Source organism: Pelodiscus sinensis, chromosome 2, assembly GCF_049634645.1.
Source record: "Pelodiscus sinensis isolate JC-2024 chromosome 2, ASM4963464v1, whole genome shotgun sequence".
In the NCBI taxonomy this organism is placed as follows: Eukaryota; Metazoa; Chordata; order Testudines; family Trionychidae; genus Pelodiscus; species Pelodiscus sinensis.
In genome coordinates this window covers 104,958,338-105,030,426 of record NC_134712.1, presented here as the reverse complement: position 1 = coordinate 105,030,426, position 72,089 = coordinate 104,958,338, and the positions used below count along the sequence as shown (strand labels likewise).

Below are 72,089 nucleotides of genomic sequence, written 5' to 3'. Positions count from 1 at the left end.
AAAAGGGAATCAAAGGAGAGAGGATGGCAATGAGATTACGCCACATCTCTCTGCAAGGGGCAGCTAGAATCTGGTTGCTTTCTTGTTTTAATCAAATGCCAAATCATTTGCAAACACTCTTCCAATACTATACAGTATAGCGCTGTGGAACACTCTCATGTTTGCACAATTTCTGATTTGGTCAGGCAGCAGCCTCTCTGTTGGCAAAATAGGTATTTAGAACTGACTGATGGATCCACATTCAAGGCGCATATCGTGCTTTTTGCCCTCGATTTTCAAAGCATTACACAAAAGAAGTTCATCATCATCATTCCCATTCTGTGGAAGGGAAATTGAGACACAGAGACAAATTACTTGCCCAATGTCAAACAGCAGATTAGTGGCACAGCTGGCAATAGAACCAAGATAGTCTGATTGTCAGTCCATGATTCCCTCCCCTCCACTGGATCTGCCTCTCCTAAAGGCCACTTTTAACTACCAGCCTTTAATGATCTAGAAATTAGGGATGTGAATGGTAACAGGTGAACATGACCCTTATTGGGTGATGGTTACTGGTTATAGTTAACTGACGCTCTGGCCAGACTGGAGCACCTCCTTGCCTGCTCGTGGCATGGTGTGGTGGGCCCAGCTAGGCTGGAGGGCAGAGGAGGCTCCATTCCGATGAGGCCTGTCACGCCATGCGGCCAGTGAGGAGGCCGCTCCAGCCAGGTTGGGCTGGAATACCGCCCCCCATCTGCCCCTGTTTAAGAGGTTAATCAGTTAAACATAATGTTTAATGGGTTAACTGATTAAACAGGATTTTACATCACTGCTAGAAATTCAAATCTCGCTGTATTGATTTGTCCTGGGAAAGCATGTGTGTGCGTGCGTGTGTGTGTGTGTGTGTGTGTGTGTGTGTAGATAGGGCTTAATCCACTTGATGAGCAAACTTTCTTGTTTCAAATGTCACAGGCTCAGGAGCCTAGAGGCTGCTAAATTACCATTTATGGAGAAAATTCTAAACATAGAAACATACTTAAAAGAAAACCCATATATGGGGTTGTTTTGCCCAGGGATCATTTTTATTTCTGTCTTTCTCCCTCCCCCTCCCAACTGGCTGCACTGACTCCCCAAATCTAACCTGAGAAAGAGGTGACGCTTCTGAGCTCAGGTATAAGGAGCTTATTCACCTGTGTGTAGCTCCCTGGGGTCCAACGGGTGACATGTATCATTGGTTGGAAGGACAATTTCCATTCAGTATCAATGCTGTTGACAGACAAGGTGAGAATTGTTTTTAATTATATGTCATATGATGAATTGTAACAGACAACATGAAAGCCAGGGAAAGGCTGGCTGATTCATTAGAGGAAAAATTCAAATTGCATGTGTTCAATAAAAGGCAAATCTGAGGGAACACTGAGTATCTGAACTTCGTAGGGTACAGCCAAAGATTTCGGCTTATTAGCTGTTCAGATCATTGGGAGCTCAAGACCTGTGAAGTCTGGAAGCATCACAGGCAGGAGATCCACTGACCAGTTGCAACAGCTGGAACTTCACTTCACCATTCTGTGCCTCAATGGCCTCGTCTGTGTAATGGGGATAGTGTGATTTACCTTCCTTTGTAAAGCTCTTGGAGAAATACCAATGGAAAGTGCTGTAAAAGAGCTGGATATTATTAAAGTTAGGTATTCTTAGCCTGCAGAGTTTAGCTTCGCAAGAGTGGAATTTCTGGGCCCAGAAGAAGTCAGGCTGCTGATGGGGGGAAGCGGAGGGTTCAGGGCAAGGAGGGGTCAGGAGGAGCATTGAAGAATAGATTGGGAAGAAGCAGAATTGTGCAGTGTAGTCACGAGTTAAGTGAAGGTACGAGTTCCATTAACAGCAGTGCCTCCATTCAGCTTCTGTTGGTTCTGAGCATGAAGCAAAACTCCATTCCTGGGAAGCTCCGAAGCTCCAGAGCCCTGCATGTGTCTGCCAGCTCCAGCTGTGCCCTGCCTCCTCTGCAGCATGCAAATAATCCTGGGTGACATAAGTGACCTTCAGATAGCTCAAGTTTAGTTAATGCTCACAGGGAGGTTTCCTGCCTTTAGAAATTAGTGATGCTGAAAAAGGCCTAGTCATGACAATGGGCAACAAATTGGTTGTAAGTTTACAATAGGAAGGGACAATATGAGTTTCAGCTGCATATGCAGAACCAGGTCATGCAGTTTATAGCTCTTCTTAGCAGCTCTGAGATTACTGCATTCAGGGCTGGCCTTGTCCAGAGCTTGAAAGATGTCACTTAACAATATAAGAACTGACGGCAAAGCTCGAAGGACAAACAGAAAAATAATAAATGTATGGAGAGAGTGGCTAAATTATGGCAATCAAACAGACTGTGGTAGCTAGCTACAATTACCTAGTTGTTTAAAAACCCAAAGTGTGAGAGGAACAGTTGTCCCAGAGGGACGGAAGGACGTTTAAGACAGAAAAGATGAGAAAGATCTGATGAATGATGTCTGCTAGATTTTGAAATAATCCCCACATAGGAAATTGTGGTAGCCTCCCATATATTATAAGGTGAAATCTTGCATTAGCAGGGGATAGCTACTGCAGATGACGTAATAGATAATCTTCATCTATAATGCCTAAAAATCTGTGACTCAGTTTAGATGGAACTCTTCTGTAAAGCAATAAACTTATTAGGGGTACGTCTAGACTGCAGGCTTCTTTCGGAAGAAGCTTTTCTGGAAGAGATCTTCCGAAAAACCTTCTTCCGAAAGACAGCGTACACTGAATGGACGCTATCTCGCATGTAAGATGTGATTACCATAGACGGAGTGACCACCTGGCCACCTGTGCTTTTTCCTGGAGGCCTCTTCTTTTGAAAAAACTCCCTCTTCCACATCCATACACGCCTTTTTCTGAAAGAGCTCTTTCAGAAAAGGCATTCTTTCTCATAGAATGAGATTTACCAATATCGGAAAAACCCCTGTGTTCAAAAGAATGCAATCGCAGTGTGGACGCAAGTGAAGTTTTTAGGAAAACCAGCCATTTTTCAAAAAAACCAAACAAACCCCAGCAGTCTAGACGTACCCGTGGGCTACGTCTAGACTGGCCCCTTCTTCGGAAGAGGCATGCTAATTTCTAACTTTGGAATAGGGAAATCCGCGGGGGATTTAAATATCCCCCGCGGGATTTAAATAAACATGTCCGCCGCTTTTTTTCCGGCTTGGGGAAAAGCCGGAAAAGAGCGTCCAGACTGGCGCGATCCTCCGGAATAAAGGGCGCGATCCTCCTTGAAAGGAGGAATAAGAGATCCTCCGGAAAAGGGCTTTATTCCGGAGGATCGCGCCAGTCTGGACGCTCTTTTCCGGCTTTTCCCCAAGCTGGAAAAAAAGCGGCGGACATGTTTATTTAAATCCCGCGGGGGATATTTAAATCCCCCGCGGATTTCCCTATTCCAAAGTTAGAAATTAGCATGCCTCTTCCGAAGAAGGGGCCAGTCTAGACGTAGCCCTGGTGTGCTGGGAGTATTATAACTAGCTTTTCCTGCAGTGTGCAGACTAGAAAGCAATTTTTACCATTAAAAGCCTGCTGTACACTATAAGGGTATGTCTACACTACAGCACTAATTCGAACTAACTTAATTCGAATTCGTTAATTCGAACTAAGCTAATTCGAACTAGTGCATCTAGACGTAAAAACTAGTTCGAATTAGCTTTTTGCTAATTCGAACTAGCATGTCCACATTGAGTGGACCCTGAACCGAGGTTAAGGATGGCCGGAAGCAGTACTGGCAGGGCATCAGATTAGGACTTAGAGCATGGAGCTGCAGTCTCAGGCTAGCCGAGGGCTGTGCTTAAAGGGACCCGACCCCCACTCCGGACAGACAGTTCTCAGAGGTTTCCCGCTTGCAAGGCAGTCCTGGCTTGGAGTGCCCTGAGTACCCACACTCGGCACATCACAGCACTCGGCCATCAGCCCGGCTGCACTTGCTGCTGGCTGCCATCCGGGGGGGTCAATCGGGGGACTGCAGGAGAGTTTCCACCCCGAGGAGCCCACAGAGCCACCCCAGTCCTCCTCATCGGGGGCTCGTACCCCATTCCTCCCTCACATCCTTCCACTTACCCGTCCCTAGCCCCCCTTCCTGATGTACAAAATAAAGGACACGTGTGGTCAAAAATAGAAACTCTCTTTATTTAACAAAACTGGGGGAGACTGGGAAAAGGAGGTGGGAGAGGGGAAGACAGAGTGTGGGAGAGGGGAGGGCAACTAAAATGATCAGGGGTTTGGAACAGGTCCCATATGAAGAGAGGCTAAAGAGACTGGGACTTTTCAGCTTACAAAAGAGGTCTATCATCCATGATGAATAACGCCTATTCTGAAATAGCTATTTCGAAACAGCTGTAGTGTACTTTGGTCTGACCTTTGGTCTGACCCAGTACGGCTGTTCTTATGTTCTTATGTTCTAAGCTTAGGGCTCAGGGTCGGGGTCTCACTGGACCACCTTGATTTTCATGCAGACCTGCTCCTGGGTGGCCAGGCTGGCAGCTATCCTGCCCTAGATGGCCACTTTCCTGTGCCGAGTGCGGAGGTCGTGGAGATTGGAGGCTTCCCCCCAAAACTCGAGGAGGTCCACGATGTCCGCACTAGACCAGGCGGGCGCCCACCTCTTTCGGCCCTGGCCAGTCTCCTGGGAGCCGCCAGCCTGGTCCCGGGAAGAGGCAGAGGGCTGGGTGGCAGCGGGTGGCTGGCTCGAGCCATGCCAGGTGCAGGGTCTGCTGGCTGGGTGCTGGCAGGCTTGCACCTGGCACGGGCACCATAGCCAGACCGTGCCCCTTTAAGGGCTCTGGGGCCGGGAGGGGGGCAGACGAGTTTCCCTGGTGGTGCCCAGAGTGGCCACCAGGGCAAGCTGGGGAGGGCTAGCCTCCCACTAGTTCGAATTAAGTGGCTACACAGCCCTTAATTCGAACTACTTAATTCGAACTAGGCGTTAGTCCTCGTAGAATGAGGTTTACCTAGTTCAATTAAGCGCTCCACTAGTTCGAATTAAGTTCGAACTAGCGGTTTGCCTGTGTAGCGCCTATTAAAGTTAATTCGAACTAATGGCTGTTAGTTCGAATTAACTTTGTAGTGTAGACATACCCTCAGATATTACACACACTACAGATTTTTGCTATATTGACCAGTAAAACAAAGAATTCAGGCCCAAGAAAAATTAAGTCACTTCTATTGTTAAAGGGGCAATTCATATAACCAGGGTTCCATTACTTTATTTCAGCTTAGAACCATCTCCCTTGCATATCTTTGGGAGGAGAATATACGCAAATTACGTTGTTTTTAAAAATAAATCATTCTTTTAATGTAACTACTTCTGAGACATAAGTACTGCTTGTTTGCTTTGCAGCAGCTTTGGGAAACCTATACATTCATAAATAGCTTGGAGTGAAGACAACTGAAATACCTTTTTAAAAGAATTAACCAAATTTTTGAAAGAGAATTGTGTTTTCATCAATGTGAGTGAAAATTTAGGTCCACTTCTTAACTGTTCCATCACTAAATTGACTTTGTGGACTTATATTAGATCTGGATCATTAACCCAGAATTCTGAACCAGGTTAATATCTAGATTTCAACACCTGTGCTCTGCCTCAGATGTTCAACTATGTTTAAGATTGGATTTCTAGTCCTGCCCCTGCTTTTCTGCAATTCTGTTGCCATCTTCTCTCCTACAGAATCTAACCATACTGTAGGAGTATGCCAAAGAATTAGAGCTTTTAAAAAACAACCTTCCAAATATGCTACATATAAGGGTTTGTCAAAATAAATTTGGCATTTCTGGACACAGGCCATCCCTAACAAATGCCATTAAAGCTATTTATATACCTTTGCAATATCCTGCATTCTGAATGTGCCACATTTTTTACGGAAAAGCTACTTTAGAATTGTTATAGAGAGTTTCAGATAATATACTGGGGAATCATTCTTGCAAATGCCTGTAAAGCCAGACAGCTTAGTTACCATAGGATGTGATTTTCAAAAGCGTTCAGCATTGACCTCTCTCTGCGCCCATTGATGTCAACAGAAAATTTATCATTCACTTCAACGGGAACAGAGATAGACCAATGTTGAGTGCTTTTCAATATACCAACTGTATAAAAGATTGATGTTAAAACTAATCATTGAGAAAAATCTAAATTAGACACACACAAAAAATTGATTTGTGGTTTGAAATGACTGAGGTGAACAATTTGACTTAAAAATGTATCAATTTTTCAGCCAAAACTACTAACCAAATTCACAAATAGTTTTAGTGCCCCCAAAACTTACTTTTCAGTGTACTTACTTGTTGGCTAAAAAAGTTGCCTAGCTCTGTTCTAAATATAATCTCAGTATTTTTTCCTGTTTAAAAACAAAAAGTCATTATTGAAAAGTCTGACAGCTTGGGAACTCCAGGAGCCAGAAGCAAATGTCATTTGGTATCATGGGAAAGCTGAGATTCTTCCCTTTCAATCACATAAAGTTTGTTTAGAGCACCGATAAATCATAAAATACTGGACCTTAAACCAGTCATTGCTGCAAGAGTGAGCCTTGCCTGTCCTGAACCACAGACCAATGTACTTTGTCAGAAAAAATAAAACACCTCTTTGATAGGCTGGTTTTCTGCTTTGCTTTGTTTTATTTTAAATGGTGGTGTTAACTGCTCAGGGATTTGGAATGTCAGAATAAATCCAAAGGGAGATGGATTAGAAGGCAGAGGGCAGGCAAGGTAGTCACAGTGCTGCATTGTACACAATTTATCAAAGAGCTCTACGATTTACCACATGTATCTACTGAAACATAATGTTGCAATGATGGAAAGATGGGACTGAGTTGGAATTAGGAAGGCCACATTACTATCCATTTGTGTGTGTTTATTATAAAGGAACTAATAGCATAAACTAATATTAAGATTTCCCAACACTTTCCTTTATAGGATTTTTTTTCAGTTTCTTTCAACCTTACCAAACTAACTATTTGGGTTGAAATTTTCCATGTCAGGTGTCTGCCTCAGGATGAATATTTTGGAAAATTTAGCCAAAATGGTTCAGTCTTCTGAGACCTGAAATACATTGTTTTGACCACACCGTGAAAATAAATTAATATTTGTGAAGTACTCGGCTACCATAACGATGAACAGTCTATGAGGAAAAGTCCCTGAGGAAATTAATATTTCTGGCTTCAGAGTATAGTTTGCAGTAAGTCAGGCCTGGGGCCACACTGAATAATGATGATCAAACAAAATCTTGAACAGCTGTTCACCAAGTGAGAGCCCTCCATCTCGTGCACTGAATGCGGTGGACCCCCTGTTGAAAACATAGCATGTGTTCACGTAGTTAACGACTGTATCATAATGCAGATGTACAAGGGAGCCAAGTGAAGAGTGCACAAGCAACCTTAATTCTGGCATTTCCTAATTTATGAGTGCCTCACTGTGTAACTTCAAAATGTCCTTTTGGGTGATGGGTGCTCTGAAATGATATATAGTTTTAGCATGGACACTTGGTGGGAGTGGAGGGAGATTTTCAAAGGCATCGGTGAGATTTGGGCACCGAACTCCCATTGAAATTCAATGAGATTTAGGCATCTAAGCACTTTGAGAATAGTCCCCTAGATCTTTGTTCATCACTGAAGAATAACCGTCCTCCAAATCAATTGGCTTGTAAACGTAACAGGTGTGCCAATGCAGACAGGATAAAAAGATATTGAATATTTTAGTTCTTGCCTGGGCGAGGAGTAGGTTGTGTTGTCAGGTTGGAATGTAGGGAGGAAAGGACATCAATTGATGACAGAGGATTTGCGTGAATTTGTGGCATGCACTAGGGAAAGGATGCTGAGGGAGAAGCTAGTGAGATACCAGCTAGATTGAATGGGTTGAAATTTATTTTAGGAGAGAACAGTGGACAGAGGGATACATACGGCTTTTCCCCACCTTGACGTTTACTGTACACTATCTCGATATTGAATGCTGAAAGAGGGACAGAGGAAAGTGGGACCCCCTTTTTTCTTCCACTTCTCCATGGCCCAGTGTTGCACTTAAGAGAAATGACTAAGCTTCAGTAAAAATACAGCATGTGGAGAAAAGGCAGCTTCTCACCTACAGCCCTACCAATTATTTTGGGAACCAGCCATCACTACTAAAGCCCAGTGAAGGCCTTCCATTGACTGCATGAGACTCCAATTTGGCCCTAAATCCCTGAGTCTAGCAAGGTTCTTACACACCTTCATAGAATCATAAAACACTAGAACTGGAAGGGTCTCCAGAGGTCATCGAGTCCAGTCCACTGTCCTCATGGCAGGACCAAGCACTGTCTAGATCATCCCTGACAGGGGTCTGTCTAACCTGCTCTTAAATATCTCCAGTGATGGAGATTCCACAACCCATCTAGGCAATTTATTCCAGTGTTTAAGCACCCCGACAGGCAGGAAGTTTTTTCTGATGTCCAACCTAAATCTCCCTTGCTGCAATTTAAGCTACCCCTGGCTAACTTCAAACATAAATGATTTCAATAGGAGTTCTCACATGCTGCAAGTTGGGTACACGCTTAAGCAGTTTGCTGGATCAGGGTTATAGATACACAGTTCTGCTCCCAACCATTCTGGTTTGATTTTTACTTTGCAGCCCTTTGCAAATAAACAGTCTACACCAGCCTCCACTGGCTAGCTTGTCTGTCTATCTCCAGGCCTTCTTTCTTTCCTCCATTTCCAAACTCTGGCTATAGGGCAGGGAAAGAAGAAGGTTACAAGAAGCTGGGCTGCAGCAAAACAGAACACGGCCATTTAAAATAAATATTATTTTTCAACTGAAATGTCTTTTTTAAAATCTATTTTTAGAATAGTAAAACACACTAACTTAGGAGGTTTCAAGTACTTCCCAGCTGGGCTAATGACTTTCATTTGTTTCTTTAATTTGTTATAACCCACAAAAATAATATTCTTAGGAGACTTTGCTCACTCAAGGTTTGCATGTATTATTTGCAGTAAAAGATTAACAAGCTAATAGAAGCAATTTCTAATGGATTCCCTTGGTTTTTTCTCTTTCTCTTTTTCTCCCTCAAAACTTGTATGCCAATCAAAGACCATGAATCTGTTAACTGCTCTTGTTACATAGCATAAGAGGAAAAATAAAGTAATTGAATCAAGAAGTCCCTTTCATAACCCTCTTCCCTCCTACAATACCTCTCAAAAATAACATGTTAACTAACATACTGCACCAATCTCATGGTGAGCAAACTTCTGTGGAAACCACACTTTGCAAGAGCTTGCGGAGTGTATGAAGCCACCAATCATGAGCTTGCAGGAAGTCTGCTGACGTGTACGTATCAGAGGTGATGCTGGCAAGAAAAGACAACGCACCTAGGCCTTTTTCTTGGCTTCCATAAGAATTCTGCTGGCACTCTCCTGGAAGATCAGTGAGTTTAGAAATTAATCATGTACAAAGTTTACTACTGAAAAATGCTAATTTCTGGAGCTGAACCAATATACCACATAGTCAGCTTTTGGCAGTGATGGCTAAGGGTACATCTACACAGCAACATTATTTTGAAATAACTAGTGTTATTTTGAAATAACTTAGTCCGTATCTACACAGCAGGCAGTTATTTCAAAATAATGTTGAAATACTGTCAAGCTGGAGGACTTCTTACTCAGACTCCTAACCCTCATTCTTACTCAGACTCCTAACCCCCCCCCAATCAGAGGAAGAGTCCTCTATTTCAAAATAAGCGCTGTGTCGACACTCCCAATTTCAAAATAAGCTATTTTGAAATGAGCTACATAATTGACATAGCTCAAGGTAAGCCCTGCTGTATAGACATACCCTATGAATCCAATCCACTTCTATGAATTCAGCCTGAATAACCAGGCTAAGGGAGAAAAAAAGTCACAGAGATCAGGGGAACAGAATCCCTTCCCCACCCTAGGCAAACCCACAGACTTTACTTCAGTTACACTCTGTTTCTGTGAGGGAGAGGATTTTCTCTTGCATAGCCATGGATCCAAAGGCAGATGCATAAAAGCAGGCAAGAGTGGGGAAAGGAAGTGTAGGAGAGCATGCAAGGAAAACTTTACAGGAACAGGAGACTGGGTAGAGAGCAGGAGGAAGTGAGGAGCAGCTGGCACAATGAGAAAGGGAAATAGGGGACACAATGGGAAAGGGGGACACAATGGGAAAGTTGGGACAATAGGAAAGGGGGAATATGAAAAAGGAAATTACTACAGCTCAGGAATTTGAGGGCAAGTGGAAATCCCTCCAGAGGGAGGCTGCAGATATAGGAGTGAATTCTGGGCACATGTAAGTTTGAATTTTAAACCTGAATTGATCACACATGAATTTATGGTGATCATCCAAAGGGCAGGGGAAAAGCAAGGCAATTTTTAATTTCTAACCCATTATTTTAAGCCAATGTCATGCTTTTAGGGGGTCTGACTCATGAATTTTGAGTGCTTTAGGTTGGCAAAACACATTTTACCACTGATACAAGGAATTGATGACAGAGCCCCGTTGGCACTGAAGAGGCCAGGACACTTGCAACATCCACTGCAGTCAAATCTGTCTGTCAGCTTGTAACCAGGCCAGGCAATATTCTAACAGCACAACAGGAATCCGTCAAAATAAAATGAAAGGAGTTGGTCAATACTGCTAACCTCATCGTGACTTGGCCCTTTACCCCACGTTAAATTAAAATGACTCTGGGATATGATTTTCAAAGGCTTCCAGTTCATGCGCACAACTTGCATGCACATACTAACAGGTACTTGAATGGACTTATCAGATAACTACACACTTAACTCCCCAACTTCAATAAAGCACTCATTTTGCATACTCACAAATTGGAGTGGTTATGTGAAAATCTGGCCTGTAAAGCACATAAATCAAATATATCCTTCCCTAGGATGCATCTGCATAGCACAGTTATTTTGAAATAATGTGAGCGTCTACACAGCAATTCCGTTATTTTGAAATAAATTGGAAATAACAGATGGCTTATTCCAACTTCTGTAAACCTCATTCCATGAGGACTAACGCCTGTTCTGAAATAGCTATTTTGAAATAGCTATAGTGTGGTCACTCCACAGCTGCTATTTTGAAATAGCTCCCCCCCCCTCCCCACCCAGGCCATTCAAAGTAATTACTGTCTGTGACAGACCGGACTGGGTCTGGGCATCGCTATGGGCATCCGCTCAGGGCGAATTTTACTCAAACTCAGGGCTCCTTACAGCCCCAGACTGAAGACCTTCCCAAATAGGCCACAAACCAGTCACACAGAGCACTTTAGCTGCCAATCTGGCCAGCAAGAAGCTGCACGAGCAAAACCCCTCTGACACCTCAGCTCTCCCTGTGTCCCAATCAGCCCCAGACCTGCACACAGGTGAGGGGTTATAGAACCCAATCTCATCTACCCTGAAAGGATTCTTCCAGTCCCAAGAAACCAGCCACAGGTCTCGATCAATTTACACTCTGGATCTTACCCACAAGATCACGCTGAGCCAATCCTTTAGACTCTAAAATCTAAAGGTTTATTACTAAAAGAAAGAAGCGCATGAGAGTAAAGTTGTTAAAGGATAATACAATCACCTAGTTCTCAATACAGGCTCTTAGCAGAGATGTTATAAACTGCTATCTTAAAAGTCTCTGGTGTATATCCTATGACAGGATGGCTCCACAGTTCTTTCTGGCTCATCATTCCCTGCAAGGCTGCATCTGGGATCAGGAGCAAACTGAAGGCCAAAATGGAGGGTGCCACATGGCACTTACATACCTCTCCTGGCATCTTCTTGGCCAGAGAAGGTCACATGGTCCAACAACCTATCCTTGCATCCAGGGCCAGCTCTAGTTTTTTGCTGCCCCAAGCAAAAAAATCCCTCCTCCCCCACCCCCCCCAAAAAAAGCAACCAGGAAAAAATTCTGTTGAAGGAAAAAAAAAGGGGGGGAGACCAAAGTTATTGAGCAAGAAAAAAAAAAGGACTCCAAGACTTAAGCCAAAAAAAAAAAAAAAAAAGAAAAAAAAAAGAAAAACAGCATTAAAACGGCATGTCCCCTTTAAGAGTGAGTGCAGGGATAGGAACCGGGGAGCAGTTGAACACTAAGACCCAGCTTTGCTTATCTTTGGTCTTTTGGCCGGCAGCCATTTTGTGCCAGCAGAATGGCGGAACCAGGTAAGCATAGGGGCTGGTGTTGGGGGACTGGGGGTGTTGGGGGTCAGGGTGGGTCCGAGGGGGGGGGAGGCCAGACGCTGAGTGTTTGTAGGGTTGCCAGGTGCCCGGCATTTTCACCTCCTGACTGGGGAAAAAAATCAGAAAATACCGGACATCTCAGGTGTCCAGTATTCTCTGAATTTTTTTACCGGACAGGAGGCGAAAATACCAGACTGTCCGGGTAAATACTGGACACCTGGCAACCCTAGGCGGGAAGGGGGCATCCTATCTGGGATTGCCACATGATGTAGGCGGGAGGGTGGCTGATGGCTGGGTCCAGGCTGTGGGTCTGGCGGAACGGAGCCTCCACTTGGAGTGGAGGGGCTCTTGGAGGACGTGGCTGCCTGCGGGGAGGAGCAGGACTCAGGAGACAGGGCCAGCCAGCAGGCTCCGGGGCCGGGCGCACATGGTGCCAGTGCTGGCTGCGCAGCTGCGGCGTCTCCCACGGCCCTTTAAAATCGGTGGGGGGGGGGGGGGGCGGAATTGCTGTGGGTGGTGCCAGCTGCTTAGCGACCGCCAGGGAGGGAAGGAGCAGGAGAGGAGACAGAGTGGCCAGCAGGCTCCAGGCGCACATTGGTGCCAGCTGGCTGCGCAGCCGTAGTGTTTCCCGGGCCTGGGCCCTTTAAAATCGGTGGGGCGGGGCTATGCATTGCAGGGGGCAGTGCCAGCTGCTTGCCTGAAATGCCGCCCCTGGCAAAGTGCCGCCCCAAGCACCTGCCTGATTTGCTGGTGCCTAGAGCTGGCCCTGCTTGCGTCCCATGCTGGTTTGCTGGTATCAGTCACATTCCTGAGGTGTGTATTGGCACCTAGAGATTCATTGTCTCCTTGCTAATTAGCATAGCCACTGGCTGAGCATTCTTTGCCCATTGCTCAGCCACAGACAGAGAATTTTCCAGCATCAACACAGAGTACATGTTTATAACTCCACAGAAAGATATCATATAAGTATATGAATAGCACATGCAAAATAAGTAGAACATAAGCTCTCATTCGACACATCACATGGCCCCCTTTGTACCAACTTTTGGGGAAACACCCCTCTCCCCACAGGTGCAGCAGTGACCTGTCTGATCCCCTTAAAATCCAGTAACGTAACACTCTCCAGTGCCTGTTGGGGTGTAAATTGAGGTAGCACATCCACATTAGGGATGCCTGCCTTGGACTAATTTTGAGGCTTCCTTGTGTAGAGGTGCTATTTTGAAATAAGCAATTTTGGAGTATTTCTTCCAGAATAGCTTATTTTGAAAAAAAATGTGTAGTGTAGATGTATCCTTTGGCTATGTCTACACTTCATTCCTCTTCCGAGAGAGGAATGTAAACGCACACATCCGAAATTGCAAATGAAGTGCGGATTTGAATTTCCCATGCTTCATTTGCATAATTGCGTTATGGCGCTATTGCAGAATAGCGCTATTTCGAGAAAAAAAACAGGGTTATTTTGAGATAAAACCCTTCCGGGAAATCCGGGAAATTCCTCTTGGAAGAGGATTGAAGTGTACACATACCCTTAGAGACACACTTGCAGTCATTTTATCATCCTTTTCTTTTAGTTTTAAATTACATTATGTAGCTTTCGGTAGAAAAACCAAACAAAAGTCCAGCCAGGGAGAGAAGGAGAGCTCTTCCTAGAAAAGCAGATTCGAACTCTACAATATACAATAAATAACAAGCAGCTGTTATTTATGGGGCTATAATTCTATCAAGAGGCCTATCATAAACCACATGAGGGATGCTCAGATGTTTGAGGACCCCAAGATGCAATCACAGCACCATACATAACTTCTTTTGTTACTTTATAAATCCAGTTTTCTACTCCACTTCTGGTCTCACCTTCCTATTCCCTCTAACAGCTCCCCAATAACTTTCATTCAACCCCTCTGCTTTCTACTGCAACTTCATTGTGCCTTCTGCCATCTCCGCACTGAACATAGACTTCTGAGCACTGAAAACAGAGGGGATCGCAGCTGGAGCTGTGTAGATAACTATTGTTTGGTTTGGTGACTGTATTGAAAAATAAACTCAAAAGAATTATTGAAGAGCAACCTGAAATGAAAATGGTTTGAATTTTGTCACACAATGTTTATTAAAGTTTTGTTTTGTGTAAAAAATTTCAGTCAACCCACAACTAAATATTTTGTTTCAGTCTTGACAGATTTCTTAAAACATCTGTAAAAAAAATATAATCGAGAAAAATGCCAAAACTAAATGACTAAATAAACAATCAGCATGCGTAATTTTGGAAATGCTAATATGAACCATTTTAACACTTTTGAAATTTGGGAGGTTTTTTTGCCCCCCAACTAAAACAATTTGTCCAAATCAAGCTGGATTTGCATTTCAGGTAAAATGTTTGAGTGTATGCTGGTAGCTGCACTCTCAGAAGGGATAAAACATTTTTTCTTATTGATGGGATTTTGAAGCGTATGACAGCAGTCTCCCACCTACAAACATAACTGAAAGCATTGGATCAATCACAGGCATGTCCCTTAGAGTCATCAGAATTTCTTTTCTAAAAGGGATGAAGAGCGATTAACATCGCAACATGCACACAGCGTTTAAACACTCATGCAGTGCAGACTCCCTGTAATGGTGTGGGCAATCCCTGTGTACCCCCTTGCAGTCCAGTACTGTGGCTGTGGTTCAAAGTCTATGCTTAGCCTGGTCCCCCTGGGTATGGCTACACTGTGATAACAAACCTACAGCACCATGTTGCAGAACCCAAGTCAGCTGATCTGGGTTTGCCGAGCTCAGGTTGAGGGGCTGAAAATAGCAGTGTAGACGTTCAGGCTTGAGCTGGAGCTTGGGCTCTGAGGGTATGTCTACACTACAACGTTAATTCGAACTAACTTAGTTCGAATTAGTTAATTCGAACTAAGCTAATTTGAACTAACGGATCCAGACTAAAAAACTAGTTCAAATTAGCGTTTTGCTAATTCGAACTAGCATATCCACATTAAGTGGACCCTGAACCGGGGTTAAGGATGGCCGGAAGCAGTGCCGGCAGGGCATCAGAGGAGGACTTAGAGCGTGGAGATGCTGTCTCAGGCTAGCCGAGGGCTGTGCTTAAAGGGACCCGACCCCCACCCCGGGCAGACAGTTTTCAGGGGTGCCCCGCTTGCAAAGCAGTCCTGGCTTGGAGTGCCCGGACTGCCCACACTGGGCACATCACAGCACTCGGCCATCAGACCGGCTGCACTTGCCGCAGGCTGCCATCTGGGGAGAGGGGGCAATTGGGGGGCTGCAGGAGAGCTTCCACCCCCAGAAGCCCGCAGAGCCAGCCCAGTCCTCCCCATCGGGGGCTCGTGCCCCATTCCTCCCTCACCTCCTTCCACTTACCCTTCCCTAGCCCCTCTTCTTGATGTACAAAATAAAGATAACGTGTCTTCCAAAATGGAATCTGTCTTTATTGAACAAAACTGGGGGAGACTGGGAAAAGGAGGTGGGAGAGGGGAAGAGAGAGGCTGGGAGAGGGGAGGGCAACTAAAATGATCAGGGGTTGGGAACAGGTCCCATATGAAGAGAGGCTAAAGAGACTGGGACTTTTCAGCTTAGAAAAGAGGAGACGGAGGGGGGACAGGATAGAGGTCTCTAAAAGCAGGAGTTGGGTGGAGAGGGTGCATACAGAAAAGTTCTTCATTAGTTCCCATAAAGAAGGAATAGAGGACACCAAAGGAAAGGAATGGATAGCAGGCTTCAAACTAGTAACAGAAAGTTCTTCTTCACAAAGCAAATAGTCAACCTGTGGAACTCCTTGCTGCAGGAGGCTGTGAAGGCTAGAACTGGAACAGAGTTTAAAGGGAAGTGAGATCAAGTCATGGAGGTTGGGTCCATGGAGTGCTATTAGCCAGGGGGTAGGAGTGGTGTCCCTGCCCAAGGTTTGTGGAAGGCTGGAGAGGGATGGCACGAGACAAATGGCTTGGTCACTGTCTTCGGTCCATCCCCTCCAGGGTCCCTAGTGTTGGCCGCTGTCGGCAGACAGGCTACTTGGCTAGATGGACCTTTGGTCTGACCCAGGACGGCCATTGTAAGCTCAGGGCTCAGGATCAGGGGTCTCAGTGGACCCCCTTGATTCTCTTGCACACCTGCTCCTGGGTGGCCAGGCTGGCAGCTCTCCTGCCCAAGCCGGCCACTTTCCTGTGGCTAGTGCGGAGATCATGGACGAGGTCCACGATGTCCGCACTAGCCCAGGCGGGTGCCCGCCTCTTGCGGTCCCGGGCCAGCTCCCGGGAGCCGCCAGCCTGGTCCCGGGAAGAGGGGGAGGGCTGGGGGGCATCGGGTGGGTGGCTCGATCTGTGCCAGGTGCAGGGTCTGCTGGTTGGGTGCTGGCAGGCTTGCACCTGGCACGGGCACCGTAGCCAGCCTGTGCCCCTTTAAGGGATCCGGGGCCGGGAGGGGGGCAGAAGAGTTTCCCTGGTGTTGGCCAGAGTGGCCACCAGGGAAACCTGGGGAGGGCTAGCCTCCCACTAGTTCGAATTAAGGGGCTACACACCCCTTAATTCGAACTAGCTAGTTCGAACTAGGCTTAATCCTCGTGGAATGAGGATTACCTAGTACGAACTAAGTGCTCCATTAGTTTGAATTAAATTCGTACTAACAGAGCGCTAGTGTAGCGCCTATGAAAGTTAGTTCAAACTAACATCCGTTAGTTCGAACTAACTTTGTAGTGTAGACATACCCTGAGACACCCACCCTTCTCCCCCTAGCCATGGGGTGTCAGCACCCTGGCTCTGGCAAAGCCAGCCACAACCATGCCATAGGTCAGCACATCAGTGCAAGTCTGGAGCCTGAGGGAAAATAGCCACCACCCACTACAGCCTCCATATCTTCCACAAACCTCCCTTCTCCCCCTTAGCTTTCTGAACTTCTTACTTATATAGCCCAGCCTTAGGGCAAGGCAAGGCCTCCTTGATTACACGTTAGGGTCCAGCCTGGCCCTTGGAGGCATAATACTCACCTTCATACTTCCATTCCACTTTTTATTTAAAGTTAGGCTGAAGTAAACCAAATATGCAAACCATTAGAGGTTTGTAGGCATGCCAGGCAATATTCATGTAACATATAGGCTCAAGAGAAAATGTAATAAAGATTAAGAGTATTATTAGCCCATATACAGAGATGATTGCGCAGGATGGATTTAAATACGAGCTTCCTGGGGAAGCTACAAACATGTGGCCATTGCAATGACACATATCCAGGGCTTAATTTGCACCAGGCCTTTCTGAGCTTGGCAGTTTATTCTGAGTACCGCTGGAATTTCTTCATCTGTTATGAAAGTAAAAAATTGCTTGAGCTTCAGCTACTCTTGCATTACACCTCTTGCATTTGCCATCACCTATAGAATGCTATATTACTGTAGTGCAAGTGGAGTTAAGTGCCTCAAATCGAAAGATCTGCAAAAAGAGGTTCTGTTTTTCTTAGCATGATACGCAACTGCTAGACCCACCTTATTGATAATAAATTCTTTTGCTTCACTTTCATCCCAGGTAAACTTCTAATTATGAAAAAAAGAAAAGAAAAAAAATCTGCAAGAAACCCATTTAGAAATGGTACTGAACAGGGGTTGTCAAGCCTTCTGCATTAAGTTATGCTCTGTATTACTCACAAGTGAGAAAGTCCTGCTGGCTATGGACATCATTGGTCACTTGTAAGGATTATTGTAGTCAGGCAGTCACTACAAATACATCTGTTCACATTTCTATTGTAAAGGCAGTAGGGCTTGGATCTAGGAAGGTATTTAACCACATGTTTCACTTTAAACACATTAATAGTCCCAGTGATTTCAACAGGATTACTCGCATGCTTAAAATGCGACATGTGCTTAAGTAACCTGCTGGATAAGAGCCTAAATGACATCCTTCTCACTATGCAGCAATTGTATTATACTTGTGGTGGTGCCCATTTCCATTTTCTTTATAATTTTTGTCAGTGAAACTGCTTTCCAAACTCTGTCATTTTTTGTTTCCAACACAGTCTTTGGCACACAGAGAGCATCAGCAGTATGAATGTTTTCATATTCTTTGAATTACAGTCAAATGTTGTTTGCTAACCTGCTAGCCCTTCCACTCCTTTCTCGTGAGTTAACAAGACTATTAGCAAGGAGACATGGATTGGCTACCCGATTAAAATGAGCAGATAAAAAACAAAATAGTCCACCATTGTGCAATACAATAATTTACAGAATTATACCTGGATAATGTGTTCAATTTAGACTTCAGCCATGACCTTCCAATGACCTTCACCAATCATCTGATTTTGACTTTTTTTATAGCTTTGTCTTTTAAGTTCAAAATGCTTTGATTTAAAACACTAATAGCACTGACAAATTGCTCTAATGAAATGTGGATGAATAGAAAAGACCATCTCATAAATTACGCAGGCTTATGAAAAAGATTCAGCATAATTTGAATCCGTGTGTATATGCATTATGGCCTTTCCAAACATAATTTCTGTTTTATAAAGGGTTAACTTCAGCAGGAAGGGCTCTTTGCAGTGCCACATGCTCATATGATCACTTATAATGTCAATACTCAGAGATGGGATCCCGTTGTAAAGACTAAATACAGGTGGGCTTACAGTATTTCTTGTTACTCCCATAAATAAGTTGTTCCAAAGTTGCCTTACTCATCACTGAACTACTACAGATTCCAGGTGCAAATATAGCAGAATATAAGACCATAAGAATGGCCAGACTGGGTCAGACCAAAGGTCCATCTAGCCCAGTATCCTGTGTTCCAACAGTGGCCAGCGCCAGGTGCCCCAGAGGGAATGAACAGAACAGGCAATCCTCAAGTGATCCCCCTGTTGTCCATTCCCAGCCCTGACAAACAGGTGGCACAACAGCAATGTCCCTGTAAGCTGGGCATTTGTGAGTCCACTCAGGAGAAATTCAAATGCCGTCCAGCTGATTAGCAGAATGCCCACTGCTAGGTTTTGTGTTTCTATTGATGGTGCACATTCACACATGCTGCAGTGCAGATACAAAAATGGGTGCCATACACGGATGGAAAAGATTAGAGGGAACATTGCACAGCAGAACTGTATATATTGGGTACAGCATTGCTGCTGCTAGGCAGATGCAAGGACTGGACTGGACACATCCTAACTTCACGTTGGCCAGGTATGCAATCTATGCCTGCCAGTCTCACTCCTCAAGGAAGCCCCTGGGTGTTTACATTCACTGCCTATTCCTACAAAGGTGACATCACTCAAGCCTAATATCCAGTGTTTAAATAATAGTACTTAGACTGATTGTTGGCTCTGAGGTATCCTGTTACAGAAATAAGAAACAGCCACAGAATAGGCTCCATACAGCCCTTCCATCCTGAGCTCTGAAATGACCAGCAGCAGTACATTAGTTCCTAGAGACTGGAAGTAGGTCAAGACCCATTGTCCTGGGCACTGCACAGACACAAAAAGTAACTATTGTCCTGAAGAAATCACCTTAATAGCCATCTGCCGCTGACACAGAGGTGAACCCTCTAAGCAGGTGCTAGTTCACAAATTTGCTCTGCTGCTGTGCTGAAGACCATCCCAACCTGTACCCCAGCAATGTGGAGCCCTGTAACGGGGATGTGATGGTGATCCAATGGTAAGCAGGCCAGTGTCAGCTGTTTAAATGGCTTTGCTAAACTCTGTTGTGTCCCCAACATGCTGTGCATGGTCAGGGCTGGCCCACAATATTCTGGCTCCTTAGGTGGGGAGCTCAAATGCCGCCCCCATGCCACCTTTTCTCCTGCCTGCCTATTATGTCTCTTGTGCCCTCCTTCCTCCAGCACAGCACTCCACCATCTCTGTGCATCTAGAGCAGAGAGAATACATATGCACCAGCAGCAGACACAATTTTCTACACTCTGGGTCCTAGTGGCACCCCTCCCCCCTCCACCCGCATTCTGGTACCTGAGGTGGCTACCTCAGTTTGCTTCATGGTAAGGCCAGCGCTGTGCATGGTAAAAGGAGACAGCTGAGCTGGTGGATGCGGAAGTAGGTCTTCATTCGTGTTCAATGCTGGGGAAAACCTTGTCTGCTGGAGGAATGTCTTTCAAGAGGTACCCATCATTCCCAACACAACTTTCCTCTTCCAAGTGTGTGAGTGGGAGGCAGGGGACCTTTGACATTGGGAATGTCCAGCCTTCTCCAACATGCTTCAGTGAAGATTCTCTCCCTTCCAAATGGGAGCTATAAGGGTGAGATAATGTTATCAGGGGAAGGATGGACATTTTATTTTCTAAAGGAGAAGATGCCTTGTAAAAGACTCTTCCCCTGGCAACAGAAGAAAAAAGTGCTAATTTCCTCCATGGAGACAATGACACCAAGATCAGCAAACATGCCAGCAGAGAAAATCTTATAAAAAAGAATACTGTAATGTGATTTCATTCACCTGGTTGGAAAGATCCATGGCTTCTGACTGCCCAGAGCTGTGCCGTGGTACCAAGTGGGGGCACAGGCCCCCACACCTGTGCAGGAGACTGAACAACCCACCTGTAAATGAATTAATTGATTTTCTGTTTTGTTTCCTTCCTTCCTTCCTTTGTTTGTTTGTTTTATTGCTAAGTGCTGGAAACAATCCACCTTAAAGAAATAAGTTAGGAAAATCAAACAAATGGAAGGAGAGCGCAGATAAGAGTCTCTTATTTAATGTGTCAAGTAGTTTTAGAACGGGCCTCTGAAAAACAAAGAAAAAAGGATGTAATGCTGAATTTGGCTTCCACTATACAAAGAACAGCTGGTGCATTTCTGCATGACTTAGCTTAATGTAACAAGACTGGAATTTTTAAGTTTCCAAGAAAAAATAATGAAGTGAAGTTAGCGTTAGCTTCCTGTTATCTGTACCAGTTACCCTTTGACTCCTATGAGCCAGCCATTTGAAAATTCAGATAATTAATTAGTAACAAAACAAAGGGAAGTGTGTCAGCACCATGGCACAATACATTAATATTCCCATCTGTGAACCATCTGCACTCCAGTCATGGCCTTTTAAAAGGAGAGGGGCATTTCTTGACTCACCGCAGCCATAGCATCGGTATTGCACTAAAATGAAGAAAAAAAATCAGGAGTGATATCCCCCAGTACATTGGGGCCATTCTCCATTTCACCTCCCCACCATCACTCTAAGAGTTGCAGATGTATTGTTGAAGTGTGAACATCGGCAGGCAGGAAGGAAGCAATTTAATCCAGACCGTTACCAAATTGATGTGTGGCAAAGACTAATCCAAAATACTCTTCATGCAGCCTCAACAATCTAGCATAGAGCCAATTTATGACAGTCACGGGTTAAAAAAAAAAAGTGCCACACAACAAACATTTTGGCTATGTCTACACTGGTGAGTTCTTGCACAAGAACGGCCATTCTTCCGCAGAGCGTCCACACTGCCTGCCTGCTCTTGTGCAAGAAGATTTACAGTACGGCGTGGTATGAGAGGGCTTGTTGCGTGAGAGCTAAGCTCTTTTCTAACAGGTGCAAGCCCTCTTGCACAGGAGCTGTTGTGCAAGAAGGCAGTGTGGACGCGCAACAGGGGTTTCTTGTGCAAGAAAGCCCTATGGCTAAAATGGCCATCAGAGCTTTCTTGTGCAAGCGAGCGTCCACACTGCCATGGATGCTCTTGCGCAAAAGCACATCTCTTGCACAAAAACACATGGCCCTATGTACATGTTCTTGTCAAGAGTTATTGCGCAGGAACTCTTGCGCAAGAACCCACCAGGGTAGACATAGCCCTTCTGTTTTGTACCGCTACAGACACGATGTAGTCCTGGTCTGTGAATACTTGAAATAAAAAGATATTAGAGTCTTTGAAATAGGATAGAAGAGCTGGAATCCTAGCTCTATTCAAATGGCAAAATCTTCATTGACTTCTCTACGGCCAGGATTTTACCAAGTCCAATTCTGCAACCACGCCAAATGTAGAACTTCTGCTGAATAGTTTCCTGCATAGAAAAACTGCAGACTCTAGTATAGGCTGACTGATAAATAAGCTAACTCATAGAAAGGTGACTACAGAAGATTTAGTTTATAGAAAGATTGTTTAATAAAGTCATTTATGCAGGTTATTATACCTCGCCTATCTCTAGGATACCTGAGCACCTTTTTCTGTCCACATAAAAAGAATCCTTGATGGCAGGACCAGAGAACCTTTACTTCAGAAATTCAGCCTCCAGAACAGTAAATCTGCTAAAAGGACTTTTAAATCTATGGACCTATACGTGTTTAATAGAACACTCAACTATTTTAAAAAAGACAGACAGAAGAAAGATTCTGACCTAGATTGTTTCTGTATCTCGTTGAAACAAATCCCCCTTTCAGTTTAGATGATTGAGAAGATTGTGAGAGAGCTGTTATGATACTACCTCGCTTCCTACAACTCTTTCGATTTAACCCCTTTTAAGCTTGAGCATGGCATAAGCACTTCAATAGGCTTGTGGGTTAATGATCCCCTCATAGTCATGTCTGTTCTGCAGCACTGTAAGCAGCCTTCAATACACAGCCCAAGGGGTTGTGCACTATTGGGATCCTGACCCCTGGCTCATTCTAAGACTTAGAGTTTCTTTTCTGAAAGAAGTAATGGCCTGACGTTCAGAAGGGCTGAGACCCCTCACCCCAGAAAAAAAAGTCAATGGGACTAGTGAGGGCTCAACAACTCTGATAATTAGGGCCCACAAACAGTTCTTAATTTGTAATGAAAGAGGTGCCAAGACTGAAGCAGTTCCTTACTTCCTGACAAGCCTGTAAGTACTAGGGCTCAAGTTAGAGGTACATTGCTTAGGTCTTACAGTGGGTCCACGTTACCATCCTTATGTGCTTCCGTGTATGGAAATGACAATTGCCCCAACCACAGTGCCACTATCATGAATTACACCCATTTCTACCAAGTCTCCTTTTTGAAGCACACCATATAAGAGCAAATGTGTGCAATCCTACTTCACTGCAAAGAAGGGATCATTCAATCGATTGGGAAAATAGTGAGACCAATTCTGGGTTGACTTTCTGCTTACTTGGTGCAAGCCCCCTCATGCCAGTGGAGTAAATCAATTACTGATGTAAATCAGCATGAAATTTGGTCCAATGGATTTCGATCTATAGCCCTGCTTAATGGCAGCAGACACTGGTTTCACATCAGGACAACACTCCCTGCACACTGTGCACATAGTTCTGCGGCTGCCCTGCCCCTCATTTATGCCAATAAATCAAAATCAATCGAACTGCACTGCATCAGCCACAAATCAATCACTGTGAACTCTATTTGACCATAAAACATGGATCCTGTGTCTCAAGTAACTGCCCTGAAAAGGCGCTGTGCGTGATGCATGCGGATGAGAGAAAGAGAGGGAGAAGTAGGGTTTCTTTACATATATGCTTGCTATAGTTCATAGATAGGAAATAAAATGTTCCCTAAGATTTCTCCTAATCATACTCACTTTGTAATGGACTGCACACATCTGCGGTCTGCAGCATGGATGTACCAATGGAAAATAACATTTCCCAAATGTTAGAGTTATCCAAAAGTAAATCAATCCTTTACATTATAATCCTCTTTCTTTATTATTTCCATGCATTTTATGCTGTATTACTAATCGTACATTTTTGGAATACAATTGAATGGAAGTGTCAGAACCAGAATACCAATGTCGGGGCATAAAGCATGCAACTTGTGCTTCTTACAACACCAGATTATAATATGAATATTGGAACAGCCATCCTCCATTTGCCCTCAAAGAAACAAAATTAAATAACTGAGACTTTTCACAAAGCTTGCTATTCCCTTCAGGTAAAGTAGGTAGGCGAAGGATTCAAATCTTTTGTTTCTTTTTCTATCATTCAGGGGTTTTTTAAGTGTGTTGTTGTTACTGTAAAACTGAAGTGTTACACAAGACAGAGAGCTTGGCAGCCTTCCCACAATCCTCAGCATGTGGGAATAGAAAGTAACAAAGTGTTAACACCTGCCAACTGGTGGTTAGGTGTAAATGTCTCTGTTAACAACAAACACTGCTGCTAGCAGTCATCAGAGCAAAGCAGCAAATCTGTTCCCTTCCCCTATGCGGAAAACACCAAACAATAACAAAAATGTCATCTAATTGCTTGATTAAGATGTATCAATCCTGAAAACTGCTGATCTAGAACATTGAATCTCTGACATTTCCTTCACTCTTGATTAAACAGAATTGTTTAAAATCAGCGATGGTGCAGGCAGACTCTCAGAGCAAAGCATGCCATCCAGAGAGTTGTGACACTGAAACTTTTTACAGAGAAGAAATGAAATCAGGGCCAAATCCTGTCAGCTGTTTCACAAATGCTTGAGTTGCTAAAACCCTCTGGCTAATAAGATGAGAGGGGAGAAAAGCCCGAAAGGGGTTAGGGATTTGGCAACATTTTGGTACATAGATAGAATGTGCCAAGAGGGTTTCTGAAACATTTTAGATCGTTTACTCAAAAAAAAAAAGTTGTTGGAAGGGGAAGGGAATAGTACTGATGGGGGGAATAGCTCAGGAGTTTAAGCTTTGCATTATTAAACCTAGGGCTATGAGTTCAATCTTTGAGGGGGCCATTTAGGGGTCTGAGGCAAATTTGTCAGAGATGGTACTTGGTCCTGTTGTGAGAGCAAGGCGACTGGACTCTATGACCCCTTAAGATCCCCTCTAGCTCTATGAGACAGGTACATCCCCCTGTATTAAATGAGGACTCTGAATGCAACTAAAATAGATTTTTTAAACAATTATTTTATGGACAGACACTCAGCAGGTGTAAATTGGCCCAGCTCCACTGACTGCACTAATTTAGATCTGCGGAAGATCGGGACCTTCATCATTCCTCATATTAAAGGACAATCAGTAATGCATATTCTCAGGCTTTACTGTCCCCATAGGCTGAATTGCTTTGTTAAGCTTTGTTCCTGGGGATGATACTCTGACTTTTCCCCCTCAGGATTCCCTCTTTATTCCTTGACCAATAATTTCCCAGACTGCAATGGGGGTGATCACTGACACCAAGGGATTAAATGACATTAAAAATCTTTAAGAAGGCTTAGTGGCCTGAGTGAAATCCTGAACATGTAAATGAAATCATAATTCCCTCAAATATATTCCTGCTATCGATTTCTGTCTCAATCTAACGAGGTATTCTGCTGAGTTGGTTGGAAAATGTCAATCATTTTCCCTGGGAAATTTGTATTTTAATCCTTTTCTAAATTTCCCATGAATACTCTTTGGTTTCTCATTGAAATCAAAATCAAAATCCAAAACATTTGCAATTTCCAAACCCATTTTTGGTTTAAAAAAATACTTTTTGTCCTTGAAAACCAAAAACTGAACATTTTAATTAAAACAAACTCAAATATGCAAATTTCAACAAACACAAAAACAGTTTGCTGAAATAACATCTTAAAATGTTTCAGTGAAAAAATGTTAACCAGCTTTAAATTTGGCCTAAATTTTCAGAAAAGGAGTATGTTATTCCTCAGACAACTAGTGGATTTGCTTTCACAATCATAGTGCCTGCAATTAATAATTGCATACATACACTGAGTAATTACAGTTGCATATTTCTGAAAATCTAGTTCTCAGAGACTCTCAGTTCCTTGGAGTATGAATTGTGTCTCCTCTGGGTTCTCTATAGCACTCAGCATACTGGTAGTGCTCTGCAGCTAATAAATAAATATGTAATGATAATACAGCTCCTTCTGCACACAATTCCTTGCACTCTAGTACCATCATTCACCACATTGTCATGTTTAAGGCTTCAGTAAACACCTGATTACGGTCCCATACTAAAGATTACATAAAGAGAGAACAAAGAAGCAATTATTTACTAAGCCAATGCCCCTTCTTCCCTCTACCAAGAATGGGTGAGTTAAGTAATCCATTTGTCTACCAGGATGAATGTTACCCTTATTTAGTGAGTTGAATATTTCCTAATAGCAATCATAAAAACCTTTGCCTGCCAGATTTTCAGAATCACCTGCACCAGATATGAGGAAATGATCCAGGTTTATTGTGAACTTTATATAGCCCCTTATTTGCTGGATTTAGACTCTCAGTCATGTGGCCTGTGTGACTCAATATTTGCTAGTCATCCTCTGCCCATTGTATTTTATAGAATGTAGTTAAACTCACAATTAGATAAAAAATCAGGAACCCCCTCTTTTCCCTCTCCTCTGTGTTCTTTTGATTGTGTGGTTGCTTTCCCTCCCGGGCCTCTAATAGCACCATATTCTACTTCATTACAATTTTTCCAATGCTGATGCCAACCTTCATGCCACAATCATGATTTTCTCATAACTGTTTCTTCTTCAGTGACACCCTCCTACATAGAACAATGTTCCTTCTCATCATTCATATCCCCCACAAACTCATTTCTACTGAGAAGTCTTAGTCTCCTTCCATGCTCACAGCTCTTTTTATATGCAAGCCCATTTATTCTTAACACTAAAAACAATAAAAGGACGTACATATATGCAAAAAAAAAACTTACAAGAAATCACCCCAACTCCAGTTTCAGACTCTGTTGGGCATTAGCCCTTCAGACCTCACAACCTGGTTTTCTCCACTGCTACAAGTTTCTAAGGCTTTGTCTACACTATGGCTTTTGCCGGAAGATGCAATGCAAATGAAGTGCCGATTAGCATTTTGTCACGCTTCATTTGCATAATCTATTCTGAGCTGTTGTTGCACAAGGGGTTTTTGCACAAAAACAATCAGTGTGGATGTCTCCCCTGGGCAGGCATAAGGATCTTGCACAAAAAGAGGTTTTTGCGTAAAATGGACACCTCCACACAGCTTTTGTGCAAAAACGGCTCGGAATAGATTATGCAAATGAAGCACGACAAAATGCTAATTAGCACTTCATTTGCATTGCCTCTTTCGGCAAAGCACATAGTGTAGACACAGCCTATGGACTAGGAGCTGTTATGTTTATCACTGGTCCAGAGCTTGACCAGTTCATAGGGGCTATTGTAAAATATATAGTCAATGTAATATTTAAAGCAATGTGGCACTAGTAGGCATGCCAGCCATCACTCTAGCCACTCTATTTGTATGTAATAGTTCTTTCCTCCACCCTTTATCCTCCCCCCTCATATGCTAATGACAAATTCTTTGGGACACAGAAAATGTTTTCTTTGTGTTTGGAAAGCACCAAGCACATTATAAGCACGATCACATTCTAAATAATCACCCCACTAATAATGCAGAGTGAGAGTATCTGGAAGCAGAGGATCTAAATCCAAACAAAGAGATTATATAGGCTAGTGTTGTTAACATACAAAACTGGAGACCAGGCTTCAATTCCTGACTTTGAGACTGAATTTCTGTGACCCTAGCAAGTCGCGTGGGAGGACATCTTCAAGGAATAAAGAACAACCAGGTGCCCAAAATGTCACTGGGTGTTAAGCACTCAACATACATGTGTCCCTTTGAAAGTCTTCCTATTATCCCTTTTATGTGTGTCAGTCACTGTCTGAAATTTCAGGCTCATGATAAAGCTGAATTCATAACACTCTGCTTGGCTCACAATCCATTGGCTTTTAAGAAAACTACCTTTCCCCAGAGGAAACATTAGTGTTTTCTTATTTTAACAAGGGGCGCTTTAATGCTAATCTCGTATGGTTGTGTGCAGATGATGACTTAGATCTACACCTACATATTACTTTCCCATTAGGTCAACAGTCATGTTTGCTGCTGTTATTTATCTGGGCAGAAGCAAGTGACAACCTGGTACAATCTTAACCCCAATGTGAAAAAAACTAAAATAGAGCATTGAAATATACTGCAGACAAAGTAAACATCAGCCAAAGATGGGACAAGGACTCAGTATATCCTCTTCCTATCCCATCCTCCATGCTCACTAGTTAACTACAGAAAGGAGAGCTACACTGCAATTAGACTCCCACCCATGGCTGGCCAGTGCTGGCTGACTCAGGCGTGTGAGGCTCCCGCCAAGGAACAGTTTAATTGCAGTGTAGATGTTTGGGCTCAAGCTGTGGCCACAAGGTCCTAACGCCCTGCTTCCAGGCAGAGCCCAAATGTCTACACTGCAGTTAAACAGCCTCTTAGCCTGCATATTGAGAGCCTGAGCCAGCAGGCACAGGCCAGTTGCAAGGGTATAACTGCAGTGTAAACATTTCTGAGGTGTCTTCTATTTAATGGGCTAGACCAATGTTTCTCAACCAGTGGTACGAGTACACTTCAGGGTACTCAAGATAAGTCGGGGGGTACGTCAGCACAACTGAAATTTGGAGAAAACTGAATTTTTGTTTAAAGTCTTACAGAGCTTTATTGTTTTTGTAATTTTTGCACCCAAAAATGTCATTGCCTACCTGTCTATGATTAAATTGTTTAAACAAATGCGTTGTAATGGTAGAAAAAAATTGTGTGTGTGTGAAAACTGTAGGTATTGGGGGTACTTACAATTTTTTTGTGGGGGGGAAAGGGGTACTTTATACAAAAAGGTTGAGAAACACAGGGCTAGATCATAGATTTCACAAAGCCCTGCAGAGGGGCTACTTGTGAGGTTGCACTTTCCTTTGGGGAAGCATCATGTGACATGATGTTTCCAAAGACAGTCTTCCCAAGTGTCATTCACAAGGGGCAATATACTCTGCTCCACCCTAATCTCTAGTACAGGGATGGGCAATAATTTTTGATGGGGGGGGCCTCTCCAAGATTTTGGAAAGTGGTCAAGGGCTGCACTCTTCCATGATATTAATGAAGGAGGTGCAGGGTTTGGGATGGAGGTTGGCTGCAGAAGGGAGCTTGGGGTAATGGATTGGGGTGCAGAAGCAGGTGTGGGGTTTGGGAGGGAGTTAGGGTGTGACCTGGGGCACTGGAGTGGGGTGCCGGGGTCTGGATTGTGACCGAAGGCAGGAGGGGATTGTGCTCTGGGGAAGAGGACTAGGGAGCAGAAGGGGATGCAGGGGTTTGGGTTGTGACCTTGGGCAGGGAGTTAGGGTACAGAATCTGGGAGTGGGTATGGGTTCAGGAGGGGGACATGGGTTTTGGCATATATGGGGTAGGGAGGCAGGAGCTGGGAGGCAGAGAGTTGGGAGGGGTGAGAGGCAGAAGCAGGTGCTAGCCAGGAGACTTACCTGGGTTACCCCCAGCCAGCAGCCCGGCAGGATTCTCATGCAGCCTCTCTGCCTGCCCTGCCTCCACACAAGCTGCAGGGGGGCCATGTGCATTGGTGAATAAGAGCCTGAAGGGAGGAGGGAGTGGTGCTTCCTGTGTTGCCTGTTCTTCAAAAAGGCAGTGCCTATTGGCCAGAAATCAGCCAATGGGATTGTGGTGGGGGAGAGAGAAGCACATGAAGCACCATTCTCCCTTCCCCCAGGCTCACAACTGTGAAAGAGAAATGGCCATGACAGCCACTTTTCTGAGCAGTGGGAGATGGGGCGCGGAGCAAGCAGGGAGTCTGCCTGTGGACCAGATCTGGTGGCTTGCGGGCCAGAGCCAACCCTCTGGGCCATATTTTGCCCAGCCCTACTCTAGTACATGACATGCCTGGCCTTGCCATAGTACTTTAAAGGTTGATAGTGAATGTTACTCTATTGGAAGCCTGGGCATTGGTAAAGAGCAAATGTGAACTGCACATGCTGGTTGATAATGAGATGAAGACTCATATGTCTACTCATGTCAATAAAATCCAATCCGATATTTAATACGCAAATTAACAACAACATCTGGAAGGATTTTAAAAAAAATATATTGCTGAAGAGGGCACTAGGTGGGTGTCTATTGAGGCCTCTTGATACTTCTTTTGAGTACCCCACTGACTTGTCTGACAAGGATTCTTTCTTGGCAGCTGCTGATAGGAAGAATACAATAACTAGTCTGGTTCCCAATCTATTTGCTTTATCCAATTCTTGAGAACATGGCCCATTTTATTATGAGGCAGTGGAAAGATGGCCTTGTGGCTAAAGCACTGGGTTAGGAGTCTGGCATCCATTCTTAGTTCTGCCATGGACTTCCTGTGTGACCTTTGAAGTGAACTGATGTCTCCATGTCTCTGATTTTAGGGGCTCGTCAGCACTGCAGATGTGCTGGTGTAGCTCTTAGTGAGGATGCTACCCATGCTGACAGTACACCTTCTCTCATTGGAGTAGGTACTCCATCTCCCCAAAAGGTGGCAGCTGTGCGGACAGGAGAAGACCCGTTAACATGGTGCTGTCTACACCGGGAAATAGGTTAGTATAACTGCTTCACTCAGGGGTGTGAATTTTACACACCCCCAGCAACATCAATATGGCCACCTACATTTATAGTGTAGACCAGGGCCTTACCTATTAAATGGGAACAACACCCAGCTCCAAGGAGTGCTGTGAAGATGAACTCATTTGTATCTGTAAATATCTTTAAGATATTTGAGTGGGAAGTGCTACTGAAGTAGAGAATCCACAGGCATGGATTGTAAATATGGGGCAAACAATACTCACCCATCTTTGTAAAGAGTTGAGCTCTATGGATGTTAATGCTGAGGGCTAGATTGTGACTGGCCCTAATTTGAGAGGTGGGAGAGAGACAAACAAGTTCTTTTCCCTATCACCATTGTATTGTTTCCTCCATTTTGGCTGTAGGCCAAGGCATTGAGAAGGCAGGTTCCTTGCAGCTGCTTTGAGCAAGCAGGTGAGAAGAAAGGAGGGGTGCATCTACACTGCACCGTTATTTCAAGATAACTAGCCTTATTTCAAAATAACAATGCAAGTGTCTACACAGCCATTCTGTTATTTCTAAATAATTTTGAAGTAACAGATGGCTTATTCTGAAATCTGTAAACTTCATTCTACGAGGAATAATGCCAAAATAGCTATTTCAAAATAAGGCGTACGTAGATGCGCCGCTGCTGCTATTCTGCAATAGCCCTTCACCAACGCCATTCTAAGTTATTCCTCCCCAGTGCCTCCTAGGGCTCTAAATCAAGGTAGCACGTCCACCTTAGAGTAGCCTATGTTGGACTAATTTTGAGGCTTCCCTACAGTGTAGATGTGCTTTTCCGAAATAAGCTATTTTGGAATAACTATTCCGGAATAGCTTATTTTGAAATAAGTGTGCAGTGTATATGTACCCAAGGGGAAGTGGAGGCCTGTTTCTTCCCTTTTCCCTTTGCTACAACACACATGCGGGAGAGTTGAGCCGGCCTGAAGCAAATAATGTTTTCCAACGGAGCAGGGGAGGTTTTGTGGCTCAGGGAGATAGGTAGCCCAAATATGCCCTGTGCCTTACCCAGGACTAGATGCAAAGTCACGGGCTAGCCTTAAGCAGGTGTTAAGTTAAAGCATGTTCCCAATTAATTGGCACTCAAATATACACTGGGAAAGAAGCACTCCCAGTCCAAACATAGCCACAGAGACATACCAGGTTTGATCATCTCAAGTAATAGACTAGCTCTGCACAAAAAACTCTTCACCACACGTGAACAATTGTTCCATTGCTTGGGAAGAAACAGCCCGGCAGTCTTTCTATTCTAGTCTATGGGTACGGCTAGACTGCCAGGTTTTTTAACTCCGCCACATCCAACGAATGCCTTTGCTCTTCCGCTTTTTTTTTGCTGTATTCCTCGTTCTAAGAGGAAGAAGGGGGCTTTCGAAAGAGGGTTTTTTTCCCGACTTTTGACCCAGTCTACATAGGCCAAATATCATTAAAGTCTCTTCCGACAAAAGTATCAGAAAAAGCTACACAAAATGCAGAGTACATTTTGCGTAGCTTTTTCTGACAAATAGATATAGTCTAGACGTACCCTATATGAGGGGTCTGATGGTGCCTGCTTCACCATCTGCCCATAGGCACCAGAACCTTGCTTCTCAGCCTTTTATATTTAAAAAAAACCATGGTGGTCAGTTTCATAATCAAATATGGAATTCAGAGAAATGCCGTGTCTGTTCTTAACATTCTACGAGGAAAATTCTGCCTAAAGCAGTACTCTGGCTGGGTTTCAAAGTAACCTAGCCATTTCTCGAAGCCTCCTTGCTAGTATCAAGCACTTGCTAACACCCGGATGGATCTGGGGAGACAAAGCACTTTGCAGCAGTCCTGAGTGGAGCAGCATATGCTCTGCCTAATGGCTGAAGAATGGACTGAGGAGCGGGGCAAAAACCTAACTGTGCGCTACAAATCCTCTTGCCTGTGTAGTTAGATGGAGTCCTCATGCCACAACTTGAGCAGGTGTGTTAGCCAGAGCCCGTGCTTAGTACTCAAGGAAGGCCTGAGTTAGAATTCTGCCCAATTACAGTGCATGTAGGCAAAAGTGGGAGGGAGGGAGATGTTCCTTTCATATTCCCCCCACCACAGTGTGTCCGAAATCAGTGATGTTTCACATGAGCATGTGGCTCAAACTATTGGCTTGGGGGGGTTAGTTATATAATTTCAAGGCAGTGGGGCATCTGGATACTGAAAGAAAAGTCTGGTTAAAGACAGTTAGCGTCTTTGGCAGTTAGCATCTTTGGGAGATCTATAAGCCTTGCAGGAGAGGTAGGGCCTGATTGAAGGAAAAGGTTCCAACCCATGCCCATGCCAAGAGGCTGACTAATGCAATTATTTCCTTGTGAAGCAGCATTTCTCAAAGTGCTGATTCTTATTAGGGAAAGGAATGGGTTTGGAGCCCATACTTTGACACGATGCCCAGGCTTATTTGGAAAGTCTTTTTCCTGGAATGAGACATTTTATTCCAAATTCCTCCACAGCGGGGAGAGAGGGTTTGCTGGGTAGTATTAGAGTAATTATTATAGCCTGCACATAATCTAGCTCTAACCACTGTGCAACTCCAAAAATGAATGTCACTGCTTGGGGGCTCCATCGAAAACAGGAATAGTATTTAACCAGAAGGACAACAACACATGGAAATAGCCCATCATCATATTTTCTCACAAATTGAAATGTCCCATTTACTATAGATCTCTCACGTGCACTACACCTTAATTAATGTATTTGTATATATTGCACAGCATGCTTTATTATTAAATATTGATGCATCACCATTGATGAAACAGGATTTCCTTTCAAAGATGTTTAAATAGCACCAGGGGTCACTCTGGCTAAATATTATTTTAAAGACAATAAGAATTACATGCAGCAATTCTGTGTCAGCATTGTGTGGTCCCCAGTGCATGATATATAAGGTACAGCTAACTCTCCCCTCAAAGCCTGTTGTTTGTTAAAGGGATGATGGTGGTAACATTATTGTTCCAGGTCTAAATCTTAACCACTTACCTTATTTACATAATTATAAGATCAAACATATAGTTTACTCAATGGATAATAAGATTCCAGCAGTGTGATTGTTAAGGAATTAGAGAGTAGAGTTGCTGGGTGTACATGAAACAGATATGGTTTGTTTTAACACAGATGGCCTATCTTGTCTTTTGTGCACTTTACAAAGGGAGTTCTTACAAATGAAGGGCCTCCCTCTCCACTCAGTTAGCCTATTTTTTTTTCATGTAATGAAATGAAGAATCAGGCACCAAGTGCTGATTCTGTCATCACTTACACTAGCCCACAAAACAGGGCCTCTCATTTTACATTAGCATAAACAAGCAGGAAAACAGACCCAAAGTATTTTAAAACACACAGGAAACAAAAGGAGAGGCTAAAGAGACTGGGACTTTTCAGTTTAGAAAAGAGGAGACTGAGGGGGGATATGATAGAGGTCTATAAAATCATGAGTGGTGTGGAGAGGGCTGATAAAGAAAAGTTATTTATTAGTTTCCATAATAGAAGAACTAGAGGGCACCAAATGAAATTAATGGGTAGCAGGTTTAAAACTAATAAAAGGAAGTTCTTCTCCACACAGCGTGTTGTCAACCTGTGGAACTCCTTGCCAGAGGAGGCGGTGAAGGCTAGGACTATAATAGAGTTTAAAGAGAAGCTGGATAAATTCATGGAGGTTAGGTCCATAAAAGGCTATTAGCCAGGGGATAAAATGGTGTCCTTGGCCTCTGTTTGTCAGAGGCTGAAGAGGGATGGCAGGAGACAAATCGCTTGATCATTGTCTTCGGTCCACCCTCTCTGGGGCACCTGGTGCTGGCCACTGTCGGTAGACAGGATACTGGGCTAGATGGACCTTTGGTCTGACCCAGTACGGCCGTTCTTATGTTCTTATGTTCTTATGTCTCTGTGAAACCACCAATGTTTCTCAGACTGGAACCTTAGTTCCATGGTGAGCCTTTGTTAAATGTGAACAGAGGTGGTGTTAAACAGAAGATGGTGTGTTAGGCTAAAACATATAAACTATTCACTAGGGCTACGTCTACACTGGCCCCTTTTCCGGAAGGGGCATGTAAATTTCACTAGTCGTCGTAGGGAAATCCGCGGGGGATTTAAATATCCCCCGCGGCATTTAAATAAAAATGTCCGCCGCTTTTTTCCGGCTTTTAAAAAAGCCGGAAAAGAGCGTCTAGACTGGCCCCGATCCTCCGGAAAAAGCGCCCTTTTCCGGAGGCTCTTATTCCTACTTCAAAGTAGGAGGATCGGGGCCAGTCTAGATGCTCTTTTCCGGCTTTTTTAAAAGCCGGAAAAAAGCGGCGGACATTTTTATTTAAATGCCGCGGGGGATATTTAAATCCCCCGCGGATTTCCCTACGACGACTCGTGAAATTTACATGCCCCTTCCGGAAAAGGGGCCAGTGTAGACGTAGCCTAGGACTTCTCACAGAAGACACACACTTCCTTCTCCATTCACAGGATCAACAGCAATCTGGGGAGTTACATCTACACTACAAGTTTTGCTGGAAGAGGCAATGCAAATAAAGCATGAATTAGCATTTTCTTACATTTCATTTGCATACCCTCTTCCGATCCGTTTTTGTGCTGGGGTTTTTGCACAAAAACAAGCAGCGTGGACATTTCTTTTTTGCCCCAAAACCCCTTTACCTCAATACCGATCTTGCGCAAAAAGGAAACGTCCACACTGCTTATTTTTGCGCAAAAACCCCTACCGCAAAAATGGATTGGAAGAGAGTATGCAAATGAAGCATGAGAAAATGCTAATCTGTGTTTCATTTGCATAGGCTCTTCCTGCAAAACTCTTACTGTAGACATAGCTTGGGAGTACACAGGAACTGTGATAATCTTGCATGCAAGGTGACTTTCACTAGATTTTGCCCTAAGGATAATATAATATTTTTACATTATAGTTTTCTTGTAAGACTGTGGGGCAAAGAAAACATGTTCTTTCTTACTCATACTCTGGGAGAGAAATAAGATCAATAGAGACCTTGAAGAGTCAATAAATCACTTAAAATCTTGGATTTGACAAAACTTTTCCTTGACAGCTACTTCCCTTGGATTAAGTGTACTAGCCTAACTGAAAAATACTGCATTGCTCCTCACCACCTCTGTTCCTGAGCCTTTCCCCTGCTTTCAAAGGTGCAGTGACTCAAGGCCTTTCTGCTCCTGACTTCTCTTTGCACTGTGTGAAAAATGGAGCAGTTCCTGAATCACTGTGCTCTTTGTAGGATATTTGTTGGTGGAGGCCCTGGAGTATTAGATGTACCTGTACTGAAGAATGTTTGTGCTCTACAGCAAATGTTAGCACTTGTCTACTCGGGGAAGTTATTCCAAAATAAGGTCAGGTGTTAATTTAAGGTACTTGAATGTTGTGGTTTCAGATATTTAAATGTTAAACTTCATCCGATTATAACAAAACATGAAGGCAAAGTATAAACACAAATATAAATAAATAATAAATATAAATAGAAGATCTCAAAATCAGGGTCTTAACTCAGAAAAGATGTCTTGATAATTGTGTGTGGGGGGGGGGGAGCGCATGAGATTGCTTCTTCTCTGATGCCTTCAGAGCTGGGTGGCTGGAGAACAGCAACTGCTGGCCAGATGCCCTAGTCTGAAGGTTGCACTGCCAACAGCAGCAGCACAAAAATAAGAGTGGCCATACAATGACCTCTACAAAAGCTTTATGAACCTCTTTTGAGTTGGGATCCCAGTTTTAGAATTGCGGAGTACTTTTATATAGTTTACCCTATGATATAGAGAGATTTTATAGTATTGGATAAAAGCACACAAAAGAACAGATTTCATAGTCCATAACTCATTTTTCATGGCTGTGAATTTGGTAGGGCCTTAAGCATAAGAGTATCCACACAGTGAATTATACTAGAATAGCTGTAAGGGGAATAGCTAGTCAATTTCCCAGAGTAGACAAGCCCCTTACACTGATCATTACTACATGAATATTTTCTTGATAAGGAAATGTGAATCTGGTGTATGCTATTAGATATTCTGTTTCATCTTTCTTCCTCTCTCACTCTCTCTTTTCCCTTCTCCTCAATAAAATATTTATAGTAAAAAGAAAAAACCCACCTCTTCAATTCATAACAGAGATAGTTACATTAGGTGCAGCACATAATGTCTGTCTCTAAAAATCTGGCTTGTTTTGTAGTTAATAATCTGAATGGATTATAATAAATGAATACAAATTTCTAAGAAAGAAAGAAAGAAAGAAAGAAAGAAAGAAAGAAAGAAAGAAAGAAAGAAAGAAAGAAAGAAAGAAAGAAAGAAAGAAAGAAAGAAAGAAAGAAAGAAAGAAAGAAAGAAAGAAAGAAATGGTGGTACTAGTAATCTGTAATCCAATTAAGCACGCTCACTTTGTCTTTCTTCCTCCTCATAGCTTACTACTATGAGTCACTGTGACACCATATTGGCCCAGAGTCACTGTGACACCATATTTCTTTTTTAGGGCTTTAGGTGTCTTGTTTTATTCAGCTTCATTGAAGGAAAACTCCAATATAATATAAAAGATATTCTAATCACTACAGCTAATAAGAAAAGTTAAGCATCTACTATAAAAGTGTATAATAAAAAAGAATAATTAACAATCAGACAGGGAGCCACCATCTTGGTAATTTGACGATGCAAAATAAGAAATTTCGGTTATCTTTCCCATTGGACAGTATGGAGAACCAGAATGTTTCAAAACTGATGTGAGGTAAACTGTAATGGTTTGATTAGAAGCTGGGGCTTCACTGACAGTTGGACCAATGTATATTAACCATGATTTATTTTTTATTTTAAATCATTTTATTTTACATCGTTGACGCTTTCTGATTTTAACTGCTTGCTTACATGAAAGCTTATTCTTCCAGATGCTAATGGGGCTCAATCCTGCACTCTTTGCACACTCAGACTACTGACTGAAGTCAGTAGGGAGCCTATGAAAGGCACTGGGCCAATATCTGCCTCTGGTCACAACTCAATGGAAGGTTTTGGTGCCTATGAGGCGTAGGATTTGGCCTGAATGGGCAGCTGTCAGCCGACGGTCAGGGCAGTGTGTGTGTGTGTGTGTGTTTCCGAGAAAAGGTTTAACGTCCGTGTCTTTACTGCTAAGACCGGGGTCCCATCGCAGAGGGTGGCCAGCAGGCCAACAGACGCCCCGTTATATAGGAAGAGCTTATTACACCTTAGATTTTAGCTGCTAGAACACAGGGGTTCCTTCGCAGCGGGCAGCCTAGGAAAGGCTGAAAAGGTGCCCCAACGGATCTTGTCACCTGGGAGTGACACAGATCCAAACGCCCAAGCTCTCCCTGTGTCTGTCCCTTTATGACTGGCTGAAGTTCTTTTAAATTGTGCTTGGTTCTATTACAGCAACTGAAGGAGTCAGGTTAAAGCTTAAACAGTTACAGGTTTATTAAAGAAGCTTATAAATGCATATGGTTACAATGGCTATTGCTCTATTTCTTAAATGCTAGCAAATATATATATATATAGGTCTTAAAAATGATTACAGGAAAAAGGTAAAGATAGAAAATAGAAATAATGGTACCAAGTGACAGCTTAATCTTTAAAGAGCTCTTACACTATGTATATATATACTTAAACAAAGGACCACATCCAGGTACAATTTTTACCCCTTTCTGTGCCTCTCGACTCCAGCGTGTCAGGCCAGGGCCGGTCTCTCAATTCCTAGGAAATACAAATACGAGGTGGGCATCCCCTCTGGAACCTCGGGAGATCAAACACCTAACCCGACCAGCAGATAGATGGTAGATTGACACTCAGAGAAAATTTGCTCTGGACCCATCTATATACCCCTGGGGGCCTGTATCCTCTTTCTTATCTAAGATGCTGAATTGTACTGGTCCATTTTGTGGCGCCAGTTCTTACAAGCAAGTTTCAAGTTAATTTACACTTGCAAGAGAGATAACTAAATTGTGAGCACTAGACATTTTTTTACTGGGCGAGAGATTCCTCCCCCCGCGGATGGATGTGTGTTCATATCAATATGGGTTTGAGTCAAGGGCACTCCTTGGCAGCCTCTTGGTCAGCAATTGGCGTATCTCTGTTACAGCCATTCACGGTCACAACAGCCTGGGCCTTCTGCTCTGTGTGCCCTGTATGCTCCAGGCAAGCAAAAATGGATGTTACAAGGGGGGTTCCTGTCTGGCTACAGCAGCTTCCAGAGGGGCTCAGACATGGAATGGAGATGGGGATGTGGAAGGGAAGAGATAGGGATCTTAAAACAAACAAGAATTTCTAAAAGTAGTCACTGCTGTTGAGAGTACTAGTAATACTCCAGAGCCTTCCATCCCCAAGGTCTCCTTATGTAGTCCATGGGAACTGGTGGTTCTCAGCCCTTTGTACCCCGGCAGCAGACATCAGACTTTCACTTGTATTTCTTTGGTGAGAAAGCAGATTTACTTCCTGACTGGCAGAACAGGTCGAAGTCAGATCCTGAGAGGGATTCAGTATCTTCAGGTCTTGTTCATATAAGCTTCAGGTAAGCTGAAGGACCAATGGGAATTTTCACAGAAAAATTCAGCAACAAGACGGTAACATTATATTCTGATGTTTGGGGAGGCAAGTGCTCAGTGGAGCTGTACTTGAGGCTAGTTTGCCAGCAGAGGAATTACGATTATTTTAAGATGAGGTGTAAAGTTTACCTTCAAGCTATGTGATTCTACAGTTGTTCATGTACCTAAGGTAATGTGAGTTTCCCTACTTAGATGGTCTATGTGTAACGTGTGCATGTAAAGCCAATTTAGCAATGTAGTGACATTTTCTAAATCCAGATAATAATGACAATTATCAAAGAATACATGGAATGGTTTGGATGTATTTTTTCTTAATTTGCTTCTCTTAAGCTTTTGAAATAATTGCAAATAACTATTGCTTTCCCAAAGGACAAAAGGCAGAAGAAAAAATAATGCTGCACATTTAAAAAAATGTATAAAAATGCCTGACACAGTGCCAAATTATTTCCAGGCTTCAATCAGTGTTCCAGCTTGACATTACAAAAGTGACTAAACAAGATTCTACTGACAATACAATTTTGCAGCAATGGAGAAGTCTTTGAAGGGATGCAAATATTTTCATTATATTCAGAGCAGGGTCAATTGCAATCAAGTGGCTAAAACGATAACATGTGATAGTAAAATCCTCCCCTAATCTGAAAATGTGTTGATTTAATAATATTTTAAATGTAATTTCTATGTTATTATACACTAACATCTCTCAGGGAATATCTTCAACTTTATCTCTGCATGTGAGGAGTCCCCCCTCTCCCCATTTCTGGGATGGCAGCTGATGTACTAGGGCCCCTCTTTGCCTGCCTATTCCATCAGCTGGGCTCCTTCACCTTGTTCTTGCTGTGACAGGGCCTCATTCTTCTCCAGCACACACATAGGTAGGGCTACACCTACCGGCAAAAAGTCATAGACACTGAGATCAGCCCAGTGTGGGAAGAGTCAGCTTGGAGACTCCCCAGCACTCAAGTGCATACTCCCACTGGAGTGCAAACCGAAAATTGTATTGTCTTGCACTATACAGAAATCTAGACAGCATAAGCTCATGAAGATTGCCCTCTCCTTCAATGTGGAGGAAGCTATGCACCATTTCCTCTCCCCACCTCCAGTTATGAATTGCACAAACTGGGTTTTAAAAAACAAAATGAGTTTATTAAAAACAAAGGAACATTTTAAGTGGTTATAAGGGATAGCAAACAAATCAACGGAGATTGCGGAGTAAATAAAATAAACATGCAAGCTAAGATTAATACACTACTGAGACTGGCTACAAGTAGTAATTTTCTCAGCCTATATGTTGTTTTAAGCATCTCCTTCACAGGTCAGACAACTTTCCAGGCTCCGTCCAGCCTCTTTCTTTCCTAGTTCAGTCTTAGATGTTTACAGACATCATCTTGGGTGGGGATTCCCAGAAGAGTAGAATTGACCTTGATTATGTCACTCTTCAGCCTTAAATAGGTGGGAATCCTTTGTTTACCAGGCTGATTGCCCTCCTTGTACTAGTGGGAAAATATCAGCAGTTCAATATGGTATTCAATACCAGCTGACATGATTACCTTACCTTGATGTGTCAAAGCAGCTTCCCAGGAAACTTCTCAGGAAGGAGCAAAATTTGCATCTTTAAAGTCCCATTGTTCCCCTTAATAGCATTCAGCCTATTTGCAAACTGTGTAATGGACATTCCCCAGGTGAAAACACTGTTGCAACTGTTACAGAGTCAATATTCCTGACTTCAGGTACAAAAATGATACATGCATACAAATAAGATAATTCCACTCAGTAAACCATAATCTTTTCAATAATTTAAAAAAACAATGGTCCTATAGCACCTTAGAGACTAACAAAAATATAAATAGTATAATGAGCTTTTGTGGGCACAATCCACTTCTTCAGATGACAAATATGGAGCAAGAGGCACAGAGGTTGAATTATATAGCAGAAAAAGAGAGGAGAAGTGGAGGAGAAAGAAAGGGGAAAAAAACCTGTCAATTAAAGTGTCCATGCTAAATGGGGCTAATAAAGTAGGCTGTCAGTGCCTGATATTAGCTTTTGATGTCATTTGGGTGTTGAAGATAATGGCCCTAGGGAGGGCACTGGGAGAACAGTGGTTCCAAGGGGGAAGCCCTGGGAATACATTCCCATACCAGGGCTCAGATGCTTTAAAAACAGAGCCCCAGGCGGGGCTAGAAAGAGCCACCGGAGAACTACTAAAACGGGGTCACCAGAGGATTCAAAATGCAGACACATACAGCCAGCAGGGGGTGCTTACAAAAGTTGGTGTTGGTCCTGTCACAGTATCTCTTTTTTTCTCTTTTACAAAATGCAGTTTTGTGTTAGAAGTGCTGAATACGCCACTGGATTTAGGCAATACAAATCAGGCTAAAGAAATGAACCACATATTAATTTTCACTTACTTCCTATTTGGAAATCTCACCCATCGGAAATGTTTTTGTGGCACATTTGGGCCTCAAGATATTTACACAGATTATTCTTGACAGTTCAAAATCCTAAAACCTGTGCTTCTTGTATTGCCCGATAGAGAAGAAAGAAAACTCAGCATAAATGGGCTGAAATTAGTTTGGTGATGTAAAGCAGAAAAAAAGGCTACTAAGAATGGGAGAATACATTTCCCTCATAGGCATAAACAGGCCCTCTAGTAAAACAATGTGTAAATTGCATTATGGGAGCCTGGTTGACTAGAAAAAGCTAAGAAGCTGTTGCTGTACATGGCATGAGCCCCATGCAAATTCATCATAAAGTACTTAGAAAAATGTTGCATATATTAATTATGTTATTGTAGTTTTAATTTCCAGCCCATAGCTACTCTGCCTCCCAGAGGGGAAGATAATTACAACTATAGTGGGGATTCTTTGACAGCAGAATCACCCTGCTAAGCTTGTCGGGAGAGAAGGGAAAGGGGGCAGGACAGCAGCCACATGATGCAAATATTTCAAAATCCACAGGGATTGTAGGAAACTTATAGATTTCTGAGTCCCTCACAGTTACCAGAGAGGACTAAGATGTGTTGGAGGGGAAACTTAAACAAATGCAGGAACTTAGTTGGGACTGCTGTACTTGCTACTTAAAGCAGAGTGTGTGAGTGTATGTATTTATGTCCTTACATTTCAGGTATCAGGCCAGGATTTCCCCCAGATCCTTGGGCTGTGGACTAGTGGGTCAGCCATGCTTCTTACCCTTCCACACCACAGCTAACACTTCCCATGAGAAGGGAGGATAAAGTACAAATTCTCTAAAATTCTCTAAACCACACCATTTTTAACATTGTCCCCCTGTTCCATAGCTGTTTTTGTGGAAGGGGATGATAGAGCTTTAACTCCAGACATGCCTCTGAATTTTAAAAACTCTTCATGCTTATGAAAGGTGGACCCAGTTACACAGGTTGGACCTTCCTGGTCCAGCACTCACAGGACCTGACCAGTCCCGGATGAAGTATTTGGCTGGATCAGGGGAGGTCATATCTGGCTCCCCAGCCCTGGACCAGTCACCGGCCTGCTGGCTGACTCCCACTTGCCACCAGCCTCACTGCCCTGCCAGTCCCCCCCGCCCACCTCCTTCCCTGCTATGCCAGGCAGCCCAGTTCCCTGTGCACCAGGCTCCCGGCCCCTCCAGGCAGCCCCTCTACAGAGCTCTAAGCTCCTGGCCCTGCTGGGCAGCCCTGTTGCAGCACACTAAGCTCCTGGCCTCACTGAGCAGCCCTGCTATGCTCCTGGCCCCTCCAGGTAGCCATCCTGGGTTGTGCCTAGCCACCCAGATGTGGTGGGCCAGGCAGCCCAGCTGTGGTGAGCCCAGCCACCAGTCTCCACTGGAAACTCTCTGGTCCTGGAACATTTGGGCTCCTGCCAGACAACAGACGTTGCCAGAACAGGGAATCCCGAATTACAAAGTTTCAACCTCTACCATGTGGATTTATACACCAACCAAGAGGAGATAGGGTGATACCAGAACAATCTATCTCAGGTTCATGGTACTGATATAAATGGTCAGAGCCACTGAAATTTATGAGAAATTACTCCACATTGGAGACTGAGTTACTACCTTAAAAAAATCTAAGGCTCAACTGGTGACAAGGTAGCCTTAATTTGTTGTTCAGGAGAGTAATACAAAGTCACCAATGTACCACAGAATTATCCTATTATTACAAGAACAGCAATCACATTTTCCCAAGAAGAAACTTTAGAGAGTGAATAAGCCAAGAGAAGCATCTGTAGCCCTCATTCTCCCCTCAGTAAACTCAGGGCGTGCACCTTATTACCTGAAAACAAAGATTTTTTGTAAGGTAAAAGTCATAAAGGGTGGTAAAAATGCCGACATTTAATGGATTGTTTATATGGTAAATGGAATCGAAGTAACTGAATTAGTTGCAATTCACACCATTAGTTAATTCAGTTCAAGCCTGATTATGAAATACAGATTTCAGAGTAAAAGGTTTCTTGTTTCAATATAATGTATACAGTTTTTTAACTTAAATTATATCCAAATAGGCACTCTGATTCCAAAACCAGAGTGTCTACATAAAGAGACTTGCATCAAAATATCCAAGGATGTGACTTAAAACTGATTTTGTTACTTTGGTTCCAATTACCATGGACACAAACTTTGATGTCATGTCCCCACTTACTGGGGACTGACAATGCTGTGGTAAATGCAGCAGGGAACTTGCTGAATCAACCACAGAATGCGACACTGAAACTGCACCAGAACAAGAGGACTAATGTAAATCAATGGGGAGATGCTCTTCCATTGATGCAGTGCAGTATAGACATCATGATAATTCGACTTAAGCTATGTCGACTCCAGCTAAAGTTATTCAGGTAGCTGGAGTAGTGTAATTTAGATCGACTTATCTCAGTAGTGTAGACAGGGCCTAAGACTTTATACATACTCTCACATACATGGAGGAATCTCACCAAATCACTGGGAAGACACATTGCAAATTTCTCATCGTTAACAATTAATAAATAAGGGGGAAGTAATCCCACAAAAAGAAATGAAGAATAAATCACAAAATGTACTCTATTCCTTTAAGTGCAGTTAAATTATTTGTACTGCTTTTGAGGAGTCTAATTACATTATTTAAAATAATAGTTCATCATAGTCTATTACTAACAGAAACCAATAAACATTCTGTAGTTTAAATTAGAAAATTTAAAGGGAATCCTCACAACTGCACTCTGCTAGTGAGTCTTTACTAAAGATTCTCAAGAGACCTTTTCTTCAAGTGAAAATTATGGCTCAACAAATAAGGCTCAATTTTACTCTATATACAAAGATAGAAGAACTCAGGAATATTCCAAAAAAAGAGAAAAAACCCATTCACTCACATTTTTAAACAAATTCAATGCAGCCATACATCTCTTTCATATTTACTTTCAGTCAACAACCTTGTGATTAAGTCAACTAGCACAAATGTTTGGGAGGATGATTTTTTTACCATGAGTTTTCAGCATGTACTTTTTTAAATAACTTTCTCTAAGGATTCACATCTGAAACCTGATCATGAGAGTTATACGCATCCAATCAGAGAACAGAAACAGTACAATGGAACCAATCTCAGCTAAGCATCATAACTCAAAATGTCATATTTTGAACTTCAAACACTGCCATGAGCCACAGAGTAAACAAAATTCACAACCATCATTGAACGACAAACATATTTGAGAAAACTAATCAGTTTGAAGCTCTACACCAAGGCCACTTCTATACTTACCAGCAGATCAATGCTCCAAAAGTCAATCTTCTGGCATTTGATTTAGCGAGTCTAGTATAGACCCGTAAGTCGAATGCTGAGGGCAGCCCCGGACAGCATCCGGTACTCCTCCTTTTCTTATAATAGAATCATAGAATACTAGAACTGGAAAGGACCTCAAGAGGTCTCTGCCCTCATGGCAGAACCAAGAATCATCTTGATCATCCCTGATCGATGTCTATCTAACCTGCTCTTAAATATCTCCACTGAGGGAGATTCCACAACCTCCCTAGGCAATTTATTCCAGTGTTTAACCACCCTGACAGTTAGGAAGCTTTTCCTAATGTCCAACCTACACCTTCCTTGCTGCAGTTTAAGCCCATTGCTTCTTGTCCTATCATCAGAGGCCAAGGAGAACAATGTTTCTCCCTCCTCTGTGTAACATTGTTTTAAATGCTTGAAAGTAATAAGCATTTGTTTCCATCGGCCTCTCACTGTATGGACAGCATGGAAACGTGATTTAAGATATGTCAACTCCAACTACATAATTAAAGTAGCTGGAGTTGTGTATCTGAAGTCAACCTCCCGCTGTAGTGTAGACCAGGCCCAAGAGAAATACAGGCAAAATTTGAACGAGTGATTGATTCAACAATACTACATATATAGCTGTATACACACATGCAAATGCAGTGTTTGATTGATCTTACTATCATGTCAGCTAGTTGGATTGTCTTCCAAGGAGCAGGTAAACCATATGATCTAGCAGGGAGGAGCCCTCTGTAATTTAGAATCTTATCTGCATGTGAGTATGTTTGGCCAAAGAAAGACAGCTTCGCAATGCTACTGTTGGAATCCACATCCTGCAGACACAAAATATTACAGTCCCAGTCAAGACAACGTGAAGTAGATGCCATATCTATTTGTCCAAGAGCTAAACATAAAAGTGCCAAGATTTTTTTTGGCCATATCATCAGTTGTACGGTGTCAGATCTCAGGTAGATAAAAATATTATGAAAGACACAAAGTGAGTAAATTATTATATTTTATTGGACTGATTTATGTTAGTGAGCAAGACGAGCTTTCCAGTTTATACTTAGCTCTTTTTCAGGACTGGGAAATTTTCACAGAGTGTCACAGTTAAACACACACCACCCACTTGTGTCTCTAAGGCCTGGTCTACACTAGGACCTTAGTCCAAAATAACCCTCCCCTCGAGTTCGAATTTGTAAGGGATGCATCCCCACTACCGAGCCCGTTATTCCAAAATAAGGAGCTTCAGAATTCAAACTCTGTACTCCTGCTTTTCAGGAAGAATAATGCTAATTCCAAACTTGTAAGTCTGATATAATGTTAGTGTGGATGCTCTTGTGCAGCTAATTCAAACTAATTGGTCTCTGGAAGGCTTCCTGCAGCTCCCCAGAGTGCTTCCTGGGGTTCTGAGTCTGAGGTAGCGCATCCACATTAACAGAGCCTGCCCCATACTAATTTTGATGCTTCCCTGTAGGGAGGACACGGAAGTTAAATTTTTTAAAATCCGGAGTCCATACGCCGAATTTAGTAAATTCAAAATTATTTCCTAGTGTAGACATGACCTAAAATCCTGTGATCATCATGGCTGCAACAACACTGAATACAAGAATATTATGAGGCTGTATAAAGGAAGTTATTTTTTCTTGCAAAAGATTATCCAGTGAGTAGCTTAACATAAGTAATTGCATTATAATATTGGCCACTGCCTTTTCAAAACATAGGCATGCTGTTGCCATGCCGCTATTATGAAGAAATCACACTGTGAAGTGAAAAGCTTTCCCGCCCTCTGGGATGGGAAGCACAGAATCAGCTGTAGTTTCTTCACTGCAGGGGTTTCTGCAAAGGAAAAAAAAAAACCCCAACAAACCCTGATCATCAGTTGTGTGAGCATTAAGAAAAGGTGTCTCTGCACGAAACTCAGTTTGCAAACAATGAACATCCTTTGTGTACAGTGTTGGCAAAGCAATTGATTCTAGTTAGAGATTGGACCTGTGCCACTGCACGAGCAGTTTGTCTTTTCTGTTCTGAAATGTACAGTAATGAAGAGCTTCAATAGAGACTTTTTTATTATGATACGCAGGCTATAATTTTGTTCCATCTCTTTCACTTCAGGTAACAAATTCTATCCATCATTCAAATGTATCATGGAATAAAATAAGTATATGTAAGACTGCAAACAATGTTAGAATTGGATTTTAAAAAAAACTTTGCACATTTTTCATGGTATTTCTTTAGGGTACGTGTCCAAACGGTGTTATTGCAGAATAACTGACTTTACTCCGAAATAACAGTCTGCTTCTACACAATAAGCAGATATTTCAGCATAATGTCAAAATAATGACTAACTGGAGGACTTCTTACTCTGACTCCTGTAACCCACATTGTATGAGTAAGGGAAGTAAAGGAAGAGCACTTTTTCTCTGCTTCCTGCTGTGTAGACAGCACTAAAAGCCGAAATAAACTATTGTGGCTTAAGCTACACAATTGACGTAGCTCAAGTTGCGTAACTCATTTTGGCTTTATCCCTGCTGTGTAGATGTGCCTGTAGTGACTGGGAGTGTTTTATATAACAGGCAGGGATGATTTATGAAAACATGGCTTCTGAGTGCATGCAAACAAACATGTGTTCAAGTTTCATCAGATTTTAGGGTTGGAGTTTTCTCCACATGGTTTCAGAGGTCAAGTTTAAGGGCATATTTTCCAGCAGGTCTCAACCTGATCCTTCTTTGTTTGCATACTACATTTTGTATAACAACACTTGTGCATGCAAATAATGGCACTTACCCAGGAAAAAACTTTGGCCTACACAAAGAGAGAATACACTGGGTGCAAATGGATTTTTCTTGTCTATGCAAGTGTTAGTTCTCAGGGAAAAAATTGCACCAAATGGAATATGGATAATTTGGTCTTCAGCTGCATCATGGGCTATGTTTACACTGCCCCAGATTGTGCTGACATGAATAGCAGTACGCTGCAAAGTGCTGCACTGTAACTGTGTGTGGACACTGCAGGAGTGAACTATATTGTATTAATATTGTCCTGGCTAAAGATTCCTACATTAACATGAACCAAGAACCTCTTTGTTCATGCTCACAGCATCCACTCAGGGGAGTTACAAAACAGCCTTTTTCTGAGTTCTGCCATTTCAGCCTCTGTAGTCCAAACCATAGGGCAGTGTAGACAAGCCCTCAGCATCTGAAACTATGGGCATGCATTAACAAAAAACAAAAAAAACCTCATAATCATAAAAATTAACGGACAGGTCTTTTTAACACCTTTTTTATACAAAAGCAATAACAGCAGGTAGTAAAAGTAAAGCAACAAGGTGGCACAGCATGGTTTCGGAAGGAAGTACCATAAACCCGCTCACAAGTCTTTGAGTGAAAAACAAGGCCATCATTAGTGCTGTATTGATCAATCTCCTCTCCCATCTCTACTGTTTGGAAATTCAGTCACATTATTATTGCAGTCCCAGACGGTATTATTATAACAGTTCTACATTATACAATAAGAGGCTTTGGTATAATTGACATTTGAAGCATCAGGGAGCCTGAATGTTTGTCATTGGTTAGGATGTGGTCTCCAGAGAGGTACTTTCCTTCTCACAAAAGAGACTATCACATAGTCATTGCAGTGTGTAAATCAAATCCTCGGTGACTGCTGGTTTTTCATTATTCAGCTGTGACCTGGAACTAAATCTCTGCAGTATTTCACTACTGATTATTCACCTCTGGAATCCAAAACAATACAATAAGCCCACTCCAACAAACAAGGTGATGTAGACAGACAATTTTGGTTAAAACCACGGGGGTTTGTTTATTCTCATTTCCATTGCACATTCATCTGAAAGATATCACCTTTCTAGTTTGGCCCCATGTGCCATGGGAAATCACCAGCACACAAGCACAGTACAGGTTGAACCTCTAGTCTGGCACCCATGGGAACTGACTGGTGTCAAATCAGAGTATTTGCTGAACCATGGGAGGTCAATATTGTCTAGCAGCATTGTCAACACTTCCACTTCTTACTGGGCAGTTAGAAGAAATTTAGGGGTAGATTAGAGCTAAATAACAGCACAGAACACTGAGAGCCAGGACTGGTGGCTGTAAATAAACTTTCTGGGAACATGGGAAACTTGGCCACATGCATGATAAGTGGACATCCAGGTAACTAAAAACAAGCCAGGTCATGGATGTTGCCGAACCAGAGAGTGCCAGACTAGAGAGATTCAACCTGTAGTGTAATGGCAAAACAAAAAGTAGAGAGAGGCTTAAGCCACAAACTTTCCTAACTGCTGCTAGAAGTGATTTCAGTCTGGGTTCATCTCAAACTTGAAAATAATGTACACTGCAGATAAAGATTCAGGGCCCAAAGAGGTGATAATTTCAGTAGGGGCTCAGATACTATAGCAATGAATGTGGTGTAAATGCATTTCCAAAAAGACAGACAGGGCTCAGTCCTTTAAGAAGCTCAATGCTCTGGCCTGATCCAGCAAAACACATGTAGTCCCAATACAGACTACTCACATACTTTATGTTAAGCATACTCATGTGCTTTGCTGAATCAAGCCAGAGCATTCAGCACCTTTCTGGCATAGACATGTATAATTCCCATTTACCGCCATGGGAATTACTAACTGCAGGCAAATGAGCCTATAGGTTTATCCTCTACATTTCAAGTTATGTGCGGGTGAGTGTGCAAGGATGGTAGTCAGGCAAAGATGCAGTGTGTGAGGCTGGCCGCTCACAGTGCAGTCCCTACCAGTTGCCAGCTTTTGGCCAGCTGCCCCCTTTTCCCTCTGACCCATTTCCAGCCAGCACTGGCTACTTAGTGTAGTGTCTGGTGCGTGTGGACAGGTGGTGTCTGGTTATGTGTTGCCTCTGCTGCCCACCCACTGGGCCTTTACATGCTTCCTTTTTCACTGTCCTCTCCCTGCAATGCCCCTTCATCCACTGCCCCCACACGCACAACCCTTCTGCTCCTCCATATGCCCCCAGCAGGGTGCACTGCGTTCCTAGTGCTATGCAGGGAACCAGCCCCTGGCCAGATTATTCAGCTCACTAACAGCTTCAGTGGCAGGTTTCCTCCTTCCCCCACTGCCTCTGGCTAGTTTGGCACCCAGGACAAGCTTGAGACCTTTGATCCAAGACTTAGAACCCTCTTCACATGCTGCCCTGTGCCCCCCACCCACCTAGTTCTGCCCCCTGGGAAACCAGGGCTGCTCTGTCTTCTGTCCCCCTGCTGAGCCATCTCTCTGGCCAGGTTTATTAAAGATCCTGCAGCCATGTTGTAGCCAGGGGACAGGAAGCGGCTGGGTTATGCTGGGGGTCAGCAGTAATTAGGAGGTGTTAGCTGCCTTTTTATACTGTGTAGGCAGAACAGGACAAGCTGCTTCCAGCCGTAGGGGATATGGCAGAAGGAAAGAGATGATCTTTGAAGAAATATGGGACAGGTCATCCCTGCCACCACCTGTACCCTCCTCCAGCTGGAAGCAACTCCCATCCCTTCCTGCCTGCTCAGGGCTGAAAGGCTGCTGCTGCCATGTTCTGGTGTGAAACCTGACAAATCTGGGGATGGGGGCCTGTGACCCTTTGTGCCCCTCTTCCCCCCCCCCCCCGACATGTTGCCTTGAGCAGACACAATGCCAGGTACTAGAAGAGGTGGAGCTATCCCAGGGGGACAGCTAGGCATGGAGGAAGAAGAGCATCTGCTAGGGAGGTTGGATCGGTCAGTACCCCTATCCTTGTGTCAGAGCTGTATGGGAATGTGTATGTCACTTCTCCCTGTGCAAACCTTAAAGATAAGAAGGTAAATAAAGACTCCAGCTACTCAGTATTTCTGTTAACAGGGGCTCAGTCAACTCGGTGCTAATTTGAACGTTTGCACTGCATAGTTCCAATTGATTGCCATTGAACTCGCTTGAATACGAGTAATTTTACCAGGTGCCCCATATTCAGCATAAGGAAATATGGTCACCTAAACAGAACTCATATAGATCAGACTTAAGGCGGCATGCTCAGTCTTGAGAGCCATTTCTTTATTCCCCCCTCCCTACACACATACCACATGCACATTCTTCTTTGTATTGCTTCAGCCACACTGATGCCGCCAGAAGCAGGCAGCTAAGGATACCTCTCTCAGGCTGTGTCTAGACTACATGCCTCTGCCGGCAGAGGCATGTAGATTAGACAGATCAGCAAAGGCAAATGAAGCCGCGATTTAAATGATCGCGGCTTCATTTACATTTACAGGGCTGCCGCGCTGAGCCGACAAACAGCTAATCAGCTGTTTGTCGGCTCATCGCTAGTCTGGACGTTCCCCCTGTCGACATCAAAGCCCTTTGTCGGCAGCCCCGTTATTCCTCGTGGAATGAGGTTTACTGGGGCTGCCGACAAAGGGCTTTGATGTCGACAGGGGGAACGTCCAGACTAGCGCGCGAGCCGACAAACAGCTGATCAGCTGTTTGTCGGCTCAGCGCGGCAGCCATGTAAATGTAAATGAAGCCGCGATCATTTAAATCGCGGCTTCATTTACCTTTGCTGAACAAACAAATCTACATGCCTCTGCTGACAGAGGCATGTAGTTTAGACGTACCCTCACAGGAGAGGCAAAGCACACTCTCACCTCTGTTTCCTGTGCTTGCTACTCAAAGGAGGAGTAGGCCTGATCAATCAGATGGCGCTGCACCACCCCCAGATTTTGCACCCACCTTCCCCATGCCCAGGGGCTGACCCTGCTGGTGCTCCTCCAACAGTTTCACCCTCCAGGAGGCCCCAACAGGGTCCCACTAGCTTTGCTGCTGCTTACCAGCCTCTCAGGCCCTGCCAGCTCTTGGGGTCCCATCACCCACCAACTCTGGGATCCAGAACCTGCCAGCTATGCCAGCTCCAGAGTCCAGGCCACTGGCCCTGGAGGCTCCGCTGCCACGGGAGTCCCACTGCCAGCCTGGGGCTCAGCTCCTAGCCTTGGCCCAGGCCCCAGCTTGGGGCAGTAAGGGGCTAGGGTTGCCAGCTCTCCCAGATCTGATGAACTGAATGCCATTGCTAACCACGGGAAAGGCACAACCAGGTGTGTGTGTGGGGGGGGGGGGTGAGAAGGGTGTTACTCAGTACCCGCACCCTAAAAATTGTTCCAATGCCACTGCCTCAGCTGGCATAACCGCCAAAAGCTGCCACAAGTTAGAACTACTCAGATTTGTGCCCATGCCCATGCCCAAACCATCCTCTGACCAGCAACTCTCCAGGTTGTGCTGAGGTGGGACTGCACCTGAAGATTCAGGCCAATGTCTACCCAAATTAAGTTGATACAGAATACATCACTGTACTGATGCCTAAGTTTACATCACACAGTTAGGCCAACATAAGCTGCTTTGAGTCCATCTGGCTGGGGAAGGCACTTAAATGTGCCTTCTACAAAATGCATGCCCCTCTGTGCCGAGTTAGTAAGACCGTCTCTTTGAGAGGTGTAGTGTCACCGCTGACGTTAGTAGGTCAACACAGTGTGACTGCAGATACCATGTTACTTCTGTTGACTGTTACTTGCCTTCAGAAGCCATCCTGCAATGCCTCACACTGACAATGCAATTGATACAGTGCTCCTGGTAAGGACATTCACCGCCTATCTCAGGACCCCAGTGTGAACACATACAAGCAATTTAAAAACTGTGGCCACTGCACGCCTGTGGAAATTAGGCTGACAATTTTGGCGATAACATGGCCTAAGTTATCCTGTGAATATTTCTTAGGAATAACAAACTATGGGCACTTTCAGACTCTAGAACTTATGTTTAAATCAAAGAGGGCAGTTTACTGGTCGTTCAAACCATCATGAATATTGAATACCCTTTTAAAGTAACTCGTACACCTCCTTGGGATGTGCTAAACTGGGAGGTGAATTTATTCCCGTGAAACTGAAATAGAAACACATAAATAGTGCTAATGATGCAATATAAACCGACAGAATCTAAAGTATGCTAAGCAGAGGCTGACGTACAGTCTTTTGATGAAAAATTGTAAGGGGAAAAATGAAATTTTAAAAAAGAAGAAGAAAAGACACCAGACCAAAGGTTAAGGGAAAAATGTAAGCCCGGCTCTTCTTATTTTCCATGCTAACCTGATTGCTATTCAGCTGTATTTATTGTTTTGATTTAACTGAATTTGTATTTTATGTGCTGCTTGAATTTTTTTTAAAAAGGTTCCGATGCTTTACAAGCATGAAACAATTTGCAGGACAAGACAGTGGGAGAAGGACTTTGAGCCCAATCATGCAAAGCCCTGGCCAAAAGGAGTGACAGCTAAGGGTGCTCCTGCATCTCAAGCGAAGCCTGCGAGCTGCAGTGTGCAGGCCTGCACTGTTTATACGAGTGTCAGTGTTACAGGGAGTTGCACAGCTAGATGTCTGTGCATTATTTTGAAAACTTATCCCAGAAACCACAGTTGTGTTTTTCTGCAATCATTTCAAACAGAGGCACCTCTTACATTCCTGCATTTGTTCTTGGCATGGGGCGGGTGAACTTATCTGCTGCCTGTGATGCCTGGATAGGACACTGTCATAATTCTTGTCTTTCTTTTTTGCTAGCGGTTGCATACCTTTGATTAAAACCTGCATGGCGCATTAAAGGCTAAAATAGATGATGAATGCAGTGTGGCACTTTATGTTAGATCAGAGTTGATTAGAATTTTTGATGAACCAGCAGCTAGCAAAGGAAACTGCATGAGCAGTGAAAATATTCAGCTATTACCATTGTAGGAGGCACTCGCTTTTGTGCAACACAATGCAGTAACTAAATGGACTAGATTTTCTGTTGGGCAGTGAGTGGCTTTTAACAGTAAATGAGTTCTCTAAATTAAAGTCTAGTGACTAAATCGATCCAAATATTTACAAGGTCTTTCATTTTATTTCCAAGTGAAAGAAAAACACCATTTCAAGCACAGTTTCATATTCATATGCTGGTCTGTTTATTTTTCAAAACTGAAAATATTACCTGGGAATATGTTTTGAGTTATTTAACTTTATTGCAGTTATCTTATTTTTAAGAGACACTGGCCCCAGGTGTATAACATGGGTGCATCTGTACAGAATCATTTACTAACTACAAACCCTAAACAAAACACCACACCGTCTTTGAGCAAAAGAACTTTATTGTTACTCCCAGCCAAAGGGTTTGGTTAAAAATAGGCAAGACAATCTAGCAACAGCGAACAAATTTATCTGACAAACTTGCAAGAGGCAGTTGAAAATCAGAGCTGACATTTAGAGCATGCAAAGCTAGTGATGGAGGAGCCATTTTGTAAAATAGCCCTGAATTTAAAGTGAGGCTCTATCAATTGAGTGCAGCGAACAGGAAGAGAGAAGAGATGGAGAAGATATGTGAGGGAGGAGAAAGGAAAGAAGAAAGAAATTAAGTATTTTAAAGTTATGGTATAAACCAGCAAGATCAATCTCACATGCTTGTTGTGGTCTAATTAATCAAGAACAACTTAATTTTTTTTAAATTAAGCTTTGAGACTTTTTAACCCCATGAAGAAGATTTAGGAATTCAGTGTCTGCTTATTTGATCTATATACCAACATATATGCGGCTCCACTGATTTCAATGGGACTCTGTACAGCATAACAAGGGACTGCTGGTGTAGTTGGCATTGCCAGTTTGGGCTCTTATTTGTGAACTATTTGTAACCAGCTGTTAAATGTGATCTATGATGTTCAGAACACAATTCTGCTTTAGTAATTGTCGTGAACTTTCCAATCCATGCAACGTGCTGAGTGGTAATTTTTCTTTTTCAGCTTATTTCTAGGCTGCATCCTATGGCTGTCAAGATAAATGAAGAGAAAAGCATTCAGGTATTTTTTGAACAGTATAACATCCTGGGATGTCCCTATTTCTATAGACATTTAGGGGTGGGGTTTTATTTATGAAGAACCCTATCATCTTGAAAAGTGCCTCTTACTAAGGTCTCTAAGGCCTCCTCTAACTAAAGGGGAAAATTGACTTAAGATACATCAGCTCCAGCTGGAGTTGTGTATTTTAAATTGAATTTTCATGCCATCCACACAGCAGGAGGACTAATGGTGCTGACAGGAGTACCCTCTCAATTCGAATTAACAGGTCTTCACTAGACCAGCTAAATTGAATACTAGTAGTGTAGAGTATCAGAGGGGTAGCCATGTTAGTCTGAATCTGCAAAAGCGGCAAGGAGTCCTGTGGCACCTTATAGACTAACTGAAGTGTAGGAGCATAAGCTTTCGTGGGCAAAGACCCACTTCGTCAGATGCATCAATACCACCCTATACCAAAAACCTACCGACCGCTATACTTACCTGCATGCCTCCAGCTTCCATCCCGGACACACCACACAATCCATTGTTTACAGCCAAGCACTGAGGTACAACCACATATGCTCCAAACCCTCAGACAGAGACCTACACCTACAAGATCTTCAACAAGCATTCTGTAAACTGCAATACCCACACGAGGAAGTGAGGAGACAGATCGACAGAGCCAGACGTGTACCCAGAAGCCTCCTGCTACGGGACAAGCCCAAGAAAGAAACCAACAGAACACCACTGGCCATCACCTACAGTCCCCAGCTAAAACCTCTCCAACGCATCATTAGTGATCTACAACCCATCCTGGACAATGATCCCTTGCTTTCACAGGCCTTGGGAGGTAGATAGCAACTACACACCGCACCATAATAACTCGAACTCAGGAACCAATCCTTGCAACAAACCTCGGTGCCAACTCTGCCCACATATATACACCAGCAACACCATTACAGGACCTAATCAGATCAGCCATACTGTCACTGGTACATTCTCCTGCACATCTACCAACGTAATATATGCCATCATGTGCCAACAATGCCCCACTGCTATATACATCAGCCAAACTGGACAGTCTCTACGTAAAAGAATCAATGGACACAAATCAGATATTAGGAATAGCAACATACAAAAACCTGTAGGGGAACACTTCAATCTTCCTGGACACACAATTGCAGATCTAAAGGTAGCCATCCTTCAGCAAAAAAAAATTCAGGACCAGACTACAAAGAGAAACTGCTGAGCTACAGTTCATCTTCAAGTTTGAGACAATCAACTCTGGATTAAACAAAGACTGTGAATAGCTCGCTAACTACAAAAGCAGCTTCTGCTCTCTTGGAATTCACACCTCCAGATCAGCTGCTAGAAGTGGGCCTCATCCTCTTTGATTGGATCCACCTCGTCATCCTGATCCTGGCCTGCATATTTATTCCTGCCTCTGGAAATTTCCACTACATGCATCTGACGAAGTGGGTCTTTGCCCACGAAAGCTTATGCGCCTACACTTCAGTTAGTCTATAAGGTGCCACAGGACTCCTCGCCGCTTTAGTAGTGTAGACAAGCCCTAAGTGCTTTATACAGAACCAGATTAAGGAACGGGCACTAGAGGCCAATGTCTAGATCTTGAGCTGCCGGGCATCCAATTTTTGACCAGAACATCTAGTCAAAAACAGATCTTGGTGGCCTTAGTCAGCACCACTGAATGGGTTATTAAATACAGCTGAGATAAGGCCGGATCGTCTATTCTTAGCTTCATGTGGTTACTGGAAGCAGATGGCAGGTCCTTGTGGTTCCTAAGTGCAGGGAGGCTCCACATGCTGTCCCTGCCATGAGTGCCAGCTCCACAGATCTCATTGTCCGCAAACTACAGCCAATGGGAGCTGCAGGGGTGAGTCTGTGGATGTAGGAAGCTCAAAGAACTGCCTGGCTGCCCTGAACCTAGGAGATAGACATTCCAGCCACTTCCAGGAGCCACATTGAGCTTTCCTTAGCATGCTGTGCTGCTGACCAGGAGCTGCCGGAGGTAAGTGCTACCTGGCTGAATCCTTCACTCCAAACCTCTTGCTTCAGATTGGAATCTCTTCTGCACCATAACTTCATCCTGAATCCTGCACCTCAATCCTCTGCCTTGGCCCTGAGCCCCATTCTGCACCCAAACTCCCTGCCAGAGCCTGCACCCGCCCCATTACATATCCTATTCCCCCTGCTCCAGTCCTGCTCATCCTCTGGCACCCAAACCTTTCATTCCTGGTCTCACCCCCAAATCCACACCCCCAGACAAAGCCTTCACCCCTCCCACACCTCTGCCCCTGCTATGAGCCCACTCTCACAATCTGAGCCCCTCAGCTTCAGCCCAGAGCCCCCTCCTGCACCTCAACACCCACATCCCTGGCCCCACTCCCACAGCCTGCACCCACTCTCGGAGCCCATATATCCAAGTAATGTCTGCCTCCATTATGCATTGTACTCGCTCTCTTGCTTATAATGCACCCAGAGATAGTCATGACTTGGCCCTCAGATCTGAGATGTTACTGTCCCATTTGCTAGTCAATCGCTAGTTTCACCTCTCTGCCACTCAAATCTGAACAACAAAAAACAAAACAAACAAACAACAAAATCCTTGTGTACAACTCACACTAACAAAGGAAATGCAACATGAAAAGTTAAGGAACCTCTAACTCCAAATGCTGTTCTTTGTTTCCTGCACATGTGTACAGTTTGAAAGGATTCTATATCCACCTTAATTCTCAATTTGATGGCTAGTTTCACAACTCTGTAATTATGTAAACATCATTCTCTATGTTTCCTATGCCTGACATACATTCTCATTCTCTCCCACGCTGTGCCAAGAGTTCCTATCAGAGCTGCATTTGTGATTCAAAGCTTCAGTAGCATGTAAGCCAATATATTAAATCTCAGTGTAATTACATTTATTTCAACACTACGCATTTAAAACATGGAAAAGGAGTATCTTTTTGGGGCTAGAACTATAATAAAAAAGAGACTCAATTATTCAATATTTTACTCAGCTCTTTATGTTTTCAAAGTGCCATAAAAAGGGGTAAGCATAATTACTACTTCAGCAACTCTTCTTCCACCCCATGTTTCTTCAACAGCATGCTTCATTTCTCATAAATCCCCACTTTTCACATGCACTTTGCACAGAAGTAACTGACGGTATGTCTACACTACAGCGCTAATTCGAACTAAGCTAATTCGAACTAATGGATCCAGACTAAAAAACTAGTTCGAATTAGCGTTTTGCTAATTCGAACTAGCATGTCCACACAGAGTGGACCCTGAACCGGGTTTAAGGCTGGCCGGAAGCAGTGCCGGCAGGGCATCAGAGGAGGACTTAGAGCGTGGAGATGCTGTCTCAGGCTAGCCGAGGACTGTGCTTAAAGGGTCCCGACCCTCACCCCGGACAGACAGTTCTCAGGGGTGCCCCGCTTGCAAAGCAGTCCTGGCTTGGAGTGCCCTGAGTGCCCACACTGGGCACATCACAGCACTCGGCCATCAGACCGGCTGCACTTGCCGCAGGCTGACATCTGGGGAGAGGGAGCAATTGGGGGGCTGCAGGAGAGCTTCCACCCCCAGAAGCCCGCAGAGCCAACCCAGTCCTCCCCATCGGGGGCTCGTGCCCCATTCCTCCCTCACCTCCTTCCACTTACCCTTCCCTAGCTCCTCTTCTTGATGTACAAAATAAAGGACAATTGTGTTCAAAAATGGAATCTGTCTTTATTGAACAAAACTGGGGGAGACTAGGAAAAGGAGGTGGGAGAGGGGAGGGCAACTAAAATGGTCAGAGGTTGGGAACAGGTCCCATATGAAGAGAGGCTAAAGAGACTGGGACTTTTCAGCTTAGAAAAGAGGAGACGGAGGGGGGACAGGATAGAGGTCTCTAAAAGCAGGAGTGGGGTGGAGAGGGTGCATACAGAAAAGTTTTTCATTAGTTCCCATAAAGAAGGACTAGAGGACACCAAAGGAAAGGAATGGGTAGCAGGCTTCAAACTGGTAACAGAAAGTTGTTCTTCACAAAGCAAATAGTCAACCTGTGGAACTCCTTGCTGCAGGAGGCTGTGAAGGCTAGAACTAGAACAGAGTTTAAAGAGAAGTGAGATAAAGTGATGGAGGTTGGGTCCAAGGAGTGGTATTAGCCAGGTGGTAGGAGTGGTGTCCCTGCCCAACGTTTGTGGAAGGCTGGAGAGGGATGGCACAAGACAAATGGCTTGGTCACTGTCTTCGGTCCATCCCCTCCAGGGTCCCTAGGGTTGGCCGCTGTCGGCAGACAGGCTACTGGGCTAGATGGACCTTTGGTCTGACCCAGGATGGCCATTGTAAGCTCAGGGCTCAGGGTCAGGGGTCTCAGTGGACCCCCTTGATTTTCATGCACACCTGCTCCTGGGTGGCCAGGCTGGCAGCTCTCCTGCCCTAGATGGCCACTTTCCTGTGCCTAGTGCGGAGGTCGTGGACGAGGTCCACGATGTCCGCACTAGACCAGGCGGGTGCCCGCCTCTTGCGGTCCTGGGCAAGCTCCCGGGAGCCGCCAGCCTTGTCCCGGGAAGATGGGGAGGGCTGGGGGGCATCGGGTGGCTGGCTCGAGCCGTGCCAGGTGCAGGGTCTGCTAGCTGGGTGCTGGCATGCTTGCACCTGGCACGGGCACCGTAGCCAGCCTTTGCCCCTTTAAGGGGTCCGGTGCTGGGAGGGGGGAAATAGAGTTTCCCTGGTGTTGGCCAGAGTGGCCACCAGGGAAAGCTGGGGAGGGCTGGCCTCCCACTAGTTCGAATTAAGGGGCTATACACCCCTTAATTCGAACTAGTAAGTTCGAACTAGGCTTAGGCCTCATGGAATGAGGTTTACCTAGTTCGAACTAAGCGCTCTGCTAGTTCAAATTAAGTTCGAACTAGCGGAGCGCTAGTGTAGCACCTATCAAAGTTAATTCAAACTAATGTCCATTAGTTCGAATTAACTTCGTAGTGTAGACATACTGAAATGCTATTTCTGTCAGGTAAGTGCTGGTGTTTTTCCCCAGTTGCAAGCAAATGATGCAGCTAAAAGAAACTGGACTGAAGACTGTGCATAACATATACACACTATGTCCTTATCACATTGTACATTACAGGGAGTTATTATCCTTTCCCCTTATTGCTAACTGAAAGATGTCTTGTCACTGAGAACTCCATTAATGAGAAACTGGCTTACCAATGCTGATTAGGGTTGTGCATAGTGGGAAGAGATGGATGCATCTCTTGCTTTCAGACATTCACAGTGGTATCTCTAAGTAAGCATCCTATTCCAGTTCCTGCTATCCCAAACTCTACAACAGAGCAGATTATTGTGCATAAGGTGAATAAATGATGTACTTCAAAGGAAAGAAAAGGAGAGTGTGGATCTTGAAAGCAATAAAATATGGAAGAAAGTTTTTGAAGTACAAACTTAATAGAAATTACTTATAGTTTCAAACAAGCAAGCAAGAAGAGCCAGGGGAAGTAACTAAATAATTTCATCTGTTATGGAGATAATTATTTTTTTATCCCCCAAACTATCACATTTTGGATGTTTTTGCACTGTATGAAGATTAAGTGTTCTTTCCCCTTAGCATTTGAAAGGGAGTATACTCAAAAGGCATGGTATCTAGATTACATGGATACATTATGAGTTTCACAATCTTGAGAGTCTCCTACTTTGATCTCAAAACAAGTTGATTGCTGAAAATGTCCTGCAGAGCTGAAAAGATAGTACAGGAGGTTTTTTTTAAAAAAAAAAAAAAAACTGATGCACACATAAGGAAAAATTTATGAGATTTATATGAAATTGCTTTGGTTTAGAATTTGTCTCAAGTGTTTCATTTCAACTATAAATAGGAAATAGAATCTCATGACAAAGACGTAGTTGACATAGTATGCAATTCATCATCTGGGAACACATTTTAGAATACAAGTCTCAAAGTTGACTTGCTATGTAAGTTGTGGGGTGACTATTTTTGGCAAATGGGAGGCAACAATGCCCGAAGAAAACTCCCAAATAATATTTCCTGAACTAGAGGGTCTTTGTAATAAATATATGCATCTGTGCAGCTGAAATGGTCTTTCACTGTAAACAGAACATGAATTTTCTGTGACTCACTACCTACAAACCTTTCACCATGGCAGTAATAAACCACTTATGGAAGTGCATGGCTAAATATATTTGACTTTTTCTTTATCTACCAAAATAACATGCAGTTACAAATGATTGTTAACAGTTAGTTAACAGTTAGCAACGTGAGTGGTGTTTTACACACACACACACACACACACACACACACACACACGTAAAAATAGAAGCAGAATTTGACTTTACAATTGCAATTCTCTTCTCAGCTTTTCACTCAGAGGAGGTCATTTCTTTTAATGAGAAAAAACAGCAGAATGTGCACATTGGGATCCTCCCCATTGCACCCCTGGTTGTGAGGTACCTTGTCACTGCCAGTTTTTAGCGTGAAGCAGTCTTGTTTATGCCGACTATGGTTCAACTCCCTGCAATCGATAGCCTCTGGTCCCACCATCACTGACTTATAGGTCTCTGCAGACCTCATCATATCTGTGCAGACTAGTGCACACATCAAGCCCAACTTCTCTCTCTGTAGTATCCAGACCGTTACTGGACACTGACAATAGCAACTAAGTGATCTGTCTCCAAAGATACAGTGCTCACACAGCTAGCTTAGTTCAACTCAGGAGCTGGTCCTTTATAAAAACTACAGCACTGTAACCTATTTATAGCAAAACCAAAACCAAATACAAGTTTATTAACAAAAGTAAAGATTTAAAAGCAAATGAGCAACGGTAATATTAACAGTGACCAGTTACAAACCACCTCTCCCCCACCCACCCAAAAATTATATCACATGTACACTAGATTTAGGTTATACTCCTTTGTCTAAAACAGTCTCTCACCTACATTTTTTTCTGCAGAGCTTGCTGGTTTTCAGTCAAACCTGGCACCATAATATTCATGAATCATGATCTTCCCCCATGCAGGTTCCTCAGTAAAATGAGTACCATTGCTTTTCCTTATATTTCCCCAAAAAGTTTAATGTCTGTTTCCAGAGTTAGGATGACACTCCCAGATATACCTACATATTCACACTGCAATGCTCTCTCCCTTGCTGAGTTCAAATCCCCCCCCCCCCCCCCCCCCCACACACACACACACTTGGTTTCCTTTTAAAATGAAGTTTCCATAGCTCTGGTTTAGAATGCTTAACTTACACATGTTCCAAGGAAGACAGGTAAATCAACATTCCTTTGTCTAGGAAAAACTTGTTTGTCAAACTGCATGGGTCACAGATCCTGAAATATATTTTTCAGGACATACATACGGTAGGCCTGGCTTGACATGAGTGAAGCATGGTTGAGGCTTCATTTCTTGGGAGACAGGAATAGAATTTAAATGTATTCATAGGCTGGAAACAGAATATCTGTGCTAACTAGGATAGGTAAGTCATAGACTTATAGGGTCACTCAGCTCAGACTCCAAGGGTACGCCTAACACTGCAACACTATTTTGAAATAACTAGTGCTATTCCGAAATAACTTAGTTCATGTCTACACAGCAGGCAGTTATTTCCAAATAATTTTGAAATACTGTCAAGCTGGAGGACTTCTTACTCTGACTCCTGTAACCCTCAGTTTATGAGGAATAAGGGAAGTTGGAGGAAGAGTGCTCTATCTCGAAATAACTGCTGTGTAGAATAGCAATAAGCTATTTCAAAATAAGCTATGCAATTGACATAACTCAAAATAAGCTATGCAAATTGAGCTAAGCCCTGCTGTGTAGATGCACCCCAAATGTCTATACTAGCTAAAGCAAGGGGGAACCATTTACAGAAGGCAAAATAAGCCTGGAGTGTAAACTGAAGAGTAAGTCATGCATTGACTTTGTATGGAAAGAGCATGCTGTAACCAAGTAACCAAGACCATCCCAAGACATGCGATGCAATATGCAATAATTGGAATATAATATTAAAATGTCTGTAACAGAAGTGATTTTCTGGGTAACTCTGGCTGTGTGGTACGCCCTAGGCTCATTTGTTGTAAGTATAACAACTCACTGTAGCTTTGCTATATGACAAATGAAGATACCTAAGGATATGTCTACACCGCAGGGCTAAAGTCGAATTAAGCGGTACAACTTCAGCTACATCAATTGAGTAGTTTAAGTCAAAATAGATTGATTTGGCTTTTGGCACGGTCTACACAGCAGGAAGTTGAAGGAAGAACACTCTTCCTTCAACTTCCCTTACTCTTCATAAAATGGGGATTTACCATGGGCCGGAATAAGAAGTCCTCCAGCTCACCATTATTTAGAAATAAAGGCTTGTAGTGTAGACTTATACTGTGTTATTAATGCTACTGTGTAGATGTACCCCAAGTGATTGAGTTCTCAAAAAGCTAGTTGCTCATGTGAGCACCCAAATGCAAGTTCTGGGCATCCACCATATAAGAACACTGAAGTTTAAAATGAAACCCAAGTGGCCTGACCTAAAGACCAGTAAAACTAATGGGATTCTGCCCACTGACTTCAAGGGGCTTTGGATCAGGTCCTAGATGAGAAAACTACATGTTTGGACATTTTGTACACCCAAAGGACATATGAGACACACAGAGAACAAGATTCTGATCTCACCATAATTTAACTCTGTTGACATCACTTCCTGATTTACATTGGTGAGAGAACAGAATCATGCCCTCAGCATTTAGCTATTCATGAATCCATCCCTTCTTTCTGTGCACAAGTTGCTGAAGCCAATAAGAATGGAGAGCATTCAGAACCTCAGAGTGTCAAATTCCCCCCATGCCCTAAATATATTGTGTATTGTGTTTCAAAGGTAAAAAGCCAGTAGAAAGCCAGAGAAGGAAGGCTGTTTCATTAATGGGGGGGGGGGGAGGAAGAGAATCTTTTATTAATTTTTTTTTAAAAGTGGTTTTGCTGTTTACCATATAGGACTGGTACAACAGGCTGGAGTAAATTTTTAGACCATTAGAAATAATCACTAAGGGTACATCTACACTGCACCGTTATTTCGAGATAATTAGCATTATTTCAAAATAACAATCCGAGCATCTACACAGCCATTCTGTTATTTCAAAATAATTTTGAAATAATGGACAGCTTATTCCGAAATCTGTAAACTTCACTCTACGAGGAATAAAGCCTATTCTGGAATAGTTATTCTGAAATAAGCATGTAGCTATACCCTTAGTCTCACCACCAGAGTTATGCAGAACAGTGGAGGCTGTATGCTCAGAATCTGAGAGATGAAGATGCCCTTTTATTTCTCTCTAGCAGATGCATAAAGTAAATGGGGGATGAGAGGAGGATGCATCAAATGCCCTTTTTTATAGGTGGGAGAGTAGGTCAGTAACGTGCGTGCTTTGGTACAAAATAAAAGAGGGTCTTGGAAAATGCTTCTAATGGTGACTGGGAGAAAAAAAAGAAAGGAATGGTTTGGAGACTAGGACAAGAAATGAAGAGGCAGGGGTGGGGGCTTTGGAGGGGAGAGAGATTGAGCTGGGACTGGGATTTAGAAAAAGTTATCCTAAATGTTACTATATGTATCAATTTGAGAGTAAATGGCATATTATATCCTCATGGAATATCTGCACAAAAGACAGCAGCACAAGTCAGATCTGCCCCACATGAACACTATTTATGAAGCAACCTCCTTGGAAATGTTTCCAAGACTTTTAACAAATGAATTTTCTGTAGGTTGTACCTTTGAACACACAATGCCTATTGTATCCATCTGCCCTTGGCATCTGTAGGTCCATGGGGGCTTAATACAGAGATAGAGATTAAGTTGAAAGAAGGGTTTAAATAAGTAGCAAAACCACATTCTACTACACGAAGGGGAGGGGGGAACCAACAATCCCACAAAAAGGTCCTAGAGAAGTAAAACCTCCGCAGAAGAAAATGCTTTAAAAAAGTGCATCTATTTTTCATAGAGTGGGCCCTAAGCACTTATTTATATTTCATCTCAGTATGACATGGTTTCACTCATCTAATTCCATTTAGAACATTGCAATTTTGGTTTCAAATGTCTGTGCATGGAAACGTATTCTCTAAAGTGCCTCTGAGCTACTGGTGTTGTGAATGTTATCTAACTGACTCATTCATATTTTTAAGGACAACTCAGCTACAAAATATTTGATTCTATTTTCAGTTATTTTTAATTAAAGTTTTCAGGTTCAGGTACAGACAGAAAAAGACGCGGAATGACAGATAGCATGGGATGACATCACTTAATTGCTGCTGGTTTTTGCCTTACTGGATTAAGCCAAACTGTGTGTATATTATGTGGTTTCTCCTGATATGCATGGGGTGAGCCTTGATTGCTTATTGTGCACCTGCAAAGACTGCTTCGTGTGAAATACAAATGTATCTTTATGAGATCAAGGAAGTGAAAGGCAGCTAGTAAACATTGTTTATTTGAAAACCTGTTTCTATTGTGCTTTTGGGCATTTTGTAAATACCAGAACTTAAAATTCAGGAATTATCTATTTTATATGCTCACATTATTTTTACACACACACACACACACAGACACACGCAGACACACTATATATAAATAAGAGGGTAAAATCCCGGTGTCATTGACACCAATGGGAGTTTTGCCCTTGACCTGAATAGGACTAGGATTTCACCCTTAATATATACATTTACAGAAATAATACATACACATAAATATATTCATGCATGCTTATTAATAGGTCACACTCTCTTTTACACTGCTAAGATATTGCCAACTCAAGAAAGCAGCCATATTAAGCACCTGTGTAGCTACTTTTGCTGAATAAGGATAGATTTGAGCAGGTGCTTAAGTGCTTTCCAGAAGCAGGACCTAAATTCAGAATAACTCCAATGACTTTAGTAGAGCTGCTCTGGGCATGCCCAGGTGCAATCGAGATCATAATTTGGCCCAAGATCATTAGAGAAATGGCACACCCCCAAAAAATGGATAATATTTAGTGACTGATTGGTCAGTGTAACTACAACAAAGATATATTCCAGGTCATCTTCACTCCTCCTCCCTCTCTGCTGCCCACACGCCACACACAGAAAGTAGACGTTGTTCATAGATGGGACTGGGAAATAGCGGTGTGCATTGAGAAAGATGTACTTTAAAACCACTTATTCCTTCCCTCCTGGAGTTCCGTGTCTCCATCCACTAGCCAGGAGAGATGCAACCCGCTCTCACCAGTGAGGTGAGACCTCTGGTATAGCCAAAAGAGCCTGCCCACACTCAGAACCAAACGACCCACCTGACCAATCGGCTCACAGCAAGATAGAGGGGAATGACCAGTTGTGACCATCACAGCTGCTATTGTGAGAAAGAGTTTGTGATGCATCCTAGGAGAACCTACATTTGTGCAGCACCTCACTGCCACCTGCCCTTAGGGTGGGGAAGCCTTGTTTGTGCCTGCCAGAGGACAGCTCCCCAACTCCACCAACTATGGACAACATGAACACCTCCCTCTAGGCCTTCACAGGCCCTGCTGTCTCTTAATAGGCTAGCAAATGGGATTCTCCAACCCTGAGCCTTGGTAGTGTCTCTCCTGAGTGCCCCGCCAATGGACACTCACAGTATTCAGAGGTTCACTGCCTCCAAAGCATCAGCACACCCCATCTTACCAGCCCCACTTAACCAGCCTGAAAGGAGCATTCCTAAGATTTGTCACCTCCTGGTGGACCAGCCTTAATTCCAAGAATACAATTTTTAGTACAGGTACATAATTTTCTTTCACATTATCCGTACATGCATTTCACAATGATTCTGATGACCCAATGGGCTACTGGATCTTGGTAGAGACTCACAGTATTACTTGGTGAGCTGTTATGCAGATATCCAGCTGAGAGGATCCCTGTCAAACCTTATGAATCTCCCTGTGCTCTCTGCAAAGAATCCAAGGATCCGCCACCAGAAGCTTCCGGAGATACAGAGTTGGCACCCCATGGAACACAGAAAAGATAAGGGCAGCTCCGAAGGAAGGGAGGTAAGGGGGCTCCTCCAGTGGCATAGTGGATAAGAAGTGAGCCACCGGAGGGTGAGGGCTTGAGACCCACCCACTCTGTGGGGGCAGCCACCACCACCACCACTCCCCAAAGGATCCCTTAGTCATAATGTTGTCAGATAGAATAACCATTTAAAGGAGCTTCCATGAAGTATCAAGAAAAGTTGAGAGGCACTAGTGCAAAGGATGTGACTATAGAAAGACTGATACATTTGGGAAGGGAACGAATCTTGTATTAACAGATAATTGGTGCAAAGGAGAGAATGTGAAATGGAGGGACTTGAGAAGGGTAACAAAGGAGGAAAATATTTTATCCAGGGAACATCAGATGCACTGCTGACTGAAGTGGAAAATGATAGACAAACTCTTGTTAAAATTATTGGCAGTGTATCACCAAGCACTGTACATGCTTTCTGTGTATTACACAGGGATTTTTCATTTCATACATCATTAAAAATGTGCTGTAACCCTTCCAAAAGTCACATTACATTGGTAATACACTCACACTGAGACTAGGAATTTCATGTCATGTGGAAGAGTGTTGTTTTAGAATAAGGGTACATGAAGTGAGTGTTACAGATAGACTTCCCATGCAGAGACTCTATGGACACAGCAAGAATATCTGCCCAATAACCCTGAGTCCTTGCAGATTTTTGAGAATATTTTGAGACTATGGGACCTGGCTACAAAAGGCTAAGCAGTTTCTCCCAACTCAAAGATGTGGAATAAACAAGACCAGCCAGTTTCCTATGTTTAGGTATGGGAATGTGTATTTATGACTTATTTTAAATTTACTTCTCTAAATTCTGTGCTCCTTCTGGGTAAAATAAAGCTTGGTTTGTTTTGAAGAAGCAGTTTCTGTCTCACCTGAGGAGAGGCCCAAGACCTGACACCTGTAGAGAAAGCACTCAGAGACCCTGACTATGTCTACACTGCCACTTTTTGTTGGAAAAAGGTACACAAATTGTGCTTTGCAATTTGCGTACCTTTTTCTGATAGTTTTGTCAGGAGAGGCTTTTCTGAAATTTGGCCTGTCTACACTGGGCCAAATTTTGGAAAAACCTCCTCTTCCTCATGGCACAAGGAAGACAGGGCTTCCAAAAGAGCGCGTCTGCTCTTCCACAAAAAAAGTCAGAAGAGCAGACGCATTTCCTGGACGTGGCAGAATTTTTCTGGGATAACCCCATAATCTAGGCATAACCCCTTAGAATGGATAACAATGTAGCTTGCCTAGAAACCGTTATAATCTCAATATTTTGATGGAAGATCTATAAGCAACACTTATATGTTGCAAGATGTATCCATAGTGCTTCAGCAGGTGAAGCTTTTCCCTTAGGCTACGTCTACACTGCGCATTCTTGCACAAGAAGATATGCAAATGAGCCGTGGCAATGACTATCGCTGCACCTCATTTGTATACCTAATAAGCCTCCATTTTTGTGCAAGAGGCTTTTGCGCAAGAAGGAGCACTCTATCCTGCTCCTTCTTGCACAAAAACCCCTTCTTGCACAAGAGCCGTTCTGCCTGAAAATAAGCAGCAGAATGGCTCTTACTCAAGAGGGGGTTTTTGCACAAGAAGCAGTGTAGACTGCTCCTTCTTGCACAAAAGCCCCTTATGCAAAAATGGCGGCTCTTTAGGTATGCAAATGAGGCACAGCGATATTCACTGCAGCTTATTTGCATATCTTCTTGTGCAAGAATGAGCAATGTAGACATAGCCTCAAAGTTTGTACTAAACCTATGCCAAGGTATTAGGAAATATGATTGCTGGAGGTCTCACCCTGTGGATGAGATATAAAATTTAAGTTCTGACTAAGCATGGTTATAAAAGATCCTATGGAATTTTTAAATCAAGAGTTTGTATGTCAATTCCAATTCAGGTAATTACATTCCACCTACTTAAAAATTCCTCCTGCAGCTTCATTTGCATAACTCATTTTTCACTAATGTATGAGATTAAACCAGTCACCATATTTGATACCAAGGATGCATGAATTCAATAGTAGGTAAAGTGATCCGCATGCACATAGCTTATATAGCAGTTCTTTTGTATCCAAAGACATGAGAGGAAGATGCTATATAAATACAAGCTATCATTTGGGATAAGTCCCTCAAAAGTATGCTGTGGACTTAGTGCTCAGTAGCAATGCACAGATAATGGTCATGAAAATGAAGTGAATCAATCTCCTAACTTAATTGACTACAGACATGTACAAAGATTAGCAGAGATTGAATAGATCAGGGGTGCACAACCTTTTTGCATTTGCGACCCCCAGACCCAATAAAAGGAGCCCAGAAAAATTTTGTTGAGGAGAAAAAAGAAAAAAAGCGTAGCCGCTTAATTGCCACTCCACTCCTGCCACTTCCCTGCTCCTCCCTTCCTCTCCCTCCTCCCCGGCATGTACGGGTGCTGAGCCGGGAAAAGAAAATACCAGCCAGCCTGGATCAAGGCACTGCGACCCACCTCAGGAGAACAACCGCCACCTCCCACAAGTTGCACATCGCTGGTATAGATGAAGCATATGTGTTCCTAGTCAGGATAGGCTAGGAAAAAGCTAGGATAGGAGAAATGAGAAAAAGGCATTCCAAAAGAGTATTTCGGACTTCTTGCAAATACCAAATGAAAAATCTAGAGGTACATACTAGATTTGTGCATTTGGTACTCAACCATCTTTATTAACTGCCAGTTGCTTTGGTACTCGACCATCTGTATTAACTGCCAGAAAAACTAATAATAAAGATCACAGCATTGTATTACAAATCCATCCTCATGTCCCTGTCTCACACAATATCCCATGAACTCTCATTCCTAGAAACATATCTTTGTTAATTTCCAAGAAAGGCTCCGCTTATGGGAATGTTGTATTTCCTGGCTAGTTAGTGGTGATGTTCTCAGATACACCGTAGAGCTCTCAGTTGCCTGGCACTTGATGCAGTTACTCACAGCAATTTAAAGTGGGTGTAAATAGAATGCTACAAAATCATAGTCACTTTTTATACCCGCTTTGTACTTTTCCCAGGTTTAAATGACTAAACAAGAGGCAAGGCAATAGAGAATGTAGCCTGCTGAGATCGGGGCCGTATGTCTAACGTAAGCCCCGGTCAATATTACAAACTTATGTAATTAAACCTACATCACAGAAGAGTGTGAAAATTCCACATCCATGAGTGATGTAGTTATACTGACCCAACCCTAGTGTAGACAGAGTGGAATATCTACACCAGCGGGAGCTCTCTTGTCAGCATAAGTAGCATCTTCACGAAGCACTACAGCTAGCACAGCTGCACTGCTGCCGCTGCAATACTTCAAGGCTGTGTCTATATTGGTGCGATCTTGCACAAGAGCCATCCTAACAGAAAAAAAGCCCTAGTGGCTGCTTGGACGCTCCATACGCACAGGCAGCTCCCGGACTTCCTGGTAAGCTGAGCCCCCTTAAAGGCAGACACAGCCTGCAGAGGCCACGAGGCAGAAGCCCTTCTGCCACCTCTGCCATCCAGCTCTGCCATGTGCCTCTACTCCATACCTGAACAGCCACCACACCACCAGCCCAGGATGGCTGCTCCGGGGGAGGGGGGGACGACAGCTACCCGCACCTCCAGCGCAGGAGGCCCCAAGGGGCACGAAGCGGCGCACCCCGTCCTGGTCCCCAGGGGAGATCGAGGCCCTCCTGGACCTCTGGTCTGATGAGGAGGCCCTCCACGACACCCACTCCCGTTGGTGCAACGCGGACATCTTCCGCCTCATGGCCCAGGCGATCTCTGACCAGGGTCATCCAGCCCGGACCCTTGAGCAGGTCCAGGCTAAGGTCAAAGAGCTGTGCATGGGCTATGTCCGGGCCAGCGAGGGCCAGGGGGCAGGAGCCAACACCTGGGCCAGGCACCACCCCAGGGACCCTCGGTTCCTGTGGACACCAGCAGGCGCCCTCCCTGGTGACGGAATGCAGAGCAACCTACACCTCGAGGTCCGGGACAAGGAGTGCAGCAGCATGGAGCAGCAGCTGCAGGCACTCCAAAATGGCCAGAAGGCACCAGAGCAGGCACAAGGCCACCCCTGGCTCCATGGCACAAAAAGAGAGCTGAGGTAAAAAAAAAAAAATCAGCTAATGTCACTAAGGCACAAGGCTGTGGTGTCCAACAAGGCAGAGGGCAACCACAAGTACAACTGCTATGGCTGTCAGTCCTTGCAAGAGGTCCTATAGCATGCAGCAGGAGAGAAACGGCTGTCCAGGGAGATCCCTTTAAGCACGTGTCTCAAAGGAGCTCCAGCCCCCACCCCTGGAAAGGGCTGGTGCTCTTTTGCCCGCTCCAAAATGGTTCCGGGCTCCTGCAAGAGCGTCTCGCCAATATAGACGCTCTTTTGCGCAAAAGCGCATCGTTCTTACGATGAGTCCCAGCCAATATAGACGCTCTCTTGTGCAAATATTTTAACACAAGAACTCTTGCGTTAAAGAATATTTGCACAAGATCATGCCAATGTAGACGTAGCCCAAGTGTAGACAAACCCTTAGCTAAAGACAGATTTTTTTTAAGGCAGTCTGGATAGCCAAAATATCCCAAACCACCTCTGAATAGACTCTCTATAAGGGGGTAATAACTTCTCTAAGCCTATTTGATTCACCTCCCATTGGGATGAAAGGTACAGAAAATACAGTGTCTTTCACCATTGTTTTCCTTTAAACTTCTATAGCTTCCATGTGTTTGACTTAGGTTATGCTGTGAAATGTTGATATGGGCCAAACTCAGACAGAAATTATCAAGGAAGCCATGATTTTTAAGGGGAGGAAGGAAAGAAGTTGCATTAGTTAGGATTTGTGCCATATGGGTGCATCACTACGCAGCTACAGAATCATAAAAACATAGAATCCTATGATTCTGGAAGAGACCTCAGGACGTCATCAAGTCCAGCCCCCTGCCCAAAGCAGGACCAATCCCAACTAAATCATCCCAGCCAGAATTAATTTTTTTATGACTTAGCTATTGGTATTTGTTAATTACACGCTGTATTCAAAATAAGAAATTAATCATTAGATCAAAATTTACACAAAAGGGAAAGTTAATTAAAAGTATATAATGTGAACATATAATGTGAACGTAGTTGTATTATTATGTGTGCCAATGGGTCTGCCAGAAATCCAATATTCCATTATGTCCCCAAATGAAATATTTAATATTAATTAGTATTGAAAAATATTGATCTTAGTTTATTAATCTTGACTCTGAAGACATTACAGTTGTAGGCCCTGATACTAACATACAATAATCCTTCCCCTTCCCTCTCCAAAATAACCCAAAAATTCTTATATGGGGAACTTAATATTAATATTCTGTTTGCAGATTATGAACACTAATGTTTATAAATGAAGAACTGACTTAAACTGGACATCTGAGTAGGTGAAAGCAGATTTAATATCTATAATGGCCATTTCAGGGAGTACGTGCTCCATTGTATCAAAAAGTCTTCACCAAAAAAAACTTTTGTTTAAGTCATAGGACAACGGGTTCTCTCTTTTCCTATATCTCCATTCTGTGTTCTGTGAATGTAAAATCATGTG

At 43.4% G+C, this 72,089-nt stretch overlaps 2 long non-coding RNA genes across 3 annotated transcripts; one reads left to right on the top strand and one right to left on the bottom strand.

The window, feature by feature from the left end:
• Positions 1-18,287: 18,287 nt before the first annotated feature.
• On the bottom strand, positions 18,288-61,634 carry LOC102446284 (uncharacterized). 2 transcript variants are annotated; one of them, XR_012901625.1, is made up of 3 exons: positions 61,420-61,634; positions 20,673-20,762; positions 18,288-20,369 (listed from the first exon to the last, which is right to left on the bottom strand). It is a non-coding gene; the product is annotated as an uncharacterized LOC102446284 (long non-coding RNA). The 2 variants fall into 2 exon arrangements; XR_012901626.1 differs by having other exon boundaries at positions 61,424-61,634.
• Positions 52,610-64,825, top strand: LOC142827159 (uncharacterized). Its single transcript, XR_012901624.1, has 3 exons — positions 52,610-52,736; positions 54,443-54,499; positions 64,705-64,825. It is a non-coding gene; the product is annotated as an uncharacterized LOC142827159 (long non-coding RNA).
• The last annotated feature ends 7,264 nt before the right edge of the window (positions 64,826-72,089 follow it).